This window comes from Mesocricetus auratus, unplaced genomic scaffold (assembly GCF_017639785.1).
Source record: "Mesocricetus auratus isolate SY011 unplaced genomic scaffold, BCM_Maur_2.0 Super-Scaffold_100714, whole genome shotgun sequence".
NCBI lineage: Eukaryota > Metazoa > Chordata > Mammalia > Rodentia > Cricetidae > Mesocricetus > Mesocricetus auratus.
In genome coordinates, this window is record NW_024429270.1 from 199,644 (window position 1) to 264,909 (window position 65,266).

General features: G+C 50.8%; 2 protein-coding genes and 1 pseudogene across 4 annotated transcripts in view; 2 read left to right on the plus strand and 1 right to left on the minus strand.

The window, feature by feature from the left end:
• Positions 1-377: 377 nt before the first annotated feature.
• On the plus strand, positions 378-37,603 carry Slc12a3 (solute carrier family 12 member 3). 2 transcript variants are annotated; one of them, XM_021232137.2, is made up of 26 exons: positions 378-739; positions 1,996-2,139; positions 3,365-3,440; positions 5,197-5,292; positions 5,525-5,664; positions 5,961-6,071; positions 6,901-7,012; positions 7,215-7,345; positions 11,240-11,324; positions 12,236-12,390; positions 12,619-12,726; positions 13,018-13,141; positions 15,245-15,346; positions 16,186-16,341; positions 16,905-17,004; positions 17,922-18,033; positions 18,578-18,718; positions 20,304-20,410; positions 21,488-21,570; positions 22,630-22,713; positions 23,337-23,435; positions 24,927-25,038; positions 28,133-28,219; positions 28,786-28,921; positions 29,938-30,005; positions 36,795-37,603. In XM_021232137.2, exons 1-26 carry the CDS (start codon positions 464-466, stop codon positions 36,934-36,936), a joined length of 3,087 nt encoding a protein of 1,028 aa, XP_021087796.1. In that variant the 5' UTR covers positions 378-463; the 3' UTR covers positions 36,937-37,603. The 2 variants fall into 2 exon arrangements, with proteins under 2 accessions (XP_021087796.1, XP_021087794.1); XM_021232135.2 differs by lacking the exon at positions 22,630-22,713 and having other exon boundaries at positions 379-739.
• Positions 37,604-49,323: 11,720 nt separating this feature from the next.
• On the minus strand, positions 49,324-49,835 carry LOC110342542 (annotated as a pseudogene).
• A 5,797-nt stretch (positions 49,836-55,632) lies between these two features.
• Positions 55,633-65,266, plus strand: part of Herpud1 (homocysteine inducible ER protein with ubiquitin like domain 1) — a 10,113-nt gene continuing 479 nt past the window's right edge. Inside the window, exons 1-8 of one of the 2 annotated variants that reach the window (XM_005078608.4) lie at positions 55,633-56,172; positions 58,770-58,847; positions 58,941-59,012; positions 60,179-60,324; positions 61,641-61,763; positions 62,291-62,641; positions 64,157-64,262; positions 64,990-65,266. The exon at positions 64,990-65,266 is cut by the window's right edge and continues 479 nt beyond it. In XM_005078608.4, the coding sequence (XP_005078665.2) occupies positions 55,729-56,172; positions 58,770-58,847; positions 58,941-59,012; positions 60,179-60,324; positions 61,641-61,763; positions 62,291-62,641; positions 64,157-64,262; positions 64,990-65,154 (1,485 nt within the window). In that variant the 5' untranslated portion in view covers positions 55,633-55,728 and the 3' untranslated portion in view covers positions 65,155-65,266. Of the gene's footprint in view, positions 56,173-58,769; positions 58,848-58,937; positions 59,013-60,178; positions 60,325-61,640; positions 61,764-62,290; positions 62,642-64,156; positions 64,263-64,989 lie in introns of both variants that reach the window. The other variant, XM_005078607.4, reaches the window with a different exon arrangement.

Genomic DNA, 65,266 nt, shown 5'->3' on the forward strand with positions numbered 1-65,266 from the left:
AAGACACGGAGACACTTTTTTATATGCATGTCCTAAAATGACATCCACTCAAACTAGTAAATAAAGGAAAGAAATACACTGTGGCCCAATGAATGTGCTGTTCACCTGCAATGTAGGCACTTGGAGCAGGCCTTCTCTGGGTCCTCTCTCATGAATGATGCTTCCTGGGGTCTAGCTGCAGAACCTCTGCTACCCTAGATTCTCGGAAGAGCAGGACTCGGCAGTGTGGTTCTGGCTAGCCCAGCCCTCCTCCTCCAAAGTGGCCCCTGTGCCAATGATCAAATACACGAAGGCAGGACAGCAATTGCTGGCTCCGCCTCCCACCCCTGGCAGAGACCCTGCTCGCTAGCCATGGGCGGTCTGGGACAAAGCTCCCGCCTTCTCCCAGCTGCTGCCCAGCCTATAAAGTCTCCCTTGGCGTCCTTGCCCACTCTGTCCCCCTCCCTTAATACCCAGAGTCATAATGGCAGAGCTACCTGTGACGGAGATGCCTGGAGATGCTCTGTGCAGCGGGCGCTTCACCATCAGCACCCTGCTGGGTGGTGATGAGCCCCCACCAGCTGCCTGTGACAGCAGCCACCCCAGCCACTTGACACACGGCAGCACCTTGTACATGCGCACCTTCGGTTACAACACTATCGACGTGGTGCCTGCCTACGAACACTATGCCAACAGTGCTCTGCCGGGCGAGCCCCGGAAGATGCGGCCCACCCTGGCTGACCTGCATTCATTCCTCAAGGTAAGGCTGCCCACTCTCCGGCTCTGTGACTTTGGCCTGATTACCCAACTTGCTCTGTCATCCGTCTTGTGAAGATGGATAGGCATCTTCCTCAAGAGTCAAGACATCCAAGTGGACTGAGGTGCCGCGAAGCTCAGGACACGAATAATACTCACTGCTCAGGCACTGGCAACCCAAAGACAGCACGGCTGCTCGTGCAAATGCAGGTTGCACGCCCCTGAGACAGACTGTGGGGGGAGCATGGAAGGCCCTCCGATGTCAGCTTGCTGGCTTTGCTGTCTGGGAAGCTGCTCAGCCCAGGCCTCACTTCCTCACTGGCAGTTGGGTAGACTCATTCCTGGTTCAGGAGCTGGGACTCACCTAACTCCCAGAATTCTTCTCTGCTTTAAAACGGCCCTCTGGAGGGGCCAAACAAGACCCCATGTTGGAACAGGGATGCTGAGATGAGGTGCTGGGAAGAGAGGGCAGAGGGCCCCAGAGTGGGCTGCAGTCACTAGGGAGACCAACCAGAAGACCTGTCACGCTGGGGTAGAGGCCTGGATTCAAGTCCATTTGTACCAGAGACTGAGTGTGTGGACTGGGCCAACCCGTTTCACCTCTCAAGGGTCAGATAATCCTGTCTCCCTCTCGGACCAAGTGCTTATTGGTTCCCAGCCCTCTGTCCTAGACGGGGAGGGGCACCCCGAATGCCCAGCTTGCTCTCCTTGGTGTCTTTCAAGCAACATTGTGCCCTGAAACTGACCAAGCGCTGCCTGTGTGACAAAGTGGGGCAGGCGGGGCTGAACACACACACCCAGCCCCCAGCCCCCACTTCCCGACTCCTACTGGTCTTCCCCAACAGGAAGGCAGTCACCTGCATGTCCTGAACACACACGCCCAGCTCCCAGCCCCCACTCCCCGACTCCTACTGGTCTTCCCCAGCAGGAAGGCAGTCACCTGCATGTCCTGAACACACACGCCCAGCCCCCAGCCCCCACTCCCCGACTCCTACTGGTCTTCCCCAGCAGGAAGGCAGTCACCTGCATGTCCTGAACACACACACCCAGCCCCCAGCCCCCACTCCCCAACTCCTACTGGTCTTCCCCAGCAGGAAGGCAGTCACCTGCATGTCCTGAACACACACGCCCAGCCCCCAGCCCCCACTCCCCGACTCCTACTGGTCTTCCCCAACAGGAAGGCAGTCACCTGCATGTCCTGAACACACACGCCCAGCCCCCAGCCCCCACTCCCCGACTCCTACTGGTCTTCCCCAGCAGGAAGGCAGTCACCTGCATGTCCTGGCCTTTGATGGGCGGTCAGGCCATGAGCTGACCGATGGACTTGTGGAGGATGAGACCGGCACCAGCAGCGAGAAGAGCCCCGGGGAGCCTGTGCGCTTCGGCTGGGTCAAGGGGGTGATGGTGAGTGGCTATGGACTGGAGCTTAATGTCTAGGGGTGGGGACAGAACCAGCCCTATTCAGCCCCAGATTTGACTCTCAGACCCCAGTGGGCAGGATAGACCTTGGGTTCAGTTTGGGCCTCCGTTTCCCCATCTGCAATGATCTCCAGTTGTATTTGGTGTAGGCTTCCCAAACTTGTGTGCTCTTGGCCAAAATCCAACCCTGGGGAGATCTCTGGTTAGCTGCTCACTAATCTTGTAGCCTTAGGAAAGTTTCTTAGCCACTCCCTGCCTCTGTTTCCTCACCTGTAAAATGGAGCATTAAATTAGTTTATAGCTGTGAAAATTCTTGGATCAGTGCCTGCTAGGGAGTTAGTAGAAGAAATTCCACATAAAGCCACCAGAGGGCAGCACTAACACACACATCTACAATTCCTCCCCCTCCAATCCCATACCAGAGTGCATCCTAATGGAAAAGGAATGAAGCATAAATAAGTCTTCAGACGGTAAAGAATCAAGTGACCTTGACTTTGAGAGACACTATAGGGTTCTACAAAGGTGGCGGGATGGTGTGTAGGAGAAAGTTTTAGTCTAGCTTCTGGTTTTAGGCTAGCTTCTGGTCCTAATTCTGCAAACCCCCTATGATTGTTTCTCCCTCAGAACCAGAGCTTCCATCCACCCCTGGGGTCACAGTCAGGCTTTGAGCATGCCCTGATCTGTGCTGTCCAGAACCAGGCACATCCTAGTTTTCATCTCAGCAGATGAGAGTCCCAGAGATCTCAGGGGTGCGAAGGCCACATGACCCCACCTAGCCCCAGCACTTGGCAGACCCTCCCACTTGGAATTTCAGCCCCAGTGGCTTTGCCTTTAATATGGAAACAACCTGGGCTTTGGTTTGGGCTTTGGTTTCGGCTCCGTGTGGGGCACTGCTGACACTTCCTGAATGCCATGCCCTGGGCCAGCAGCTGCCCAAGGCAATGGCTGGGACCTGGCAGACACAGGGTCTTGGGCTTGGAACATGGTGAATGACGGGAAGGCTGAAGGCCATTCCAGGCCTCCATAGCAGGATGGGAGGAGATGGCGTGAAAACTGTCCTCCCCTCCTGGCCCCAATCCAGGCAGCCTGATCCCATGGGAGGGAGAGCACCCAAAGCATCAGGTGTCCCCCGGGCCTGGGAACAAGCCCTTGAGGGTGTGGCCTTGGGCATCTGACCCTCAGGAACCCTGTCTCCCCACCCTCCTCCCAGATCCGATGCATGCTCAACATCTGGGGTGTAATCCTCTACCTGCGGCTGCCCTGGATTACGGCACAGGCGGGCATCGGTGAGTGCTGCCTCTGGGAGAAGGGAAACCGTGCTTGAGTTCTGGTCCAAGGCCCCTAGGGCTGTAGACACACCTGGCTAGGTCTTCTCCTCCACAGCAGCCCTCAGAGGGCAGCAGCCACAGGTGAGGGCGGAGCTGAGGAGACTGCTGGGTGTAGAGTTTTAGGGGCTTTTCCGTGAGTCGCTCCTCCCACCGAGCCAACTCCTATTGCAGAGTCTCTGTGCTCAGAACCCGGACTCCAGAAGACCAGGGCTCAGATGCTGACCCTGGCACCAAGCTGGGTAGCCTAGTTCCTAACTGTCTCTGAGCCTTGGTTTCCACCTGGGGAAAACAGGTCTGAAAACAGTACCTGCCTCACAGAGCCACTGTGAGGTTTACAAGGCTCAGGAGAACAGCATAGGCTCTGGTACCTGAAGGTGCTGAGGACATGGCAAACATTTTACTTTGATTTTATCGTCAAAGGTACAGATATCTTCCCTTCCATGCCTGGAAACTATTCACACATTGGCACATGAACTTCCTACTTAATCAGCTCACCGCAGGAGGTAGATAGACCCAGTTTTAACTTCATCTGGGGATGTGTGTGTGTGTGTGTGTGTGTGTGTGTGTGTGTGTGTGTGTGTGTGTGTGTGTGTGTGTGTGTGTTATTTAAATGTGCAGAGGTCAGAGGATAACCTCAGATACCTACCTCAGAAACCACCCACCTCCTTTGAGATGGGTGTTATGTTGGTCCAGATCTCACTAATTAGGTAGACTGTTTGATCAGCAAGTCCCAGGATCCTCCTGACTCTGCTTCCCCCATGCTGGGCTCACAGGGGCATGCCTCCGCCTACTCCCTACCCCTCCCCCACCCCGTGCCTAGGACTTTAGTGTGGGTTGTGGAGATCAAACTCAGGTATTTGTGCTTGCAAGCCAAACACTTCAGTGAGCACTCAGCTGTCTCCTGTTGCCCTGGCTTTGTGTTATCATTTTATACAGAGTACTGTATACCCCAGGTCTCACACTCACTAAGGAAGACCTTAGACTTCTAGCTGCCTCCTCCCAAGTGCTAGGATTAAAGGTGTCTGCCATCAGCTTGGGTTCCATGGCCAGGGCTCAAACCCAGGCCTTGTGCTAGGCAGGCAGTCTCCCAACTAAACTACATCTGGTTACTTTTATTTTTATTTTTATTTTGGGACAGGGCTTTTCTGTGTAGCCCTGGCTGTCCTGGAACTCTCTCTGTAGACAAATCCAGCATCAAACTCAGAGATCCACCTGCTTCTGCCTCCTGGTCCCTGGTATTAAAGGTGGGCACCACCACACCCAGCTCTTGTTGTCGATTTTTATTTTGAGGTTTCCATAGGGGGTTGTTGTTGTTTGAGGCAGGGTCTCTCTATGTAAACGTAGCTTGTTCTAGAATTCTCTCTGTAGACCAAGCAGGCCTTGATATCCCCAGAGATCTGCCTGCCTCTGCCCTCCTGAGTCCTGGGATTAAAAGATGTTTGTGTTTTGACACAGGGCCTCTCTCTATAATGCCCAGGTTGGTCTTGAACTCTCCACCTCCCAAATGCTGGGATGACAGGTCTGCACCTTGGCCTCTGGCTAAGACCCATTGGTTTTTCAGTGATAAAACTGAGTCTCAGAGAAGGAAAGGGACTCGGGTCACATGGGGACGGTGGGGGGGTGGGGGTTGAGGCTGACTTAGGTTTCTCCGTGGATTCTCACCTAAGAAACGTGTTGATTGAATTTTGGGGTGTTCACATTCACCCCCACACAGTGCTGACTTGGCTCATCATCCTGCTGTCGGTCATGGTGACATCCATAACCGGCCTTTCCATCTCGGCCATCTCCACCAACGGCAAGGTCAAGTCAGGTGCGTGCCCCCGGGAGTCACCTTCACCTGGGCTCTCTGCTTTTGCTCTGGCTCTCGGAACTGCCACCCCCCACCCCTGGCATACCCCGTAATGCCCATGTGGCTGCAGAAGGGGACTTGCGAGAGCGCTCTACCTCTCGAGATGGGCTCAGTCACCCGCCCTGTGGCCCTGGCTCCTGTCCCTGTTGCAGTACACTGTTCTTTCTCTGGCCCCCTGTTCCGGCCCTGCTAGGTGGCACCTATTTCCTTATCTCCCGGAGTCTGGGCCCAGAGCTGGGGGGCTCCATTGGCCTCATCTTCGCCTTCGCCAACGCTGTGGGTGTGGCCATGCACACGGTGGGCTTTGCAGAGACTGTACGGGACCTGATTCAGGTGAGGAGCCAGGCCGGGGCCAGAGGGAGATGGGCCACCTCCCTGTACCATTCCTTACACATTGACCAAAGCTAGGTCTGGCCACTTTGGGTGACAATAACATTCTCATTAAGTACAGACCATCCCCGCAAGGCCCCTTTTGGGGTACATGTTGCCTCTGGGCCATGTAGTCCAGGTCCAGGCAGTAGCTCTTTGGGAGAGGGGCAGAGCATCATCTGAGGGTGGGGGGGGCGATCTGGAGGAGTACAGCTGAAGACAGAACACACAGCTGGCCTGCGCCCCCCCCCCCCCCCCAGGAGTATGGTACACCCATTGTGGACCCCATCAATGACATCAGGATCATCGGCGTGGTCACTGTCACCGTGCTGCTGGCCATCTCCCTGGCTGGAATGGAGTGGGAGTCCAAGGTGAGGAGGAAGTAGTGGGAGGGGCCTGCGTCTGCGTTTGCCTCTCCTTGGTGTATCAACTGGGATCGAAGTGCTGCCGCTAAGTGCAAAGAGACAGACTGTGTTGTCTCCGGTACCCAAGCATCCAAAGAGTGGTTTCCATGGGGGTGGGGAGAGGCATGCAGACTCCTTCCGTCATGTGACCTTTCCCTCCTAGAGTATGGCCCTTATTCACCTGATCCACAATGGCCACCCTCATCGTGTCTGTGATCCAGGAAGAGGGAAGGGGGGGTGAAAAGAAAGGAGGGAACCCCCTTCCCCATAATGTTAGGCTGAAGCCAGAAGTTGAACATGCCGCTCCTGCCAGAACCTGGTCTTATAGTCCTGCGTAGCTGCAAGGGAGGCAGGAAAAACGTGCTCTTCGATCCTGCTGACTCCTGTATCCATGTAGCCAGCCAAATGTCAGAGGCTTCATACCATGAAACAAGAGAAGAATTCCTGGGCTACAGCCAGCGGGCTGGGACAGAAGGGAGCCTTCAGTGTGGGAGGGGTGTGGCCCTGTTGCCTCTCTTCACCCTGTTGCTTTCTGGCCTCCCAGCTCAGGCGATCTGAGGTTCACGCCCTCTCCTCTTTTAAGTGTCTGCTGCTGGGAAATACTTCTCCAGGCCACCTTGCTGATGTAGCCCCCAAACTGATCCCATCACAGCCCCGTTTCTAACCTCAGGCCACCTGTTCAATTTCACTGTCGTATCCCTGACTCCTCACTGTCTGACTGAGGCGAAGAAAGAGTTGCTTGGTTAGAGTCAGAGACGGTAGCAGGCCATCTGACCTCCAGTGTCCTCTGCTCCAGGCCCAGGTGTTATTCTTTCTTGTCATCATGGTCTCCTTTGCCAACTACCTGGTGGGGACACTGATCCCAGCATCTGAAGACAAGGCCTCCAAAGGCTTCTACAGCTACCATGGTATGTGAAGTCAGGAGCGCTTGTGGTGGCCCTGTGGATGGGGACAGCTGGTCTGAGGATTTGACTCATTAAATGGACACAAGAGGCTGGGGTCTGCTTCCCCCATGGCCAGAGGCTTGGGGGAACTGATGGCTGCTTTGACAGGGCCCAGCTAGGTGGCCAAATCCTCTGGTTGGCTCTGACTTAGGTATTGGTTTTCCAGGGGACATTTTTGTTCAGAACCTAGTGCCTGACTGGAGAGGCATTGACGGCAGCTTCTTTGGGATGTTCTCCATCTTCTTCCCTTCCGCCACGGGCATTCTGGCAGGAGCCAATATCTCCGGGGACCTTAAGGTGAGCAGAGGCTATCCTCACTGTCTGGCACCACTGAGGACACGCGTCTCTGAACCCTGATACCTTTTCCAGGACCCAGCTCTGCCCTGAAGACTAATTTACTCATGACAGGCCTTTGACTAAGAGACCTAATATTCCCTGTTCTTGTTGCTCTGCTAAGTTCTGTGCCTCTTTCAAATCCCTGGTGCAGTGTCTCCCTGGCCTTCCATTTGCCATGGTGTGTTCCCAGTGTAGGGTGTCGGCCCGGTATCTCTGGCTCTATTTCCTGCTTAGAGTCGGGCACAAGCTAGGTGTTCGGTGTGCTTGTTGATTGAATGGTCGTGAAATTGGGCAAGCTGGGCATGGTGGCTCAGGCCTGGAATCCCAGCACTCATAACGCCGAGACAGGAGGAGCAGAAAGATTGAAAATCATTCTTGCCTACACATTGAGTTCAGGGCCGGCCTGGGCAAAACCAAATCAAAACCAAGAGCGAGCCCAGTTGTTCCTGGAGACAACGCAGAAAGCAATCTGATTAGCTGGCTAGGCCTGGATCTCCCAATGAGGCCCGGGGCCCAGAACGCTTGCTTACCCACTGTTCTCAAGAGAGCAGCTGGCAGACGCCTGGGGTGCCTACCCTCAGGGGTGCCTACCCCCAGGTCATCCTTAGGCCTGGTCTGTGTTTACACAGCCTGAATCCTCTTCAAACCCTATTAACTGTCACTGTCACCAAGCTTCCGTCCCCAGGGCCAGCATGTATCTGAGATCCGGGTAATGTGGTACCTTTGCTGTGTCCTCTGCCTTAGGGCTTAAATTGACTTTTGGACTTGGCTCTGCCCTTCCTGTGGGGCAGTGCTCAGTAGCAGAACCCCCACCGTGAGACTGGGTAGTCTCTGTGAGCCTCAGTTTCCCCAACAGTAGAGTAAAACTAATAGAGCAGGTGCAGACTCAGAGAGCTGCTCCATGTAAAGTGCTTAGAGCAGAGAATGTCCAAGCAGGGAACTGGCTGTCATCTCCGCCCTGTTAGCATCATGCAGACTAGTAAGCCAGGCACAGGAGGGTCAGGGGCTGGCCATAGCCCCACAGCAGCGAGAGGCCACACAATGGGGCCTGGGGATCAAACTCAGGTCGTTAGGACTGAGCTGTATCACTGACCCCATTTTACGTCCCTTCACATGTTTTGTGTCCATTTTACGGCCCTTCACATGTTTTGTGTGTATATGATGTGTGTGCACACGCTCATATCTGTAAGCTTAAGCATGCACATACAAGGTGAATGTAATGTGTTCAGAGCATGACCTTGGGTGCTAGTCTTTCTTTCCACCTTGCTGGAGACAGGGCTTATTCATGTCTACCCTGCACACACCGGGCTAGCTGCCTCATGAGCTGGATATTCTCCAGCCCCTACCTCCCACCCCGCCTTGGAGCCCTGGGATTACGGATGAATGCTGCTGCGCCAAGATCTATGTGGGTTCTGGAGATCTGAGCTTGGGCGCTCATGCCGATACAACATTGTTGTGCTGGCCAGGCAAGTGGTGTGCAGGATACGTTCCCCATCTATACTTTCCATGTATGAGCACTTGCTACACCTCATGGGGAAACTGAGTCTCCAAGAGGTTGAAAGGTCTCTCCCAGAGCACACAGCTAGGAAGGGATGGGTCTGACTTGTGAGCTCGTCTCTAGACATCAGACCAAGATAGGGATGGCAAGTGGAGGTTGAGGGTTACATGTTCTCTTGTGGCTGCAAAGTCCCACAACCCAGGGACCTTAAAACAACAAGCAGCCTCTCCCAGCTAGGAGACTGGGAACCACAGTGAAGGTCTTGACAACCTTGGGTGCTAGTCAACCTCTAAGGGGGTCCTTCTAAGCTTTGTCCTATCTGTGTGGGATCCTGACAATGCCATCCTGAACCAGGGCTTGCAGTTTTAATCTGTGTCACTCTAATGATGGTCAACATCTCTGCGTCCCTTCCTCCTCTCATACATCACCAGTCATCACTTGAGGCTCACTGTAATCCAGCATGTACCGGGAACAGCTCTGCCTGGGGTAGGGAGGGAAGGAAGAAAGGACAGACACAGACACAAGCGCAGGAAAGCTGGGGTCTGGTGGGGGGTCTGCACTCCAATGGAGGGTACCGCCTGCCGCCAGCAGCCCAGAACCTCTTCCTGTTTATTAGGTACAGCACAGGGGAGGGGATATTGGTTTTGGTAGGTGAGCAGTCTCAGGCTATACATATTTGGGAGAAGGAAGAAGCTACAGATGTTAGCTGTTTTTTTTTTTTTTTTGGTTTTTTGAGGCAGGGTTTCTCTGTATTGTTTTGGAGGCTGTCCTGGAACTCGCTTTGTAGACCAGGATGGCCTCCAACTCACAGAGATCTGCCTGCCTCTGCCTCCCGAGTGCTGGGATTAAAGGCGTGCGCCACCAACGCCCGGCCAGATGTTAGCTAGTTTGTGTGCACACTCATTCAGTCTTTGCACACACTGGTCACTCTGTCTTTGCACACACTGGTCACTCAGTCTTTGCACACACTGGTCACTCACCTGCACTTAGACTCCCAAGACAAACTTTGGCATTGCTCTTGGACCTCACCCATGTAGAGCTTTGCAACTCCTGTGGGGCTGAGGTATCGGAGTCCTTGACACATTCACTCAGGACATCACTCACTCAGGACTCCTCCACTCCCCACAAGAATGACCTCACCCTACTCCTTATACCTCCAAGGACCTCTTCCCAAATAAGGGCACATTTTGAGGTTTTGGGTGGATGGGGATTGAAGGGGACAGAGAATGCTGGTCACCATAGTTGTTGGGTTAAGACTGAGGCCTGGGAAATCCTTAAGGGTGAGAAATCCCAGTATGTGCTGTTGGAATCAGGCCAGGGCTTCACTGTGCATAACCCAGGCCACTGGGCATCGCTAGCAAGGCCAGGGTTATAGGATCCTCTAACAGAGACCCCAACCAATACAAGTCCCCCAGACTGCAGCCCCCTCCCTCTCTGTCCCCTACGTTTGTTTCACCAGCCTGCCTGCCACCCCTTTCCACATTGTGATCTGTCCACTGGGCCCCACAGAGCACGGGAGGTGTGCAGTTACTTCATGGCGGATTCGCCCTTCCCCCGGTCTATGCCTCCCGGGTGGAACAGGTCTTGCTTTCCCACGGGCTACCGTGGAAAAGCAGCCAGTGCAGCTAGCTGCTCTGGTCCCAGCTCCTGGAGTCTGAGGCACCAGAGGCTCTGTAACCCTGCCCTCCTCACACCCTGCCACCCTTGGTCCCTCACTGGCTGGGTGGCATTGCACAGATCACCTCAGGAAGTTCTGTTTGGGAAAGTGCCTAGGAGGGTATGACCCGTGTGTGTGTGTGTGTGTGTGTGTGTGTGTGTGTGTGTGTGTGTGTGTTAGGGGTGGGAGGTAAGAAGTGTGATTACTGTTGGGGAAAATCTCTTTTTTGGAGAAGAATGTTTGGGGAATGTCTTCTGTCTCCTTATTGCTGGAGAGCCAGACAAATAATCAGTCCATGGTGATTTACTGCAACACAGCGAGGTGAACAGTGTCTGGGTCCTGGCAATCAATTCACTGATTGATCAACTTCCAGCGGTAGCTGGCGGCTGCCACTGTTCACATAGGAGTCTGAGGTGGAGAGCCAGGCACAGTTTCCCCCTGACCACCAGACCCACAGTGAGCCTTGCCAGGGGTCCCCTGTGGGTGGGATATGGAGCTGATGAGGTTTCTCACCTTCATCAGTTTCAAGCCCGGGACCACAGGGTGATCTTGTAGGCCTCAGTTGGGGGCCCTCTTCTTCCATGACAGGTCAGGCTCTGAGGGTCCAAGCTCAGGGTCTGCTGCCTGCCCCAGCCTCTGCCAAGGCACCCAGGCACAAGGAATCCCACAGGCTGTCTGACAATACCTTGCCTCCCCACAGGACCCTGCTGTAGCTATCCCCAAAGGGACACTCATGGCCATTTTCTGGACCACCATCTCCTACCTTGCCATCTCGGCTACCATTGGTGAGTAGCCAGCACAGCCAAAAGTGGGTCTGTTCTGTAGTAAGGCCATAGGAGGCTGCCACGTGGTACTGGCTTCTAACAGGGAAAGCTAGGCAGAGAGGCCCTTGCGCCCTGGTTCTGGGGCATCTGTCACCTCTACAGTGATACAGCATCTTCATGGTGAGGGAGTCCAGACAAGGTAAACACCTCCCTCGAATCTCTGGTACTCTTGCTTCCAGCATTCACCTTAGAGGCAAGCTGTTCACAGGTGGCCAGGGGATGTGAACTTTTTTATAGGCTCCGGGCTCAAGAGCCAGCCAGATCTCTGCTTTAAGGACACTGGGCAGGTCCCTTCAGCTCTCTCTGCCTTGGTTAAAAGGGGACAACAACAAAAACAAGAGTACTGCCTTGCTCAGATTGTCAGGTACACCAAAAACACCCCTATACTTGCTCCTATCATTAATATTGTCACAGGATAAAGGAGGGCTGTCCTATCCAGTGTCTCACCCTCTGCAGAGGTGGTCAGCCTGTGGAGGTGGAAGAGGAAGGTACAGCAAAGGACAGAAAGGAAGAAAAGATACCCACATATGCACTCATGCACGCACACGCACACGTACACACACGCACACATACACATGCACGCACACATACACGTACACACATACATGTACACACGCACACATACTCACGCACACACATACACCTACACACATGTACACACACATGCACACAAACACACATACCGACACAAATGCACGCACACACACGCATGCACACGTACACACACATGCACACAAACACACATACCTACACAAATGCACGCATGCACACGTACACACAGGTGCACACACATGCACGCGCGCGCACACGCACATACATACATGTACGCACACATGCACACACACCTTCAACACACATCTTCCTCCTCTCAGGTTCCTGTGTGGTGAGAGACGCCTCTGGGGATCTGAATGATACAGTGACTCCTGGCCCAGGCACCTGTGAAGGGCTGGCCTGTGGCTATGGCTGGAACTTCACGGAATGCTCCCAGCAGCACAGCTGCCGCTATGGCCTCATCAACTACTACCAGGTATAAGCGGTGGGCCTGGCTACAGGACACTCGAGGCCGGAGAGGTAGAGGAAACTGTGGGAAGTTATTGCCCACGCCTGGGGTGGGACTTCCTGCCCAGGTAGGGCTCTCGTCCCTACTCTCTCATTCCCACTCCCTGCCTGTGAGTAGGTCTTGGGTGGCCACTGGGTGCCGTGAGGGAGGGGTGAGCAGTAGGGTTTCTAGCTCAGCCCCCTACCATTCCCACAGACCATGAGCATGGTGTCCGCCTTTGCACCCCTGATCACAGCCGGCATCTTCGGGGCCACCCTGTCCTCTGCCTTGGCCTGTCTTGTCTCTGCTGCCAAGGTCTTCCAGGTAAGGTTGCAGAAAGGGACCTCTGGGAGTGCTGGGTTGTGACTGGGGAGAGGAGAGTGCTGTGAAGCCCCAGAGTGTCATGGGATATGGGTCTGGGTGGAGGGACACAGAACAGGCAAACTCTTAAAGGAAACAGTCTGGTCTCCAGGCGAGGAGAGGGCTGGGGTTTACCCTGTCCCCAGATAAAGGAACTGCTGAGGTCATAGGGGGGCCACACGGGTCAAGAGCACAGTGGCCTGGGAAAGGGGCAGGTCCCAGCCAGGGCTTGAGTATGGCGTACCCTGTCCACAGTGCCTTTGCGAAGACCAGCTGTACCCACTGATTGGCTTCTTCGGCAAAGGCTATGGCAAGAACAACGAGCCTGTGCGTGGCTACCTGCTGGCCTATGCCATCGCGGTGGCCTTCATCATCATTGGTAAGAGGCTCCTTCCTCGCCTGTCTTCCGTGAAAGTCCTAGGACCGGCCCCTCTCAGCCCTGCTGTTACTGGGCACTCTGTGAATAGCTGGGCGTGGAAGTAACCAGGCCAGGCCCACACCGAACACTTGCTTTACCTCCAAGGCACACCAGAGCCCCACTGAGTAACTCTTGAGTGAGTGAAGGCATGCCTGGAGGGCTTTTGGAAAGACCTCATGATCCTTTCCCACCTCTAGACAGGGTGGCCAAGAAGCCACTCCAGCCACCCATCTCCAGAATGGATAGGGTGGGGGGGTCTTCTCTGCCTTTCCTGCTTCTGCATGCCACTGTCCTGACAGCTGGGACACCATCCCATCCCCAGGACACCAGTGGAGATAGGCCAAGCTGATACAAATGGCTGGCTCAATCAATACCTTTGCAGATACCTAAACCAGGCAAAGCCATCCTCTCACCCAGCCTCAGGACCTGTCCCAGGAGAAAGTGCCCGGATAACAGTTAGGTTGACTGGCTTCTGCTGGCTTTGCACCATTCCTTCTGGGTGGCACTGGATAAGTAATTTCTCAGAGCCACAGTTTGCTCAATAGTGCACAGCTCGTGAGCCACAGATGGGCAGGAAGAGAGTCCGCATGCTCGGGGACACAACCTCACAGATACACATACCCAATACATCCTGGTTAACTCAGCCAAGGAAACAGAATTCGCCGAAGGAGGAGAAGTGACTACACCATGGCATGCCATCCCCTGCCTGCCCTGCTCCCTATGCAGAAGTGGGGGCGTACAGGCTGTGGAGAGCCTACTCAGAGGCACCCTCCTGTCACTATCGGATTCCTGCTGCTCAGGCCGGCCCCATCAGTCACCATCCATAAAGCTTGCCCTAGCAGTCTGGTTGCTGCCACTCAAGGAAAGGTTCCAGACACTAGGTCTGGCATTGTATGAAGAAGTGTCCCACCTAGGGGGTAGAGAAGTCCAGTCATCTGGCTTTAGGACCCACCCCGTCTCCTGCTGCCCAGGTCCAGACATGTTCCTTACAGCTTCAGGGCTGTAAGGCTCTGACTTGGCCAAACTGAGGACTATGACCCCAGATGCTCCAAGGGACCCAGTGGGATTATGTGCAAAAGTACCTGATCCAAAAGAACTGCTTGTCTTTCTTTGAGTCCCCCAGGAGAACTAAGAACACAGATTGATTGACACACAAGTTCATCTGGGTGTAGTGAGGCGAGGCAGACAGGGAAGAGAAAGCCACTGTAGACAAGACTGCAAAATGGTCTCAGATAGTGGTTCCCAACCTGTGGGCCACGACCCCTTGGGCCGCAAGACCCTTCCACGGGGGTAGCATATCAGATGTCCTTCATATCAGATATTAATGTTGACCGGGCATTGGTGGCGCATGCCTTTAATCCCAGAACTCGGGAGGCAGAGGCAGGCGGATCTCTGTGAGTTCAAGACCAGCCTAGTAAATTCCAGGACAGGCTCCAAAGCTCAGAGAAACTTTGTCGCAAATAAAACAAAAGCAAACAAAAAAGATATTAATGTTGATTCATAGCAGTAGCAAAACTACAGTTACAAAGTAGCAATGAAAGAATTGAATGGTTAGGGTCACCACAACATGAGGAACTGTATTAAAGAGTCCTCAGCTTTAGGAAGGTTGAGAACCACTGCCTCACACGGCCAAATGTATCTTATGCTAATCTGTGATCTGAAAGCGCCATTGCCACTACCTTGGTCACCACTAGCCTTCCCCATCTTCTTTTAAGTATTTTTTTATTGTATCTGCCACCTTGTGGTGCTGGTGGCAGCGGCGGGTGCATGTGAGGGCCAGAGGACAGCTTACAGGAGCTCCTCCCTTCTTCCCCATGGGTTCCAAAGCCTGACTCAGGCCAGCAGGCTTGGTGGCCAGTGTCTTCACCAACCGTGATCCAGCCGCCCCCCTCAGTTTTCTAAGCCACTGAACGTCATGGGGAAGGACTCACTTCCCACATGAGAAGGTCAAGCTGACTGAGTAGCAAGACCTGGCTGTGCCAGGGGCTACCCTACGGGCTTGGGTGCCAGGCAGCTTCTGGGTAGAGCCCAACATGCGGCCCCTCTCTCCCTGGGTTTTTGAAGCTGAGCTCAACACCATTGCCCCCATCATTTCCAACTTCTTCCTCTGCTCCTACGCCCTCATCAACTTCAGCTGCTTCCATGCCTCCATCACCAACTCACCCGGTAAGCAGATTGGCCCCAACCACAGGAAGAGGCGCAGAGGGGCAGAGAGGCTTGGGCAGTGGGGCTTTGGGGGTAGGTGAGGGGGGAGGTGGGCAGTCCAAAGCAACCTGAATTTAAAACCACAAGAAGGGAATGCCTGTTCCCTAACAGAGCCAGCCATCATTTACAGGCCACAGGGCTTACTCTAGTTCCACCCTTCACCAGTTTCTCAGAAAGGGACAAACGTCCCAGTCCCAGAAGGGTCAGCCCTTTGTCCACCACTCACCTCTAGGGGGCGCTGTTCAGACTGCAGCAATTTCTGGGCTGCAGCTGCAGGCCTTCTAGCAGATGGCAGTAAAGAGCACAGAGGAAGAGTTGTGCTAACGAATCCCAGATCTTCCATGGGCCTGTTATCCCATCACTTTCCACACAGACTGCAATGTTCCCTGCACTCTCAGAGATGTGCGGGGTACAATGGTCACTAGAAGTGGCCCTAACCTGCCACAAAGCCAGGTAGACTCAAGTCTCCCTCCATTCTTTTAATTGCCTGGATTCCACAGGACCCGTGGGAGCTGGCACTGCCACTCGTGTTGGGGCTGTGCTTGGCCAGGGCTGGGTGTTCCCTTCCTGGTGTAGCTTGTCACCATGGTGAAATAAATGCCCAACAGGCATGGCTATGGTACGCCTTTGGAGCCTCCCTGACCCACTCCAGGAGTTAAGGCTGGTGGGGCCCTAGGAATTCCTGGCTAGTGGGTAAGGCCAGGACCGCAGCACTGGGGTGGAGGCGCGGGCATTACTGCAGGTCTGGGAAGGAGAAGGCTCCTGAGCATGGGCATGCGCACTGACCTGGCCCCGCCCAGGGTGGAGACCCTCCTTCCAATACTACAGCAAGTGGGCAGCGCTGTTTGGAGCCGTGATCTCGGTGGTCATCATGTTCCTGCTCACCTGGTGGGCGGCTCTCATTGCCATCGGAGTTGTCCTCTTCCTCCTGCTCTACGTGATCTACAAGAAGCCAGGTGTGTGGCCGTGGTCTCCCTGGGGTTCATCTCCCTGCCTGGGCAGCCATGCAGCCGGGGTAGCCCTTCCTCCCAGATGGAGCATTTCCCTTCAGTAGGACTGGGGCTGGCCTCCACCTCAGTCATCCTGAGCCAGGGGCTCAAAGGCACATGGCCACTCGGGGCCAGACGCGTTAGGATCCTAGAGGGGCTAGCTGCTACATACATACAAGTGTGGTGTATGAAGGTATGAAGGCGGGCACAGGGGAAGCCAGTCTACTTGCAGTCTGAGGGAGGTGACCCTAGAACTCTGCATCTGAGCCTGGCCTTCTAGGAGCTCTGCTTTTCGAGTGGGAGTTCGAGGCTTTGCTACATAATCTTGAACTGGGTGGCCATATGCGCGGCACTCGGCTCTCTACACCTGCACGTATTAGACAGGAATAGAGCTGCCTGCTGTCCATCTGTCCATGGCCTTGTCCCAAGGTGCTCTGGGCCTAAGAAAGGTAGACATCCCCCTTCCCCCCCCCCATGTGACTGGTTACTTCCTGCAGTCTTGAGTCTTACTGTCTCCCTTCCGCCCTCAGAGGTGAACTGGGGTTCCTCAGTGCAGGCCCACTCCTACAACCTTGCCCTGAGCTACTCCATGGGCCTCAATGAGGTGGAAGACCACATCAAAAACTACCGGTGAGCATGGCTTCTGGGCCACTTGGGAGCCTGGAGGTGTGGTCTCCTGCCCTGGCAGATCCAGGATGGTAGCACCAAGGTGTAAGAGCAGCTGAGGGTTGGAGGGCTAGGCTTGGCACTGCCCGGTAAGGACTAATCGAGGAAGAGGTCCTTGTGTCTCAGTTTCTATGGTGCAAGTCTTCCGCCGTCTGGGTTTCTTGGTGCAATTCTCAGGATACAATCCTGGGATGCCGGCCGTGACAAGTCTGCCCTTGGTGTCTTCAGTGCTGGTTCCCAATGTTGAGGAACGGTCATCTACCTTCCATCTTCCTCCTACCCGACGGCATTTTAATCAGTAAGATTTAGTCATGTCCTACCTACTGTGACCCAGACACTCATGACCAACTTCTGAGGCCTTCGACGGTACTAACCTCGGACACAGGCAAGGACAAACGACTTTGGAGATGTTAACAGGTTACCCCTGTTTGCCCGGCTGGTAAATGAACCAGTGAGTGGAACTCTGATGGGCAGGGGTATTTAATGACAGTCCTGTGCTGCCTCTCAACACAAAAGTTCAGGCGCCTGGCCAAGGTACAGGGAGTGTAAACAATGGCCTCCTTATGACTGATCTTTGCTCTGTTTTGCCACGCTGGGCTTGGCGGGGCAAAGGAACTATGTAGACTGGTCAATCTGATGACCCGAGCAAGAAGGACAGGGAGACTTTGTCTCATGACCTGAAAACAAACAAACAAACAACAACAACATAAAAAAAAAAAAAAACAAACCTGAAAGACCCCGAGTCACAGCTGGAAGAATGTGTCAGTGCCCACAGTCTCACCAGGGTCATCGGGAATCAGGCGTTCAGGGGCACCTACCTTCAGCATGAAAGCCCTAAGGGCTCTCTCCCGACACCCATGCTCTGGGCCCTCTTTTCCTAGCCCCCAGTGCCTGGTGCTTACGGGTCCCCCCAACTTCCGCCCAGCGCTGGTGGACTTTGTGAGCACGTTTACCCAGAACCTAAGCCTGATGATCTGTGGCCATGTGCTTATTGTGAGTATGGGGGGGCATCTGTACCCTGGCAGGGGGTTGGGGGGGCACGTGGGATGGAGGATGCAGAGGCAGGGGACTGGACTTGGATGCAATGTCTACCAGAGAATAGGAGGAGCAAAGCAAGTGGTGCCAGCAGTCTGGCCAGGTCCCTCTTTCAGGACATAGTCTCTCTTTTTTGGGGGGAGGGGGGGTTACAAGACAGGGTTTCTCTGTGGCTTTGGAGGCTGTCCTAGAACTCACTCTGTAGATCAGGCTGGACTCTAACTCACAGAGACCCACCTGCCTCTGCCTCCCGAGTGCTGGGATTAACAGCCTGTCCAAAACATAGTCTCTTGAAGCCCAGGCTGGCTCAAGTTCCCCGTGTAGCTGAGGCTGACCCTACCTCTACCACCCAACTGCCACAACGCCTAGCTTCCTTCCTCTACTCTAGTGAAGAACACCTTTAGGTGCTTCTGAGTCTCAGGGGAGCCTCTGGGACAGGAGGAAGGCTGAGTCAGGCTGGTTGGTGGGGACAGCCCTGACACCACCTGTCCCTCATCCACAGGGACCCCGAAAGCAGAGAGCACCCGAGCTCCAGCACATCGCCAGTGGGCACACCAAGTGGCTGAACAAGAGGAAGATCAAGGCCTTCTACTCAGACGTCATTGCCGAGGATCTGCGAAGTGGGGTCCAGATCCTCATGCAGGTGCCCCGGCCGTGCAGCTTGCAAGGCAGAACGTCCTGGTCTAGTTTAAGCTTCAGTGACCACATTGGAGGTCCCCAACTCGCTTGTCTCAAGCTCTGCTGGTTCAGGAATACCCAGGACCCCTGGGACCCTGTGGGGACTCCATGGCTTTTCCCAGTTCCTCTTTCTGTTTTATTTTATTTTAGTTAAATTTAGTTGAGTTTTAGCTTTTTTTTTTTGCTGAACTAGCCTCAGTGCATGTTGGGTAGTGGCCCTACCATTGAGCTACATCCACAGATCCTTTTTTACTTAAAAAGTAGTATTTGAGGCTGAGTCTCACTAAATTGTCCAGGCTGGCCTTGAACTCACTCTACAGCCTAGGCGGGTTGGGACTTGCAATCCCCCTGCCTCACCCTCCTAGGGAGCTAGAAGTACTGGCCTACATGACTTGAGCCCTTCCTCCCTTTCATTTTTTCAGATACAATTTACATTTAGTAAAGTGAAAACCATAAAGTGACAAATGTTTGTATATGTGGACACCACGCTTGGTGTGTAACCGTCCCTCAGGTCAGCATCGAGAATGTTCCACTGGCCAATGAATTTACTGCTCCACACTTTCATGTGAAACACCTGAATCCTTCTCAATGGTTTTAACTGTTTCTCAACTTGAAAAAAAATGCGTGAGGTCTCTTGGGGAGGGATTCAAAAACGTTTTAGATCTTAGAAGTAGATAGAGACGATGACGTAGTAAGTGTACACTTGGTTTTCTTTCTTTCTTTTTTGAGACAGGTGACTGCTATGTAGGGTATGCAAGTTTCTGAATTATTTTGTCTGGTTTGCCCCAGATTCCTTGGGTTCACTTGAAGATCCTCCTGCCTTAGCTTTTGGGGGGTCAGGAGTGGAGGCATGGGGTAGTGGTAGATCAGGTACAAGACCTCCTGTGTACTAGGCAAGTGTTCTACCATTGAGCAAACCCCTTGTCTGCTTGGAAGCTGTGACTAGAGGCATGTATACCATGCCCAGCTTGATATATTTACATATATATGTACATATACATATGCATGTACATGAATTTACATTTATTTGTTTTGAGTTGCATCCTTTTAAAGGATTAATTTCTTTTGGAGACAGGGTCTCACTGTGTAGCCCTGTCTAACTGGAACCATCTTTGTAGACCTCCAGGCTAGCCTCAAACTCACAGAGATCTGCCTGTCTCTGCACCTTGAGTGCTGGGCCTAAAATGGTCAATTTGTTACACTGATTTCACTCCAAATGTTTTAAAGAATCTTGATGGGGGAGAGAGAAAGAACCTGTTAGAATACAAACCTCTATAATTCCTGCACATTGGAGGCAAAGACAGGAAGATCAACAAAAGAGAGGGAGGAAAGAAGAGAGTGAGGGAGAGGAAGGTGGAGAGGGAGAGGGAGGGAGAGAGGATATATAGACTAGGTGACCCCAAGGGTCCTCTAACTTGACACGCTTTCTCCGTGGACAGAACCCTGAGCCCCGGAAGAGCCCCCCCCCCACCAGGGTCATTTGTCACAGAACAGAACTCCTGCTGATCCCAGGCCATCTTCTGACTGGATTCTCCACCCTTACCCTGCAGGCCTCAGGGCTGGGAAGAATGAAGCCTAACATTCTGGTGGTCGGATTCAAGAAAAATTGGCAGTCCGCTCACCCGGCCACAGTGGAGGACTACATTGGCATCCTGCAGTGAGTGAGCGCCAGGATGCAGCTGTGAGCTGTTGGTTTGGGTCACTGGGGCCCCCTGGGCCTGGAGAAGCAGGGCAGCGGCAGTGTAGACGCCCACCCGAGTCACGAGGTGAAGGCTGAGGCGGAACTGACTGAGCGGGGGTCTCACCTTGGCCTTCACAGGCAACACAAAGAGTGGCGTGGGCCGTGTATGGGACTCTGGGGAGCAGTGGGGACTGTGGCGAGCTGGAGAAAGCTCTGGACGTTTGTCCCCTCAGAGTGCAGGACCAGGGTTGTTGGAACTTTCAGCCTTCCAGAGTAGCTGAGAATGGTGGCTGTTGAGTGAAAATCCTTGAGGGCTCACAGTTGCCCGGCTCACAAGCTCTTGGTCCGGGAGGGCTTCAGCATTGACTGAGTCTCGGCCCCTCCAGCCATTCCTTGGCAGGTGTAGGGAACACCCGTCTGGATTGCTCTTCTGGTGTTATGCCACACAGAGGGGAGGGCCGTCGAAACACAGGCTGAGCCTTGAGGCCCTGGAGCCTGCGTCCCCGTCTGCTGTTAACCCTCTATGTGACTCAGCTGTTACCCCAGCTGCTTAACACAATCATGACATGGGGTCGAAAATCTGGCCCCCAGGCTCCCCGCTGTTCCAGTGACCAGGGCAGTCCAGAGATGTGTAACTGAATGATCTCATGAGGGAGTTTAGCCTAGTGTGTCAAACCCTCAGGGAGGCCTTGGTATTGTCACGTGAGCGAGGCCATGCCTTTGTGGCACACCTGTCCATCAGCTTATAGTTCTGGCCATATAATGCTAGTGCCAACCACTCAGTTCCCAGGACAGGTTTGCCTGTGTGAAGTAGAGGTTAGAGCCCCCCCCACACACACACTACTGTGGCAGAGAGGTTGACAACTGATAAAGAGGAACAGGTATGACATGAAGCAGGGCCCAACTTCCCTAGGAGTGCCACAGGTGACTCCCCAGTTCTGCCTGTCCACTATACACTCAGGGAAACTGAGGCCCACAGATCAACACTCGACATGTGGTCTCCTGGGAGCCAGGTCGCAGGGCCAGTGGCTTGACCCCACATCTTCTTTCCAGTGATGCCTTTGACTTCAACTACGGCGTGTGTGTCATGAGGATGCATGAGGGGCTCAACGTCTCTGAGGTGATGCAGATGCACGGTGAGTACCCGCTGCACCTCATCAGCGCCTGCCGAAAACCAGAGGCTTTCCCAAGCAGTGCAAGGAGGTGAAGTCACCAACTTGTAGATAGCCAGTCCTTAGCAGTTCCTTGGAGCCCACCGGCTTCCAAATGGAAATGAGGCCCTGAAAGGGGAAGTGACCAGGTCAAGATCGTGCTCCCAGCTAGGGGCAGACAGAGGACTAGAACTCCCCACATCACTGTGGTGCTCAAATAACCATGCAGGTAAAGAACATCTGAGAGAGAAAAGGCAAAGGGGAGGAGCCTGCCCACGCAGAAATGCCACAGGGAAAATACACAAAGGCCGTGGGCACTGGACCATCTGGAGAACTCAAGTCTGCCCTTGGGGCTCACGATAGGAACGTGTTTTCAGCATTTGGAAGTTGCGCCTGCCTGGGGAGAGTCTGAACTAGTGATGGTTAGATGTGAGGAAGACACAGAGAGGTCAGGACTGGCAGACATGCAGGCAGGACTCTGTTCTTTCCAGGCAAGGGCGCTGTCACCAGGGGCAGGGATATGCCTGCCCATAGCATCCACACAGTAAATGTTTAAGCAGCCACTGTGACAGGGTCAGCCACCAAAATATTGTAAGTGCTCTAGGCAGGGAACAAACAAAGCCCCTCCCCACCCACCCAGGGTGCTGCCTCTGGGGACAAAGTGGATGTTTATCACGGTGGACACACAGGTCACCTCAGACATGAAAGAGTCCTGAGGAAACGGATGTAGGATCCTCAGAGGCCTCTCTGAGGACAAGGCCTGCCTGTCTCTGAGGAGAGTGGAGCTGGGGGAAGAGGGGCTCGAGAGGGGCACCCTCCACCCTGAGGGGCCCTGTCTTGTGGGGGAGCAAGAGGAAGTTAAAACAGCTGGCTTGCCAGGGAGGGCAGGGCAGGAGCCAGGGCAAAAGGGAAGCAAGCAGCAGTCAGTTACCCTGGGGAGTAGAGGGACTTTCTTTTAGTGTTAGGGGAGAGCCAGGGGCTGAGGATCCCAGCATGCTCCCCAGGCAGGAGTGCCAGCAGCCCAGCTGTCCCCTCTTTTTGCAGTTAAGAAACTAAAAATGTTTGACCCAGCAGAGGAAGGCAATGGAGCCAGTGGAGGTGGGGCTAAGCCATCTGTGTCTGTCATGGGTCGGTTCCCCCGACTCTTGACCTGTGGGGTTGCTAGTGACAGGAACTTGGCCAAGAGTGAATGCCTTTCTCTTGTGACCGTGATGCCCTAATAACTGAGGTTGGGTTACAGTAGGTTTAGGGTTCCTGTTGAAGACGACCTGCCCAATGATGAATCTGGGGCTGTGGGCTGAAGCTCCACCCCTTTGAGAACCCCCTTTCAGCCATGTTTAATGCCATACACAGAGAGAGGGGAACGGCATGCTGTTCCCTTTTGTCAGGGACACCGTGCAGGAGTGTCCTGCTGTGCTTGTGAGGGGGAGAAGAGGCACATGAAGAAGGACAGGCTCCATCTGAAGAGGGGTGCTGCAGAGATGCAGAGTGTGCTCCCAAACAACAGTCCTCCGGTGTCCTTGGGATCCAGCGAGAGTGGCCCTGGGAGCCGGGAAGGGGCTCACATAGCATCTCAGGAGCACGGGCAAGGCCATGGCTGTGTCTGGCCAGGCCTGCAGGATGCCTCTGGCCACTACACGCCCACCTTGGTGACAATGGCCAGCCCCCCTCTTTGGGAAAGCTAGCTACTCTCAGGCAGGTCCTGGCAGTGACCCTGCTGGCTCTACTCAGGCCTGCCCCTTCTTCATCAGCCCCAGAGGCGTTGGTACAGGAGGAGCAAGCCAGCACCATCTTCCAGTCGGAGCAAGGCAAAAGGACCATTGACATCTACTGGCTGTTTGATGATGGAGGTCAGGTTCCCTCAGACCCATCCCTGTCCCCTGGGACTTTCTGTCTTCTGGGTTTCTGCATCTTCTGATCTGCCCTTCAAGGCTGTGCTTCCTGAGGCCTCTGGTGAGGCCCAGAAGCCAGCAAAGCGGACAAAGGCCTTAGCCTGTCCTGGTTTTTAAGACACAGCTCTCAGCTTTAATGATTCTGTCTTTGATAGAGTCAGAAAGAGACCATAGCCCTACCCCAACTGAACATATCAACCATCTGTGTCTGTGGGTTCCACTTCACTCCGGTCCTACTGTAGACCAAAATACTGAGAGGGAAAAAAAAATCACATCTGTATCAAACATATACAAACTAATTTTCCTGTCACCGTTTCTCTTCGATAAAACCCAGGAGCAATTTTGATGATACACGCTTTATGACAGGTGTGATAGGAAATGGCCTAAGGGATATTCAGGGTCATGTGTAGGTTGCACACAGACCTTACACCGTACTGTAGAAGCTGTGTGGCACCTGCAGGTGTAGGCATCTGAGGGCAGGTCCTGGAGCCAATTGCCCTGCGGATACCCGAGTAACGGTGTAGTTCATTGATGAGCGGCACCTGTGCAGGCTGGGCTATATGAACCTAAGCCTGGCAGCCAGTGCTCCTGTGGGCTAGCCCAGTGCAGTCTTTCTCTTAAAAAAGGGAACTGAGGCACAGAGGAGCCTACAGTGGTTGTGTGGTGGCTGGGCCTTGGCTGTGTATGGAGGGATGGCTCCTACTCATTGGTCAGATGTTCAGGTTTCAGAAAATAAGTGAAGACCACCCTGATGTTACTTGCTAACTTCCCGTCCTCACCTCAAACGCCAAGTACTCAGTGTCAGCTTGATTATTTAAAACCACCTCATCGGCTGGGGTCATGAAGTCACATACCTATAATCCTAGCACTTGGGAGGTAGACGAAGGAGGATCAAGAGTTCAAGGCCAGCCTCAACTACATAATAAAACCTTGTCTCAAAAAGGACAAATAACTGGGAGGCAGAAGCAGGCAGATCTCTGTGTTGGAGGCCAGCTTGGTCTATAGAGTGAGTCCCGGGACAGCCATGGCTACACAGAGAAACCTTGTCTGGAAAAACAAAAACAAAACAAAACAAAAAACCAAAAAAGCTAAATAACAATAATAAAAAAAATAAAGAGCCAAACTCCTGCCATGTGGGCACACACCTTTAATCCCAGCACTTGTGAGGCAGAGGCAGGCAGATCTCTGTGAGTTCAAGGCCAGCCTGGTCTACAAGAGTGAGTTCCAGAACAGGCAGGTCTACCCAGAAAAAAACAAAACAAAAAACCAAACTCCCACATTAGCCCACCAAGACCCATGCCAGTGGGTTTAGTCTGGCTGGAGAGTTCCTCCACGGAGAGGGGCTAAGGTCCAGAGGGGAAGGTTTCGCTGGGGCAGCGCGGGTTGGAAACACACAGAGGGCTCTATCCTGAGTCTATTCTCTTGGTTCCTGGGGATTGTCCCTCCCAGGCCTCACCCTGCTCATTCCCTATCTCCTGCACCGGAAGAAGAGATGGGGCAAATGCAAGATCCGGGTGTTTGTTGGGGGCCAGATCAACAGGATGGACGAGGAGAGAAAGGCGTAAGTGGGGACCGTGGGGCCTGTACTGACCGCCATCTTGCCTTCCTGAGGATGCCTGATTCCCTGTCCCTGTACCCTCCACCCGCGCCCCTGGGTGGCCCTGAGATTGTCCCAAAGCCCAGCCAGCTCTCTCCAGTCCACAGCAATGGGCTCAGGCAGGAGCTCTCTCGATTTCCAAAGTGTTGGCTTCCTGTCCCACCCTGAGACGACCCAGGTGTCCTGGGTGTTTGCTAGATAGGAACAGGTGGGTGGTAAGTGCTGAAATCACGAGGCTCTCCAAAGACAGGCAGGACGGAGGTAAGTGAAGCAAGATGAGAATGATTTCTGACACTGTCCCCCAAGTAGGGATGCAGGCTCACAGAGAGACACGGGGTGGCCTAAGTGGCCAGGAGATGCAGTAGCAAAGAATCGAAAAATCGCACCAAATCTCTTGGTGAGAAGTGACTGTTAATTCCCTCTCAGGATCTGGCTGGTTTGGCAGGAGATCTTGGTGTAAGGCTTGCCTATACTTGAACTCATTTGCCCCGTCTAAGCAAACAGAGCAGGCCTGGCTCCTTGGCTTGGCAGGCAATGCCTTCTGGCCCGAATTTGGTGACTCTTATGCATGTATTGTTTGTTGCATTTATCCATTGTTACCTCTTTCTGGCAACAAGTGTTGCTATCTGTTTTAATTAGAAGATAAGATTTGCTACTGAAATGTATCTTATTTAGCCCTTTTAAAAATGACTATAACCAAACTTCTGAGGCAGTCTGTCTCATAAAGATTTCCTTTTGCTCATGGTTCTGGAGATTCAGTCTAAGGACCACATCTGGTGATGGCCTTCCTGCTTGCAGATACCCGAGGTTATGGTGACATAGGACATCACATGGCAAGATAGAGGCTGTGTGTGTGTAAGTGTGTGTGTGTGTGTGTGTGTATGTGTGTAAGTGTGTGCACATCCGTGTGTTCCCCTTCTCATGAAGCCACCAAAGTTCAGTTAATCATGAGGTGCAACCCCAATGACCTGGTCCAATCCTAAACATGTCCCAAAGTTTCTGCCCATAAATACCAGAACAGGAGGATTAAATTTTAACCTGAGTTCATGGGGGTAAACAGTATGCAAATCACAGCACTAAGGCAGAATGTGACTTGCCTTAAATAGACCAGAAGTACACAGAGAGGTGTGGTCTCGGAGGTGTCAAGTTGGCATGAGTTGGAGGGGAGGAACTGGTCAATGGCGACTTTCCAGCAAGGGGAATTAAGATTAAAGGTCATAGATGAAACCTGCTTGAACAAATCGGGACAGTTTGTCTGAAGAGAAGAGCCTGGTGCCAGCTCTAGCACAGGCCCATGATGTCCTGAGGACAGGATGGGAGGTGACCGCTGGCCTGCACCTCTCCTCTTACACCGGAACTTCTTCTAGTTACCCTCTGAGTTCTCTAGGCCCAGCAGTATTGTCCCTGCTACCTCCCTCCCCCCACTACAGGCAGTGAGAACTTTACCAACAAAAGCGCCTTCTTTGGGCAAGGCCAAGGGCTGTGTTGAGGACAGCAGCACCTGGCTTTCAGGACATTCAAAGGGTAAACAGACCAGAAGGTTCTGCAGCAGTCTTTGCTTCCTGTGCCAGCTCCGGGTGGCAGCTGAGTTTCGTGAGGTTGGCTTAGCTCCAAGTGATTCCATCAGGTAACAGCAGTTATAAAAACCCATCTGTCCCAACTGCCACTTAGTGGGCTAGGCGATCTGCTGTCTCTGTGACCCCCGGCCTGCTGGGCCCCTGACATGTTCCAGCTCTGCTTTAAAAGCCCTACTTCTGGGAATATAGCATAGCTAGCTATGTTCGCTGAGTGTGTGCATAGCCCTGAGTGTAACACTCGGCACCGCATACATAAGGCATGATGCTAAGTGCTGGGAGGCAGAAGATTCAGAAGTTCAAGGTCATCCTCAGCTATTTAGTGAGCTGGAGGCCAGCCTGAGCTACAGGAGGCTTGGTCTCAAAAAACCAAACCAAGCTGATCAGTGGTAGTGCACACCTTTAATCCTAGTACTTGGGAGGCAGAGGAAGGTGGATCTCTGGGTTCAAGCCCAACCTGATCTACAGAGCCAGTTCTAGGACAGCCATGGCTAACAAAGAACCCCTGTTTAAAAAAACAAAACAAAACAACAACAAAAAACCCCAAACCAAACAAAGCACAAAGGCCTAGCGGGCTGAGGGGACTAGAGAGATGGTTCAGCCATTTATAGTACTTGCTGCCTTTATTATATACCACCCAAGTTGGAGTCCCGGCGCCCACATGGGCAACTCACACTGCCTATAACTGATATCCCCTGACCTTGGACACCCTTACACACATGGCATATAAAGAAAGACACACACATACATGTACAGAAAAATAAATCTTAGGAAAAATATTTAAAGTCCCACTCCTAAGCTCAAGAGTCAGCTGGGGTCTTGGTGCGGGGCCTTTCAGCCCCCCCTTCCTAGGATGCTCTGTGCTACCACAGACATTTCACCCTTACCTTTGCTGGTTTCCTCCTCCAGGAAGTCCAGTAGGCCTCAGCCCGGTGGACACAACACATCCTGGGGGCATCTGGGTGATGCCTAGGTGTTGTGACCCAGCACTGCAAGATCCTTGGGTGATTCCAGTGTGGTCATTGCCCTGTCCCAGGCTCTCCGCCATGCACCAGCCAGTCAGAGGAGAAGTCTTTCCTGACTGCATAGACCGCCGTGGGATTCTCTCCCCCAGATGCCAACTTAGTACCATCTGTCTTGCGGTTCCTGGTTGTCTTTTTCGCGCTTGTGTGTTGCTGTCTTTGTGGCTACACCTCTCTTCGGGTTCCCTCTTCATCTTCTCCTTCCCACGTCTCAAAGGGTGGTCCCGCCCCTAGCAGCACCCCAGACTCTTCCTGACCAGCAGACACCTGAGGAATTCTGGTCAGTATTTTTCCACTTTGCTGGCCACTCTCGGATTTACTCCACTCGCCTGTCTCACTGTCTGGCCACCTTGCCTCCTGTGCTGGCCACATCTGTTCTGTTCATTTCTACTCATTCATCGGGGGCATGATAAACATCAAAATGAGTGGATACTTTTTTAAAGTTCTGCATCTCTCTTCCAGGATCATTTCTCTTTTGAGCAAGTTCAGACTGGGATTTCATGAAGTTCACGTCCTTCCGGACATCAATCAGAAGCCTCAGGCTGAGCAGTGAGTTCCATGTTGGGAGTGCCAGACAGAAGGGCCAGCGCTGGCCCTGGAGATCTCTCTGCTTGCTCCTCCCTTCTTCTAACCCCAACGGTTTCTCCACCCAGTGCCTTGTGTACACACAACTGCTCGGAAGGACACGTTTCCTTCAGTTAGCTGAGAGGCTTTCCTTACCTATTATTCCCTGTTGCAGGACTCAGGGCATATCATCCTAAGACACCTGCTTAATCTGTATTTGTTTCCTCACTGCCCTCCAGCTGATCAAGGCTTTAATGATGGGGTCCAGCCTCTCCTGCTGACCGTGGGGTAGCAGTACTTGGTGCTACCTGCTGAGTGGGGTTGGGAGGGGAGAGTCCAGGTTAGTGGACAACATGTGAAAATTGGCTGAATGTCAGGCCTGAGAGTCAAGAGGCTGCGTGTAAGCCATTCAATATAAATGACAAAGTGGGATGGATTCCGTCTGAGGAGTATGTCTGGTGGGTGGTGTCCCTACTTTGAACTTCCCCCAAGTTCCTGGCTCCCCTGGAAACAAGGCCATGCCACAGCCTCACCTGTACTTTCCTTCCCAGCACCAAGCGATTTGAGGACATGATTGCACCCTTCCGCCTGAATGACAGCTTCAAGGATGAGGCCACTGTGGCTGAGATGAGGAGGGACTGTCCGTGGAAGATCTCGGATGAGGAGATTAACAAGAACAGAGTTAAGGTGCGAGAGAGGGATGGGGCTTTAGAGGGGTCCCTATCCTGAGCTTCTGGAATCCCCACCTGGCCCCATTGTGCTTTCCCTTCTCAACGTCTGAGGCGTCCTTGGGTCACATGACAGGGCTGTGAAGCCCCATGCTGTCCTCAATGGGGAGACTGGCCCTCCTGCTGGGTAAATGGTGCTGGCCTCTGGTGGGTTGGAATCCATCCTCCAGAACTGTCTACGGCAAGGGAGAGGCTCTTCTGGCCAAAGTGGCATTTTTAGGTTGAATGATTAAATGGGAGAGCCAGGGGCAGATCTCACTCCTTTCAGTGGTCCACATCAGTGCCCATGACTGGGGGCCGTTTGCCACCCTCCTGCAGGCAGGGACATTCGTCAACCCTCTAGAGATATTTGGATGCAGTGGCTATCATGTATTACACAGAAGCCAGGGCACTGATAAACGTCCTACAAGGCACAGGGCAACCCTCACGACAGAGTTGGGCATCATGATGTCCACAATGAGGTGGTGGGAACTCTGTCCTGAGCTAACTCACTTGCCCCGGGTTCCTTTCCCAACACTGAGTATTCACCCACCTTTAGGTCCCAGGAGTTGACCTCATTTCTGAGGCACTCGAGCTGGCCTTAGGTTAAGGTGTGTCCCCCAGTCAGCCCCACACACCTAGGGACTTTGGAGACTTAGTTGGCTCTTTGAAAGTACTGAATAAGCAAGGTGTCTAAGGAAAGTCCTTAGCCTGCCCCTGTCACTGTGAGCCTGCCCCTGCTCTAAAAAGTCCCCTAGTCCTTTGTACAGTGGGTCTTCTGTGTGTCATGCCCTTCGCCTGGCACTGAGCCAAGAGTTAGTTCATCTGCTCTCTTCCACATTCCCCGGGAAGGACATGATCATACCTATTTTGCAGAGGGACACACTGAAGCTCAGGGAGGCTCTCCTTGGGCTGGGGAGTCAGGAGTTGTTTAGGGGTGTAATTCTGCATCCAGTTGAAGAGGTAGGAAGTGATCTTGGCTTTCCCCGTGCCCAGTCCCTTCGGCAGGTGAGGCTGAATGAGATCCTGGTGGACAACTCTCTGGACGCTGCTCTGATCATCCTGTAAGTCACATCTGTCGGGATGAGGGGGGTGGCTGCTCAAAGGGGCCCAGAATGCTGCAGACTCAGCATGGTGGATTGTCAAAAATAGGGCCAGTCCAACGTCTGCCTCACGGCTCTGGCCTGCGTGTCAGCTGGAAGGTCCCAGGCCTAATGTGTCCCAGGCATTGTTGATCTCCTTGTTATTCCTTGTTTATTCCTTTTCCTGCCAAACAGGCTTGGCAGATGGAGGCAACTCATCCCAGAAGCCAGTGTGTCTCCTAGTTTGGAAATCGCCCAACCTCATTGGCTGTTTGCCATCCCTTAATGATTTGAGTGTCCATTCTGGACAACAGGAATGAAAGCTACTCCAGCCACGCTGTTCCCCCTAGGCCTATGCCCAGTCCAAGCTGCCCTCTGATGTTAGCCAGGGACAGTGGCAAGGAGGGGGTCTCCATGAAGTTCTAATCTGTCAGAGGCCAGTAACAACATGGGCAGCCAAGACCTACAGATCTGTAGCTTAGGGTAATACAGATTTTCTTAAGGCTTTCCCATGCTTGTTGGGGGCCAAGCACTCTGTCTGCTTAGACAGGACATTTCATTTGCAGGGGTTTCTACCACACAAGAACATAAAGCCCCTAGCCTAACATGTGGAGCTTGCTTTGCAACCCCAGATGGGACTCAGACCAGGGATCCTTCTACCTCTGCCTCCCTGGAAGTCAGCAACAATGAACATGTCAAGAGGCGGCCTTCTTTTCAAGGCATGTTCTCAATGGACCACATGGCATCTTATTCTTAAAATCCTGAGGTGTGTCAAGGAGGAAGGCCAGAGTCAGTCTTACTTGATAATGAGATGGTCACTGTCACGGACAGATGATGGCTGTGTGTGCTTGTAACAGCGTCCTCTTTAGTGTGCCGGAGTGTAAACATCCTGGCAGACCTGCCACGTGTTATCTGCTCTGGGGAGCAAGCCCGTGTCTGCTGACATGAGCAGTACAGTAGGGTTTCTATTGCTGTGATAAACACCATGACCAAAGCAACTGGGGAGGACAGGGTTTATTTCAACCTATAGCTTGTAAGTCCATCACTCGGGGAAGTCGAGGCAGGAACCTGGAGGCAGGAGCTGATGCTGAGGCCGTGGAGGATGCTGCTCACTGGCTTGTCCTTCGTGGCTCACTCACTCTGCTTTCTTATAGTATCCCTGACTACCAGCCCAGGATGGCACTGCCCACATGTCCTAGGCCCTCCCACATCAATTATTATTCAAGAAGATGCCCACAGGCTGATCTGCTGAGGACATTTTCTCAGTTGTGCCCATCTCAAAAACTAACTCTTCTTTGTGTCAAGTTGAACAAAAACTAACCAGGACGAGCAGTAAGGGTGCTGCAAAGGATGCTTGTCTCCTGCAGAGAGGCCTCAAACGTAGCACCATATTGGATTTAGAATTCACGAGACTCAAGAATGGTCCATTATTAACCCAGTTGCCCCCTAGGCGCCATAGGCCATATCTGACATTGGATTCACAAGATGAGACTGTCACCAAGGAGCCCCTTGAGGGTGACAGGAGGAAACAGGGTCTCTACTCAGAAGTACTCCTTCTCAGGGGGCACCAGCATTGTTCCCAGCAGGCAGTGTGAGTGTCCCTCTGGGAAGATCAGCACAGCAATCGGGTAAAGACCAAAAATGCCCAAGGCCTGCTAGCAGATAAACAGAAAATTGACAGATGAAGACTGAGGACAAGCACTGCGGGAAGGTGATGAGTGCACCATCAGAACCCCGATTCCAGAGGGTCTGAACCTCAAGTCTTGTCTGCAGGCCTGTGGGATCAAATGTGTGGACAGCAATGGTGCTTATTTCCACCACAGAGTCTGGTCAGCAGCGAAAGGTTAGAGTGATGACACCTGCTGGAGTATGTCCCAGGCCAGACTGTGGGGACAGGGATGTGTCTTCGTGGACAGTACTCAAACCGCAGTTCCAGGCACTCACTCAACCAGGGTTCAGGAATCACATCTTTCCTTCACTCAGAACTGTAACAAAGTACTACACACTGGGTCTCTTATAAACAGCAAGAGCTAAGTTCTCAATAGTTCTAGAGGATAGGTCTAATCTCAAAGTATTAGCAAATTTGGTATCTGGTAAGGCCAGCCTTCTGGTCACAGACTCATGTGTCATCATGAGGCCCCTTGTCATTGTCCTCCCATGGTGGGAACTCTCTAGAGCCATTTCGTAAAGTGGAAATGGCTAACCTCTTGGGCTAATCGTCTCCTTAATCCCCCAGCTCCTACACCTCTTGCCGGTCATCCTTTAAGTGCAGAGGGAATCATTTCCATGAGTTGAATTTTAGCCGGCCACACCTATTAAGATCACAGCAAATGGCTTACTGACTTTGCTCCTGTGAGTCACTTCATATGTGTCCAAGGATAGAAAGACATGGGTAGCGATTCCTGCTGTCCTGTGTGGAGTGGTGGTCAGGATCTTGATTGGAATAGCACCAAAGCACAGAGATCTGAACTCCAGCAGTTTCTAATCCTTCCCTGGGGCAGCCCAGAGGATGCCAGAGCCTGTATGTAGTTTTCCTAAGGACTGGCTCCCTGTATTCAACTCTCAGTCAGCCGACTAGTGGGGTCCCACGCAGGAAGCTACCACCAGGTTGAATTCTGCCTTGAATCTCCTATGTGATTTACAGCATTGAAAAGAGGTCAAGACTGAAACACCAAGGCATTCAGCCAGGTGTGGGCCCTCTGAGTGTAGGTAGGGCCCTGTGTGACAACACTTCCATGGTCTGGTGACACCCATTGTGTTTGAGCACCTCCCAAGGACTGCAGGAGATTGTGTTTTCCTACTGAGGAATCCCTGAGGAAAGCTGTTTGCCTTCTCACAACACCTCTAGGAGAATGTTCCTAAGGCAATGTTGGGCCAGGGTGTGGCCTGAGTCAGAGCAGGGGGGAGGTGTAGGCATTTCAGGCGGATCAGGTGGGACAGGTATTCTGGCACTTGGGAGTCACAGAATACTGAGTGTTACACAGCTCAGATGGAAAGGTATCCTGGAGCTTGGGAGCCAAGGACTACCACAGGCCATAGTAAGTGTAGCAGCATACAGCCCTGCCTCAGGGAAATGCTTCCCCAGTGTATTGGCTCCGCTCCAGCAGGAGAGGGTCTTCCAGCTGGGGATGTTTGCCCAGAGTAGCAGTTTTACTCAGGCAGGAGAAGGTGTCCCTGGGGAAGTTGCTACAGTTCAGCACTGCTCCTGAAGAGTGGAGAGCAGAGTATAACACCTCCGCAGGGAAGGTTTCCCCAGGAAAAGTGTTACAGCCCTGCTCGCTCTGCTCTGCCTAGGGTCGTCTCTGCTCCAGTGCAAAAGAAGGTCTTCACCAGAAGCTCATCGAAGGGGTTTATTGGGAGGGAAGAGTCCAGGAGAGTGGCTGCCCTCTGCCACAGTGACAGAGGACAGCCGGGTAGGGCAAACAGACACAAGCTGAACAGACACCGGGTTTATATAGGGCTTCCAGGGTGGGGACTGGTCAGATTTTAGTGCTGAGCTCACATTGGCTGGAGTTCCTGATCGAGGATTGGTTAGTTTTCTGCACAGGTCAGATTTGGCTGTGGCTTCAGGGCCAAACTGTGTTTCTTTCTCTGGTCCTTTTTTTAGCCTTTTGGCTACAATTTTAGGGCCATGGTGCATTTCTTCTACTAACTCTGATTCCAGGGCCAAAGTGTGTTTATTTGGCACTGGTTTCAGGGTCAAGGTACATTTCTTTGGTTCTGGTTGCAGGGCCAAAGTGTGTTTCTTTGGCTCTGCTCCAGGTGTGTTTCTTTGGCTGGACCTTTTTCCCTACGGGGGGGTGGGGTGGGGGTGGGGTGGGGAGTGTCAGTGGAGGTGACTTTATCCCCCTGCTCCAAGACATCTAAGCAGGTGGGGAACCTGGGGTGTGCCCTCTCCAGGGTGCAAGGGTGGGACATGCTGCAGCTTCCCTACTACAGTCTCTCTTCAAAGAAGCAGGCTTGCAATTATGACCTGCGGTTAACTCACTGTGTCACCTTGGTAAGGAGGCCCATGCCTCTTTAGCCTTGGTTTCCCTAATGACAGGGTTCAAGTTTCTCTTTTACTGTGCTGTGATCCCACGTTTCTGTGCTACTAAAATGAATCTATCTCCCAGGGGCCCCATGATGAGAAGTTCTACCCGAGTGGCATCTCTCCCTCCCTTTCCTTTCTACCCCAGAACTCCAGAAGTCAAATGCCCACCAGCTAGTCTTGGCAGGATTAGCGGAGAGCAACAATGTCCAGTCACCCTGGAGATGACACCTGGACAAACCCCACCCTAGGCAGCAACTGCAGCTGTCACCCAATGGGGCCCCAGCTCTTGGGCCAACCCATGGGGAAGACAGAGCAGCTGGGTGTGTGTCACAACCCTACCAGCTGGAGACAGCCCAGGTTTCTCAAGATGTAGCTGAGGTCAGTCTCACTAGACCTGGGAACCCTAGAAATGCAAAGTGTACAGTCTCTCCCAGAAGAGGGCTGGGAAATGGCTCAGGATCCCTGTCACCAGGTATTTCAAGGACAACAAAAAAGCAACAACTCTCCGTGGGGCCAGGTGCAAGGGACATTTAGTCTAGTGCCGGTTGGAGGTGGAACCTGGCTGTCTATCTACTAAACAATGGCTTATCTGATGAGGCACCCCATACCTCCACCCACGTGTGAGCACAGGTGTTGAGCTGGCACCGTAAGCAGTCCCACAGCCTCTGACTGGAATGAGAGCCTGTTCCTATGGAGACCAGATACCCCCCCTTTCCTGTAAGGATTCCCTCCTCAGTGACAAAGAGTAATTACTGAGGGGTGCTCACTGCCAGTGCGTGTCCTGAGGAGATTGTACGCAGGGACTTTGCTGCTTTAGAGAATCGTAACTAACTGACCTTGAGATGCGGACACTCACCATTGGTTCCGTTCAGGGACCTAAAACTTCTGACCCCAGCATTGACCCAACATTGCCTTGCAATTTTGAACAGAAGTTGTATTGTTCCCAGCTCTTGTTCTAAAGATAAGTGGTTTAAGGAGAGCATATCCTGTTGGCAAGAGTCAGCGAGTCATGCTGGTGCTGGAGTGAGTTAGGGCTGCTGTCCCTGGGACAGGGCCACAGGCTCCCCTGAGGGAGGGAGCTTCATGCCGAAGCATACGGTAGGAACTGTTTCCTGGCTCCGAACTGGCAGGCGCCTGTGCCCTGTGGCCTTTAGAATTGGTGAATTAGGTTCCCAAAAATAATGTAGCATTTCCCATATGGCAGTGCCCTCAGCCTCAGGAGTGCCTGTGAAGTGTACATTTGGCTCTTCTCCTCTCCTATGCCTTTCCATGGACTATCACCACAGGCTTCCAAATGAAGATGGCAGCTGCTTCGGGACATAGACGCCCGTGTTCTCATGCGCTTCCCTGCTCCTTGGGACCTCACTTTTTAAAAACAGGACAGTGGTTGTCCCACTGGTGTTCTGACCCTGCCTTTTAGTCAGTGGCCACAGGCTCTTGGCGGGCATGCGAGGTTGCAGCAAGCAGATGTAGAGAGATCTGGGGACCTGGCTGGAGGTCCGTCTCTACCCTGCACCCTATGTGCCCACAGACAGCCCACAAGGGCAGTGCCTCTGTCACTTTAGAGGCTCTGAGGCTCAGGGCCAGATGGGCACTTTGCCAGAGCTACATGGCTGAGGACAAAGGCAATGCCAACACTCTGTGGGGTCAGCTTCTGAACTCTGAACTGAAGTTTCAAATCTCCCTGGCGGACTGCTCCGGCTGCCCTGGAGTACTGCTGGGGCACCGTCCACTGTAGGCTCTGCTAAAGCTCAGATGAAATAGTGCCTGTGGAGGGACTGTCAGATTGCCAAGTCCCACGTAAGCACTGGTACCCCAGCTTCATGCACCACAGTTGTTTCTGTGGGATGCTGTATTTCCCAGAGGCTGAACCCTAGGCGCTGGTGCATGGTCCCAGTGCATCTTTAAAATCATTAAGATGGTAGGAAAGTCACTCTCTGATATAAACAGCCAAACATGACCGAACAGCATTCTAGGACATCTTGTTATTTGCAGTGTTGCGCAATTGGGACAACGGGGCTCGGAGAGGTCATGCTGGAGTCTGCCCTGACACCGTCCATGGGCCGGGGGCAGGACCAGGACATGTAGCCACATCACACGGGCACATCACGCTGTAGCTCTGGGAAAGTGTGTAGCTGGAAAGGCAAGCCTGGCATGGTGCCAGTCACCTGGTGGGGTGGCCTCTTCCACTCAGCAAACATCTTCTGAACCCGGCTGTCTCGGGGTGTATTCTAGGCACAGAGGGAAGAGGCCAGGATAGACTCAGCCTGCAGGTAGATGAACACATATTCCAATGGGGGAGACAGACAACTAGAGATGCCTTTAAGATTTCGAAGGACTATGGAAACAGTCAAATGGGGACTGGATGGGAAGGTGTGGTCAATCAGAGGAGCTGCCCTCGAGCAGGAGCCTGGGCCCAGAACGGGGCATGCTAGTTTACCAAGTGTCAAGAGCATCAAGGGCAAAGGTCCTGAGGCAGGAGCAGGCTTGGCATTCGTCACTGTAGCTGCTCAGCGGTGACATGGGCTAAGTGAGGTTGGAAGGGCTGGAGGGGACTGGGTCAGAGGGAACGTGCGGGCCATGGGTCTGCTTAGAAAGACTTTGTGGCTCAAGATTTGCTGAGAACTGTGTGGAGGACAGCAGGAGGTCTTAGAGTGAGTGGGAAGGATGAGCAAGCCGTAAGCTGGCATTCCATTCAGAAAACAAGCTCTGAGTAACACCTCTGCTTCCTCCTACAGCACCTTGCCCATCGGAAGGAAGGGGAAGTGCCCCAGCTCGCTGTACATGGCCTGGCTGGAGACTCTGTCCCAGGACCTCAGACCTCCTGTCGTCCTTATACGGGGCAACCAGGAGAACGTGCTCACCTTTTACTGCCAGTGATGTCCAGTGAGGTGGTTCTCGCCCCAAGGCGGAACCCACCCTCACCAGCTAGAAACGCAGCTCCATGTTCTGCTTCATATTGAGTCATGATCACATCTGCTGGTCCCCTGCAGGAGACGGTGCGTTTCCAAACCGACTGACCTGCCAGACACACCTTCTGGACCTCCAAGCTGCATGGAAGTCTCTGGAAGATTCTATATCTCTTTTTTAAAATCTTTTTCTTGATGGCCAAGTAGTAAAACTGCAGTCTGATTTGTATGCAAATTGAGTCCTAGCACCGGGTGTGTATCTTGGCAGCCTCTCCAGACCACCCTGGTAACCATCCCCAGATCAGTCTCATGCCCTCAGACAGGAGAGCTGGAGCCCTCCCTGAGGACCTGTGTGGATCTCCAGGACCTCAGGGTCGCCTGAGCCTGCACAGAATGCACATTTCTTCAGCCCTCGCTCCTCTTGCTTTTCAGTGTTGGCACCCAGGTGTTCTCACTGGTCACTTAGCCCAGGGCCATTAAGGTTCTTTGACTACAAATTCTATGGTTTTCATGGAGACTGTAAGAACACACTCAGAACACATGCAGAACAACCCAGAACACACAGAGAACACATGCAGAACACACCCAGAACACAGCCAGAACACACACAGAACACAACCAGAACACATGCAGAACACACACAGAACACAGCCAGAATACACACAGAACACATGCAGAACACACCCAGAACATACACAGAACACATGCAGAACACACCCAGAACATACACAGAACACACCCAGAACACATGCAGAACACACCCAGAACATACACAGAACACATGCAGAACATACCCAGAACACATGCAGAACACACCCAGAACATACACAGAACACACACAGAAAACATATAGAACACACCCAGAACACATGCAGAACACACCCAGAACATACACAGAACACAGCCAGAACAACTGTCCCTGCCAGGAAGCATCAAAAAGCAGTATTTGCACTTTAGGGGGCACCGCACCCTCCAGTATTTTCTGTCTCTCTCTCTCTCTCTCTCTCTCTCTCTCTCTCTCTCTCTCTCTCTCTCTGTCTGTCTCTCCCTTTCTCTGTCTTTCTCTTCTTCTCCCTCTCTCCTTCCTTCTTTTTTTTTTTTTTTTTGTAACTTCTCATGCAGTCCAGGCTGGCTTTGAACTTGCTTTGTAACCAAGAACAGTTTTAAATTTCTGATTCTCCTGCCTGTACTCCAGAGTGCTGGGATCCCAGGCACATGCCTGGAGATTTATGTGGTGCTAGGGATTCAACCTATGGCTTTATGGATATTAGGCAAGTACTCTACCAACTATGCTGCCCCACCCAGTCTCTGTTCCGCCTCTTTTTAAGATTGGTTGCAATCCACTAGATGATTTGCAGACCCACTAATGAGCAGTGATCGATGATTGAAAAATGATTTTAATTTTTTCAGGTGTGCACAGGGCCTGTGCTAGATAGTTTCTTTGCTGTTAGGGGGTTTGTTTTGTTTGTCAACTTGACACAGAAATTGCAATTGACAAAATGCCTCCCTCTGATTGGCTTGTAGTGACTGATGTGGGAGGGCCTAGCCCTCCATGTGGCATTGCTACTCCCGAGCAGGTGGGCCTGGGTTGTATAAGGAAGCAAACTAAGCAAGCCCTTGGGAGCAAGCCAGTGAGACGTGTTCCTCCATGACTTCTGCTTTAGTTCCTGCCTTGAGTTCCTGTCCTGACTCACTTCACCGTGAACTCTAAGCTATAAAATGAAATAAACCCTTTCCTCCCCAAGCTGCTTTAGATCATGGTGTTCATCACAGCAACAGAGACCCTGACTAAGCCTGGATGGTGTTCATGTCCCTGCCCTAGGTGTCGGGAGTGTTGACAAAGACAGACAAGAAGGCCAAGATTCAAGGAACCCAGTGAAAGAGTGTTATGCTGCAGGAGTGTCACAGGCTGGGGAGCACAGGTTTTAAAAGGGGAAGCAGAGGGGACATGGAGATGGCAAGACGGGTCAAGAAAGAAAGGAACATTGAGAGGAGAGCACAGGACAAATATAAGATGCAGTGCACTTGGCTCTCGACAGGCAGAGGCAGAAAGTCCAGCTGTTTGGTGATGTGGCTGGGTCTGCTCTTCTAATGCTGAGGACCAGGGTAGGGCATCCTCGGTTTTGCCATTTTCCTCCAAGGTCACTCAAGGTCATTTGATCACAAAAGCTATCCCCTTCTTGATTTCTTCTCTTTCAAAAGCAAGGGCTTTGGTCTGAGGCTCTCACACCCCACCCCACGCCCACCTCACACCCCATGCCCACCCCACACTCCCCACACCCCCCCCCCGTTGTCAGGGTTTGCTGAGCAAGATGCAGGGCTGGCAGAGCTTAGCAGGTGTCACTGCTCTGCAGTCCAGGGAAAGCACTGCCTCTACTAGAAAATGTTGGCTTTTCTGGACCTACATGGTAACAATTTCCTGGAAAATGGTATACCCCTTCAGACACCAAGAAGTCCTTGGCACGAGATTGCAGAATGTTTTGGCTTTAGATATTAAAAAATAAAACAAACAAAACCCTTAAAATGCTAAATATGTTTATGCTGGCTAGTTTCTTGTCATCTGAAAGGAGAGAACTTCAATTGAGAAAATGTCTTTGAAAAATCCAGTTGTAGGGCATTTTCTTAATTAGTGATTGCTGGGGAGGGCCCAGCCCGCTGTGGGTGGGGCCATCCTTGGACTGGTGGTTCTGGGTTCTATAAGAAAGCAGGCTGAGCAAGCCAGTAAGCAGCGCCCCACCATGGCCTCTGTCTCAGCTCCTGTCTCCAGGTCCCTGTTCTGACTTCCTTCAGGGATGGATTACCATACAGAAGTGTAAGCCAAATGAACACTTTCCTCCCCAACTTAGTTTTGGTCACAGTATTCATCTCAGCAATAGAAACCCTGAAGGCGAAAATGCTTAACAATAATAAAAGTTATATTTTTAAGATGAATGAGAACATTCTTTCTTTCTTTCTTTCTTTCTTGGCAAAGTTTTACTACCATATAGGTCAGACTGGGTTTAGGACTTCCCTTCTGTCTCAGCTTCCTGAATGCTGGGATTTCAAGTGTGTGCTACCCTCCCCCACCCCAAAAAAGCTTTGCAGTAACATCAAGGCCCAAAACCATGACAAAAACTTATTTGTTTGGGAACTCAACTATGAGAAGTGATTTGAAAAGAATTAACCATCGTTTTCTTTTGTTTTGTTTTCTTCTCACCCTGGATGCCTGTATCTTGGTCCTTGAAATAAGATGGTCAGTTTGCATGGGAACATTTACAGCTGTTTCTTTTCCCATTGCTCCTCCAGCATCCATTTGCAGTGTCAGTCCACGGGGAGCACAGAGGCCTCAGCCTCCTGACACCATCCAGCCTTTGGGATCCTGCCTTAACTGACTTTGAGTGCAAAGACCCATGATGTAGCCACCTGAGAACTCACTCAGATCTGGGTTTCTGATGCTCTCCATTGTGGGACTTCAGATGTTTGCCCCGAATCTCTCCAGGCCTCTGTTTACAAAGTGGAAGAACTGGACCACACAGTAGGTGTCCCCAGACAGTTTACCCGAGTGACTGTGATTTGGCCCGGCATAGCTGAATGAATACTTTCTGTAGCAGAGATGGGCAGGTGGTGACGGGGTAGACATTCTTTAGTCCCACCTCCCCTCCACGCCCACCTCCTGCTGTTTCCTTGCTGTGGAGCTTTGAGTCAGGTCTCCAGAGTGTCCAGTCCCCTGTTAGGCAGCAGCAGCAGCAGCAGCAGCACCAGGACAGAGTCCAGCGCCCACTATATTATTCTTTCTGCCTTTAGGTAACAAAATGCTTCACATCGTTACATTAAAAAAAAGGTTTTAATGTTAACCACGGGTATGTATGTACACCTCTGGGTAGGTATGTACATAGGAGTGCAGGTGTGGTCAGAGGCTAGAGGTGAGGAATCTGCTGGAACTGTAGTTCCAGAACAGTTGTAAACCAGCTGCCTGATATGACTGTTGGAAGCCAAACTGGAAGAACAATAGATGCTGTAACTATGGAGCCAACAATAGATGCTGTAACTATGGAGCCAACAATAGATGCTGTAACTATGGAGCCAACAATAGATGCTGTAACTATGGAGCCATCCCTCCAGCCCCAGCTACTGCGTATTAGATCCAGAGGGTATTGCCCCTGATTAGTGCTTTTGTTGATGCTTTCTTTTGGGGCTCCCACAGGGGGTGATGCACAGGGTAACTCCAGCTCTAGCCACTGACACAAGAGGCAGGAGCTTTCACCAACCTCTTCCCCCTCCCACAGGTCACTGCTCCACTAAGTAGCTCTCAATTTCGCCCTCGGCATTTTAGCCTCCAAAGTTAGTGGTACCTTCCTTCAGCTCCCAGACAGAGTTCCTGTGGCTTTGAAATGAGCAGAGTAGAGTCCACTTTCTACCCCTGTAACCTCGCCACTTCCCTGGTACAAGGCTTTGGGGTCTCATCAGCCCATGGGGAGTCCCAGTCAGAACTGAGTTCCCTTTCAGGCGCCTTCCTGACTGCTCCAATGTGGTCAGGCTGAGGTGGGTTTCACAGAAATGAGACCTGGTGGAATGTTCCAGAAGAACCACCTGGCTGGGAAACTCCTAAAGCGGATGCAAAGCAACCAGATTGACCTCAAACAGCTCAGGCAGTCAGCAAACAATGCTTCAGGAATGTTCACAGAACAAGGAAGCCCAGACACTGGCCAGATTGCTGATAACCCAGCTTGTGGGAAGTTTAATCTTGTGGCTGAAGGCACACGTACCACGGGAGAATCTGCTTCCTGAAACACGCCATAGCCATTCACTTCTGAAACATTTGAGGAGAGCCACTACCTGCAAATGGAAGTCGTCTGAGTAAATAAAACACAGTGTCCAGGGGTTAAATAAAAAGCAAGTGCTTCTGAGAGTTGCAAAGAAAAATGTTTCAGTAGCAAAAGATACTGGAGCATTTTGGTAAGATAGCCAAGCAAGTCCCTGTGGTGAGCATGACACTGAAAAGAGACTCGGGCGGGCTGAGTGTGTTGGCCCATGTAATCCCAGCTTTTGGGACGCTGAGGCAGGAGAATTGCCGAGAGTTCAAGGCCAACCGTGGACTATAGAATGAGACCGTGTCTCAACACCCTCACCCTGGAAGAGTCTTGAAAGATGGGTAGGATTCAACTGAAGGAGAACCGAGAGTTAGGGTTAGGAGGAGCATGCTAGCAGGGAATACCAGCATGTACAGGCCCCAGGTATAACACCCACAAAGGGCATGGCAGTGCCTACCTGTAATACCAGCAGAGGCTGAAGAGGGATTGTGAGTTCAAGACCAGCCTGTGGCATGGAGAAGACCCTGTCTTAAATTTCACAAGGCAGGGGGAGGGTGAACTTCCAGATAACACAGAGGAGCTTACTACTGAAGGGCGGAGTCAAGCTTCAGATGGTGAGGGTGGGAAGAAAATCCAGGAGGACCCTGGGAAAGCTGAGCGGAACCCTGAGGTGAGTTAACTTCTAAGCAAGGCAGATGGGACAGAGAAGAGGAAGGACACAGACAAGGGCAGGACGAAACAGAAGTGGGGATTGTCTGGGTGAGGCATGAATAGGTCCCAGGCTCTACCTGGGGAGGTGCTAAAATGAAGGCCATTAGCTGGGCATTGGTGGCGCACGCCTTTAATCCCAGCACTCAGGAGGCAGAGGCAGGCGGATCTCTGTGAGTTCGAGGCCAGCCTGGTCTACAGAGTGAGTCCCAGGACAGTCTCCAAAGCAACACAGAGAAACCCTGTCTCGAAAAACAAAACAAACAAACAAAAAGAAAGAAGGGCATTGGGAACACAGGGGCAGGGAGCAGACTTTACACTGGAAAGAGATGGACCAGATTTGGCTGTGCTGTGGTATTGGTTGCTTCTCTCAGCGATATGGCAAGATATCTGAAAGAGCAACCAAGGAAGGAAGCGTTTATTTTGGTTCTCCGTCTGAGCGCATAGTCAGTCTGTCGTGGCCAGGAAGGTGTGTGTGTGTTAGCAGGAGCCTGAGGCAACTGGTCAGGAAGCAGAGAGAAATAAATTCCAGGGCTTGCTTTACTCTTCTTTGTCTGTCTGGGAGCCCAGCCCACCCACATTCCAAGTGGGTCTTTCTGCTTTAGCTAAACATCTCTGGAAAATCCTCAGAACTGCCTAGGGCTTTGTCTCTTAGGTAATTCTTAACCACATCAAACTGATGGTTAAGATAAGCCGTCCCAGGTATCTTATGTGTGAGCACAGACAGATTCTCCTGAACTATGTCCCAGGAGACCTGGGCAAGCTTAGGGCATTTCACCACTGGCCGGAAGCTCTAGGAAGCAGTGAGCAGAGACAGACTCAAGGATTCGGAAAGCATGGCCAGGCACGCAAGCCACTTCTTAGATGAGCGTGGGGACCAGAGAGCAGAGGCCAGACCTTGGGAAGGGCTCTGTTCAGCAGGCAGGAGGAAGGACCCTAGCTGGGTTTCCAGCACTCACACAACTGCCTGTAACTCCGGTTTTAGGAGATTTGACACACAGGCGTGCACACCATGCACATACATATATGCAGGCACTCACAATTTTGGAAATGGTTAAGAAATTTTAAAAATCAAACAGCCGAAGAGCACAGGCGGGGAAAGGAAGCCAGGTGCTTCAGGAGGCCCACCCCAGAGCTGCTGGCTGAAGCCACAGACAGTGCTGCTTGTCTGTTTCCTTGGTGTCCTACCGACAACGGTTTGCAGAGGTGGCAGCTGGGGGGGATGGGTAGCGATGACCCACGACTGAGGAATGGAAATGCCTGTCTTCCATTCTTCCATCCAGTTCTATGGCTGGCGAGCGTGTCACTGTGGTCTTCGCATTTATCTTCTTATGTAGCATTCAGCATCCCTACCAAGGTAGGTTCCTCAAGACTGATCTGGCTGATTTGTGACTTTGAACTACACAGGTCACCTCCGTCTTTCCCAAAGCCACCTTTTTCTCTTTTTTTGGCTCACCTTTCCCCTTCTTTTCCTGGATTCAGCCACTTACCTCCTATCACGCCCTTGTATCTTGACTCACCCTTCTGACTTCAACGCCACCAGCTCCACACTGGAAAAAGTCCTGTGGTTTAATGACTGTTTCTGCATCCCAGCCTCGCTGCAGTTGGGCAGGGCCTCGTGGTGGACTCAGTTAATGGACTTTGAGACAAGGCACACCACTGCTAGCCTGCAGTAACAAAAGTACGGGTCTCTAGCTCTCACCTTTTCCAGGGAGCAGGAAGCTGCTGGTTAAGTTCACTTTCAAGACGAGAGCAGCTTTGATCATGGAGCCTGAAGGGGCCTGAAAAGTTGCCTTACCAACATAAAAAATACTCGGAAAAGAAAACTAAATGTTGTGCAGACCACAAACACTTGGTGGCCCATTTGTTACTGCAACAGAGCCTATCATCATCCTAACTAATACATTCCCCTAAGCAAACCCAGGGAATATTTCTCTGGGCAGGAAGAAACTCGATCTTTCCATTGCTGGCTTACTTGGATATTAAGTTCTACCATATCTTCTGTTTTTATTTTCTTTTCCACAATTTCAATTTCCCCACACAGGTAGACTTTCACTAAACATTCGTGCGGTGATTCAAGGAATGAATAGATAAACAATGAGTGGATTTCACTTGTAGGGGTGGGGACAGATGTCAGCCGAATGAAGGTCAACAGAGCAGTGCATTGTGGGAGCAAATGAGTAAGTGAGGGCCTAGAAAAGAGCCCTGAAGGTTAATAGAGCATGCCTGTAGAAGGGTAAACCTTCAAAGAAAGATACGCAGCGCCAGCTGAGAGGCGCCAACAGGAAGTGTGTGGAGGTGTGGAGTCTCCTGTAGTGGGGCATGCTCAGAGGTGTTCTCTTGAAGGAAAGCATGATTTTGGTTAAGGTGGAGAGGTTTGGGGTGATAGCTCAAACGCACTAGTCAGCTTTTCATCACTGGGACAAAACACCTGAGACAGAGAACTTATAAACGAGAAAGGTGTGTCTTGACTCATGGTTTTAGAGGTCCCAGTCCATGGTCACTTGGTTTCATTGCTTCTGGACCTACGGTGAAGCAGAAACATGGTTGAGAGAATGGGGTACAGCAGAGCCGGGACACCAAGAAGACAGATTGGGGGGTCACACCTCCTAAAGGATGCAGCACCCATAATAGCACAATAGGTCATGAACTCTGAGGGGCATTTACGACCCTAACCATAACAGCAATGTACGGAGCGGGGAAACTGAGCCTGTTCACAAAGGACCAGACCCAGGCTTAATTCCTAAGGACCAAGTAGCTAGCATAGGCCTGAGAGGAGATAAACAAAGCAAAGCAAAACAAAACAAAACAACTGCCCTGGCCAGACCAACAGTGAAAAACAGAGAAGCGGGCAGAGGTGTTTGCTTGGTCTGGGATGACAGGAGGGAGAGCCCAGCTTGAGAGGGAGAGTCGAGCAAGCAGAGGTAGACCCACGGAGCATTCTGAGAGATCCTACCATTTTAACACAAATGGTGTTTGAGATATTTCTGTACTCTCTGTTCTTCGCTGAAGGGCAGGGTCTAGTGTGAACCCAACTTCAGAAGGCGTCCTTGTGTGTATACACTAAGCCGGTGTCCCAGTGGGCTCCAGCCCCAGCTGGAAATGGGATTTCGCTGGGATAGGGGTGGGACAGGGGTTAGAGGTGAGCCAGGGGGAAGGAAACCAACATGCGAATTTCTATTCGGGGTACGGAGGAGACTGTGCTGGAAAAGACGCGTGGCGTATCAAACAGCTTTTGTTTCTGTCTCTTTGGAGTAAAATGCTGAATGGCCACCGAGTCTTTAGACAAGGGGTGGATGGGAGTTTGCGACAAGGTGAGAGGTAAACTTCTGTGGTTATCTGGGCTTGGGTTCAGCTGTGACCCTTCCCTGAATTCTGGCTGGAAGGCAGTGTCCACATGACTCTTAGTGTCCTGGAGCCAAACTTAGGCAGCCAGGGAGAACCAGAAGCCTGGACCTGGACATTGCTGCAGCCTGAGCTGGGCCAGCAGTGACTCTGAGGGACAGACAGTCTGATGGGGCAGACAGACTGCCTGCTACCCCCCAACCTCCACAGCCGAGTCCCTTGCAGGGTAATTCATAAGCATTTGCTGTGTGGCAGCTGCTATTTTGTCTTCTTTCCTCCACTGGAAAGGTTGTGGGCTCACATCCAACAGAACAGTCTGAGGAGTTTTGTCTTATTTTTCCACTGTGGTAAGAAAGACAAAGAAAAATTCGTTCCCCATTTCATTACATCCCAGTGGACTCAAGGGTTTCATCACCCTGAAAACGAAGTTCTGGATGGGCGAGGCACTCTCTCCCAAGCCGCTCCATGGCAACCACGAATCTGCTGTCTGTCTCTATGGATTTGCCTAGTCTGAATATGTCATATAAATAGGTGCAGCATGAGCCTTTTGGTGTCTTGCCCCTTTTTCTCAGCCCACTATTCCCCAGGGTCACCCACCCACTTCACATCATGTATTCACTTCACTCCTGTTGATGCCTGGGTAGCTTTGCCTTCTGTGGACTGATCACACTTTAACCTTTCATCAGCTGAGATAGACGAGTTGTTTCCACTTGAGAAGCTGTTGGAAATCACGCCAGTTTTTTTTTTCCTTAAACTTTTCAGTTCTTTGGATGTAAACCTAAGAGTGAAATTGTTAGGTCAGATGGTAATATTATATTTGATTTAAAGGGAATACTTGGTACCTTTTTAAACAATGTAAGGGTGACGGGTTCTTCTGGGGGGAGGCTTAGTGTGTGTATATTCATTTATGTGTAGGTGTGTGTGTGTGTGTGTGTAGGCCAGAAGTCAACTTCAGAATCATTTTTCAGGAGCTGAACATTTGTTTTTTGAGGCAGGGTTTTTCACTGGGGTCTGGGGCTCTCCGATCAGGCTGTGCTGGCTGACCAATTTCCAGTACTGGGGTTCCAACCCCAGGGCTTTGCATATGATACAGCAATTACCACTGTTGAGCTACTCCCTCAGCTCCTAGGGTGGAATTTAAAGGTGCACCTTTCTATTAACAGTCTGTCCTGTGCTGGGCTAGCATAGCTTGCCCCCATGTGTCAGTCCTAACTGGCTACACCCCTTAGCTGGGGGGTTCTCCCATGTACTTAATGGTTTCCAAAGACCAATTCAGTAAACATTTTTCTTTATTTTACAGAAAGTAGGAAACAAGCACTTTTAAGAGATGAGCAGAACCACCATGAAATGACAGGGAGGTGAATGTCACAAGTCCTCCGAGGTTGAGATGCTCTGCCTTTAAGAAATGACATCATTATCATCATCGTTATTATTATTATTATTGGTGTGTGTGTGTGTGTGTGTGTGTGTGTGTAGGTACCCATGGAGTTCACAAGGGTCAGATCTCTTGGAGCTAGAGTAACAGGCATTTGTGAGTGGTCTCGTGTGGGTCCTGGAATCTGAACTCTGGTCCTCACGCTGGAGCAGCCAGTGCCCTAACCACTGAGCCATACTTCCTCTCTCAAGCGGAGCAGTTGCTTTGCACTGGCCACAGTCACGGGAGGGACTTGACGCCAGGGCAGGGCAGACTCTGGTAAGGCAAGAGTAGAGAACATGACACCGTCTTCCTGGGCTACGAAGATGGCTTTTGCATATAGTTCTGCTGGCCTCAGAAATGACCATAAAAGGCAAAGTTCTTGGTGTTTGGATTATTTAGGGGATTTCTTGAAGCTAAATAAAAACAAGAGTTTCAAAAATGAAATGCAGAAGTTCAACCAAACCTGTGACACCAGATGGTTTGAAATAAAACACAAGCGCGTGCTCAGTGGTTTTCTTCCAGCTCTGGTTTTGTGACGATCTCTTCTCCGTCTCAGGCCGGACTGTGTGTGAGTGAGACCGCTCTAGGTTCCTTAGTGCTTTCCATGTATGCTCAGAATATAAACCAGAATTAGAGCTCGGTGCATCACAGCAGAGCCCCATGGTCTCAGAACAGAGAGCATCACAGCAGAGCGCAGTGGTCAGATTCTAACAGGTCACAACCCTTTCATTCACACAGATACCATGTTTTTAAAAATGGGTTTCTCTTCACTTTCTTCCTTGGTCCACTTGAACTGCCGTTTCTGAGGGGACAAGAGAATACAAACTGTGTGATTTCACTAGCACATGATCAACTGGAGCAGCCAGAAACCATCCAGCAGTGGCTGAGAGGAGTGGCAGGAGCTGGGAGGTTGCCTGGGGCGCTGGGGCGTTCGGATGAGACTGGAATGCTCTGGGCTATGGCAGCAGTAAGGGTTACATACTTGCCACAATGTGTGTCAATCCCGCTAGACCTGGTAAACACTGCGTTTGAAAGAGCATTCTCCTGCTTCTGCCTGCCCAGCTGAAGGGTGGAAATGGTGACACTGCGCCCTCTAAGCAGTGGCGGGAGACTGAATGGTGAGCTTACTCGTGGCCCCTGAGGCTGTGCTGTGCTGCAGCCCTTGTGCGTGGAGCTGTTCTCTTTACAATTTCTAAGCAGAAGGCAGGTTTCAGCCGCCAGCCTTTGTTGCCCCTGCCTCAGTTTTGCAGCCTCTCCCCTCCCCACGTGGTGTTCATCCACTTTATTGTAGATCTGTGTCTCTTCTTCCATTGACAAGTAGGGTGATCCAACCTCAAGTCTGTCCCCCTCTGTAATGGCTGTGATCCTTAGTGCCCCAAATTTCGCACTGCTCAGACTTCCTAGAAAGACCAGTCTTTGCTGAGCTAGTCCCAAAACATCTTTCCATTCTTGGTCTCACTGATATTAACATGGCTGTTACTATAAGTATACAAAAATAAACCCTGTGCTTGCCATACTCGACAGATAGGGGTTTGGAGAGGGCTTCGAACGTCTATACAGTTGAGCCTATCAGGCCCTACCTGGTAGGTCCGAGACGCTTCATAAGCACTTGCCCTTGAGGGGACAGTGCCCAGGGTCTTATATGTAGCCCGGGCCGACCTAGACTGTGTAGCCCCCTGAGCTCAGTGTGCTGCTATACCTACCTCTTCCGACCTTTGTAGAGTTTGTACACTTGAAGTTGATATAAGTGCAGCAAGATACACACATCTTTTTTTTTCTTTAAGAAAATGTGTTTGTTCCTCTACACCAGAAATAAGGAAGTGGAGTAAGTCTGTGCAAAGCTGATGTCTGGAAAATGGATCTCAAAACACGTCCTTTGTTTTTTTTTCCGAGACAGGGTTTCTCTGTGGCTTTGGAGGCTGTCCTGGAACTCCCTTGGTAGTCCAGGCTAGTCTCGAACTCACAGAGATCCGCCTGCTTCTGCCTCCCGAGTGCTGGGATTAAAGGCGTGTGCCACCCCCGGCTAAAACACGTCCTTTCTAATGCAGGCTTGTTACAACCTTACTCCCAGGTTTCCCAAGCCCAGCACAAATAAATTCTATTCTGTTTTGGCCCTCATAGCTGCCTCTTCTCTCAAGCAGGATTTTCTTTCTAGGCTCAAGCTTGTTAAAGACTCTTGTGTTTTCCCAGCCTTCTTGCCCTTAGTAATCATTTAGATGCATCCTGTCACTGTCGAGATAATCATTAAATAAATAGCTGGCCTTCATCCAGATCTTGTTTTTTTGTTTTGTTTTGTTTTGGTTTTTTTTGTGGCATCAAGCATCTCAGATGAGATTATCTCCAGGATGTCTTCCTCTTTTTTGAAGTGCCTTGACCAGGACAGTATTTTCCTGAAGTCTGTGGAATTGTGCAAAGGCACTCTGGGTCTGACAGTGGGTAGGCATTTTGGAACTTTCTTATGGCTTGGTGATCCACCGATTCTCTTCAGGTCAGTGTTTCTGGAAGCCCTAGAGGTGTGAGAGCATTTCTTTCAAATGACCTACAACTACGTCCAGCCGCCACAGGCAGACCATGGAGGCGTCCATGGTCTCCTGCTCTGAGGCACAGCATCCCTCAGAGGCATGGCACTGGCTTTCAATTAAAACACACCAACCTTAAGCACACAATTTGATGGCTGTTTTTGTCTGTCTGCAGTGCTAGGGATGGTATTAGGTAAATACCACTGAGCTACACCCACAGCTCCAAATGATTAGTTTTGACAAACTTAGATGCCAGTGTGAGCTGCATTCTGATCAAGAGCATATGTCCTCTCTGAGACACGTCCCTGGTGCCTTGTAGTGTGCTGACAGGATCATAGCGTAAGTTCCTTGAAGAAACACCATGATGATCTCCAGGGTTTGTTGGCCTCCCTTGTACTTATGCTCTGCCATGGTCAATCTCCAGGTACCAGTGTGGAGTCACTGAGTCAGAATTGGGCAGAGATAGCCAGAGTGAGTCCTTGTGAACCAGGACACTTGGGACCATATTGGGCCCCACCCAAGTCCATCTCTGCTGTGCCATTCCCTCCCAGGGAGCTAGCGTTTCTTCCGAATGGCATGAGGTAACATACACGGACCCTATGTTATTCATTGGTACACATGGGGAATCTGTTCCAGGGTCCTCTGTGTTGATATTTGGGGACATTCAAGTCCTTTACACAAACTGACAAACACCTGCACAGAACCTGCACACACCCTCCTGATGTCAGCCATCTCTAGATTAGCTAACAATGTGAGGACACAGATGTTGTTTAGAAAATGACAACAAAAAAAATCTGTGCAATTCAGTACAGACACAAAGTATTTTGGTTTTGCTTTTATTTTGGAAACAAGGTACTTGTTTCCAAATTGGCTTTGGATGTGTGATCTTCTTCCTTCAGCTTCTCAAATGCTGGGATTACAGACACAACTGTAAAAATGATGTCTCTGCTGGTCACTCCTGGTCCTGCTGTCCAGTGGCCTGCTGTCCCACACTAAGACACACCAGTCCGGTCTGGCTGCTGCGTGGGCCATCTCTGGTCACTTCAGCGTCGCAGTATCTCTGCTATGAAAAGTGTGGTTTGGTAGCTCAGGCTGGAGTCTCCCTAGGTAGCTGCTGACTTGAAACAGCCCCATCCTCAGAATGATCAGCCCCAGCCGGCACTCTGCTGACTGGGGTGTCTTCAAGCCCAAGTTGCCCAGATGCCAGGAAGGCTGCTCATTTTTGTAGCCACATCTTTCAGAGGTTTCTCAAGTCACTTTTCATGAACCAGTGAATATTTAAGAGAACTAAATTTGAAGCCGGCACAAAAGCTTTCCCTATAACATATGTGGCGTGAAACATAATCTCCTATCTGTCAGTCCTCAGCCTCTCAGAATTTTCATGGGTTTCTGGTTCACAAGATTTAACTATTTTATATTCACTAGCTGTAGCATACAAAGCAATGTAGCACATAAAAAGGCATAAAAATGTTTTAGCTGAAGTTGTTTGGATCCATGAGTGTAAAATCCATAAAATCTAAGGACTGACCAGATTCATGTGTCTGATTCTTTCTTTCAACATGGTTTTAAGGTTTGTTCATGCTGCGGATTATGTCTGCCATCCATTCATTTTTGTTACTGAGTAATATTACATTTATAAAAATATCATAATGTGTCTGGCTTTCTGGGAACAGTCTCAGTGCTATAAAACAGACTGTCAAAACATTCTTGGGCAAGTCTCTGTACAGACATGAAGTTTTCTTTCCCCTGGATCAGTTCCTGCTACTGAAGTGGCTGTGTTCTGAGGTAGGTAGGGGTGTGTGTGTGTGTGTGTGTGTGTGTGTGTGTGTGTGTGTCTGTCTGTCTGTCTGTCTGTCTGTGTGAATGTGTGTGCATGTGTGTCTGTCTGTGTGTGTGTGAGAGACACACACACACACACAGAGAGAGAGAGAGAGAGAGAGAGAGAGAGAGAGAGAGAGAGAGAGTTTATAAGAAAACTGCTAGGCCAGATTCCACAGGGCTGTACTATTTTGCACTTTGACTAGCACAGATGAGTATTCTGTTTGCTCCATATCCTTTGCCATTGCAGGATCCTCATTTTATTCTGCCACTATAACAAGTGCATCACAGTCAGATCAATTTATAATGAACAGAAGTTTCCTGGCTCACAGTTCTAGGAGCTAGCAAGTCCAATATCAAGGCAACAGACAGTATCTGGCAAGAGTCTTCTCTCAGGATCTTAACCTGGAAGAAAGCCTCCCACGGTGGAAGGGAGAGAACAATGGTGAGAGCTTGAGAATGGGAAGGTGTGAGCCTGCAATGAGATAAGGAACCTGATCACCTTGGCCCGTTCTTCACACCACAGCACAGCCGCCTCTCAATATTCTCTGGTGGCAACTAAGTTTCAAGATGAATTTGAACGAGGCAAATCCCGCCACTTTGCTTTGAAGAATGGTCCATTGGGTGCCAGGTTTTGGAGCCCATGAGCTGGAGTCATTTCTGGTCTCCAAATGTTGAGCTATTGTTTGGGCACTCTCTACATGTCTGGTTCTGTCTTGAGAACTTTAATGATGTCGTCCTGCTTGAGCCTCACAATAATGCTATGAAATATTAATAGATTGTATTTTAACACTTAAAATTAATACAGCTAAGAAACACTAGGTAGAAGTTAAGTCACTTTCTAAGTTCATACACCTAAGAGGTGTCAAAAGCTGGGGTTGAAGACAGGCAGTTTTGTAAAGAGAAGCCTTCCCGCCAGCCTGGTTCCAGAGCCGCATCAGTCCCAAATAAACACACAGGAGGCTATATTCATTATGAAGCTGTTGGCCTTGCTTGTTTCTTACTGGATAGCTCTGACTTAAGTAATTACCCCATAATTGTTAATCTAATTATTTCTCTTACCGGAGAATAGTTCCGGGCTTCCTACCCCATGGCGTTACATCTTGACTCCCTGTGTTTCTCCTTCCCAGAGTCCTCCTGGACTCCTAGTCCCACATATCTTGGTTCCCTATTGGCCAACAGTGCTTTATTGACATATACACAGGACTTCCCCCATCACAGTTTGGTTCATTAGTTTAACCACAGAACTATATACAGCCCCGCCCCGCCCCCAAATTCTGTATGCAAAGTCAACTGGCCCTGTTGTTATTAATCACTAATTGTTATCATCATTATTTTCATTCAGATACACTCTTCCTTCTCTCTCCTGCCCTCATCTCAGTGGAATCATGTACCCTCCAAAAGTGACCTGGCGGCTGGCGATGGCTCAGTGGGGAAAGCTTTGAACACTCAGAACACACAAAGAGCCAGATGCTGTGTCTAGTGTCTGAGATCCCAGTGCTCCTGTGGAGGGGGAAGCAGAGACAGAAGAATCACTAGAAGCTCACCCATCAGCTAGACTGGCATATGCATCAGAAACAAAAACAAAACACCAAAACGAAAATGAAACCAAGAGGCTCTGTGTCAAAGGAGATGGTTGTACTCTGACCCCCACATAAATGCCATGGCATGCACATGTCCGCACACATGAATGAGCGAGGGGGGTGGGGCTAAGATTCAAGGATCACAAGCCCCTGCATTCAAAACAAAAACTATGAGGGGTGTGCACTCCCTTTTGTGTTTGTTATCACTCCCCCTTAGATTTGTCACACTGTTTTTTGTCTTTCTGTCCTTGGCAATTAATTGAGCTAAACTCAGTGTTTTTCTAAACATACTATAAGGAGAATCATCAAAGTCATTCAATGGGAGCTATTTCATAGAGAGATAATTCAAGACAGAAACAAATTGGATGTGTTTTCTCCTTGGGGTGAAGGATACAAAGTGCTTCACACATGTTAGGCAAGTATGTTACCAACAAGTGGCATCCCAAGCCCAGGCTTTCCTTGTGTAGTATTGAGTGGCAATTGACAAGCTGTCTTAGAGACCCCAAGGTTTGCCCCTGAAGGCAAGGGGAAAGCACTCTGCAGGCATGCTTCATTTGCCAATGAGGCCTTATCTCTTGCCTGGCTGTCCCCCCAAGGTGTCTGCTTGTCTTATCTGCTCTTACCTCACTGATAGTTTCTAGTTAGCAAGCCTATCCCCTCATAATCAGTTATGTTTTCCCATCCAGAAGAGTTAGGACAAGCTCCATAATCTGTGGGGCTCAGTGCAGAATAAAAATGTGTCTTATAAAGAACTCTAAGAGGGCGGGGCTGGAGCGATGGCTCAGAGATTAAGATCACTTCTTCAAAATCATGGGGACTACAGTTCAGACCCCAGCACCCAAACAACAGGCTGAGTAGCCCTCACAAAGGCCTATGGCTCCAGCTCTGAGTGGTGGAAAGACACGAGGGTTGCCGGTGCTTGCTGGATTCCAGCCTCACTGAGAAAACACAAGGCCCAGATTCAGGCGGAGGTCCTGTCTCAGAGGAAAAGGTGGGGATGACAGAGGAGAACCTGTGACACTCTTCTGGTCTCTGCATCATCATACTCACACACAGGCACAGATAAAAATAGTTCTAAGAGAGAAACTAGAGGGTATTAGGTCTTTTAAGTGTGAGGGGCACAGTGGCAGAGATCACATGCCCTTGGTTAAAAAGGACCAAACCCTCCCAGCTGTCCTCCAATTGCTGAAGATCTGTCTGCTCCTGCCTTCCAAGGACGGGGATTAATGTTGCACCACCACTGGTCTCAATGATCCTTCCTTCCTCCCTTTCTTTTTTTCCCTTCTTTTTTTTTTTTTTTTTTTTGACACAGGATTTCACTGTGTTGTGTAGCCCTGTAGACTTCACTCTGTAGACCAGGCTGGCCTCCAACTAGCAGAGATCTATCTACCTCTGCCTCCCGACAGCTGGGATTAACGATGAACTACCACACCTGGCCTTAATGATCCTCCTTAACACAAAAAATGGAGAAGGAAAGCATCTAGTGTTCCGTGGCATGTTCCTGGTGGATCCCAGGCAGGTGCCCGGCTGTGTTGAGATAGAGGGCATCCTCCAGAGAGATGCTGTAGACTCAACCCCAGGGATGTGATGGCATGTAGAAATACAGTCTTCAAGGATGATAATGAAGGTGAGGTCATTAGCACTACAATATGACTAATAGCCTTACAAAAAGGGGAAAATTGGGCAGAGATAACGCACAAAGACGATACAGATGCATTCACACACGTGTATGTGCATGCACACACACGCACAGAGAATGCCATGTGAACAGAAAGGTTGAAATTGGAGCACCCGGAAGCCAAAAAGTGCCAAGGACAAGCTGGCAAACCTGCAGAAGTTCTGAGACAAACAGATTCTCCCCCCAAAGGAAGCAATTTCTACTTTACAGTCTGGTCTCAGACTTCCAGCCTCTACAGCTGCGAAATAAATTCAGGCTGCTTGAGTTCCCAGTTTATGGTACTTCCTTCAGGTTGTGTGGTAAACTCACCATCCCTAACAGGTCCCTCCTGTTACTCCTCTGATGCCCTGACATGGCTGAAAAGCCAGCTGTCCCAACAGGATTGGGACAGGGATGAGGTCAGGGGAATGCTAATTTTGTTTTTCAAGCTTAGAGGGAACACTGGAGCGCTGACAACACTAGAGGCTTCTGGTCAAGTTTCAGGACTCTACTGCTTTCCTGTCTCAACCCCAATTTAAAAGCAGCAGTGTCTACAAATGATGCCCCTTTCCAGTGTCTCCTAAAGTGCAGAAGCCCCACCCTTGGTGCCATTCATAATAAGGGGCAAGACCCACACCTGGTGCAATGTTAAAGTCCGGGAGGAAAGGTATCCCTGGACGCCAGGCTGCAGAGCCACCGGGGAAATGCAAGAGGACGTGTGCCCGGCGCCTGGGGTCAGAAAGGGAGGAGGGCCGCTTTGTGAGGGAACAATTTGCAGAGCCGGCTAAGGTGGGAGTCAGGCGGGCCGCCCGGGCTCAGGCACCGCACGCATACCGCGCTAGGGCCCCCCACCAGGACCAGCGCCCAGGAGCGCTCCCCGACATGGCCGCCGAAGCCGGGCTCCCGCGCCGCAGCCGGGACTCGGGATGACGCAACCGCGGCGGGTTGCATCAGCCCGCACCCTCGCGCTCAGCCCGCCCCATCGCCGCCCTGCCCCGGGCGCTGATTGGGCCACGTTGGGCACTGACCTCTGCCTCAGCCAATGGGTGGCAGCCACAGAGAGCGCTGTCTGTGGAGCCCTGGCGCGGGGCGCCCATAAAAGGTACCCGAGACGGGGGCGCGCGTCCCAAAGACGCCTAGTGTCGTTGTGGAGTCTCCGACGACGGCTGCGTCGCCGCCCGCTCGGCATCCTTGAACGCAGCCGAGCCGCCGACGCCGCAGACATGGAGCCCGAGCCGCAGCCCGAGCAGGTCACGCTGCTGGTGAAGAGCCCCAACCAGCGTCACCGCGACTTGGAGCTCAGTGGCGACCGCAGTTGGAGTGTGAGCCGCCTTAAGGCCCACTTGAGCCGAGTCTACCCCGAGCGCCCGGTGAGTGGGGGCCCCGGGGTGCCACGCCCGGCGGGACTGCCTGAACTCACCTGTCTGTCGCGCATCGCAGGGCGCCGGTCCCCTTCCGGCCCGACCGTCCCCCGTCCGTGCCCCTCTGCTCGCCCCAGCGTTAGTCATCTCTTCTGGACCTCCACCCCTCCGTGCCAGCGCCCCGCCAGCTCCTTGTCACTTCGCCTGTCTCCCTTTACTTCCAAGGCTGTCACACATCAGCCCCCACGTCCCTCTACCCCCTCTTTGTCCTCCCAGGAGGCGTGCAGCCTTCGCCAAGCCAGGGAAACAGTAATTTGACCTTGGATGAGTCATTTCCCCATCCAAGCCTTAGTGACCCCCAACCAAACAACTAAGTGATTAGGTGTTTCCAATTCGGCCTGCATCCAGTAGGTAGAAATAAGAAATGCTAACGCTGCCAGACGAGACTTCTGGGTGCAGTGGGGACAGGAGAGTGCGTGTGCCAGCTTGGGCCAGTGGCTGGAGGGCGGGGGGTGCGTCCCCCAGTCACCAACTTGGGAAGGTCCTACGCCCAGAAGCTAGACGTGGCTCTCCTTCCGTTGGCTGCCCCTCCCTGTCGCTCAGCGCTCCGGAGGCATTGCTTAGTCCAGGGAGGAGCCCCCTTAACTTTCTAGCAAAGATTGGGAAAGGAAGCCGCAGCTGGAGTCGCCCTAAAAGTCTGGTTTGACGACTTCCGTGGGTCAGTTAGGAGTCCTTTTTAGTTGACACATCTGTCAACAGCTCCCTTAGCCCCGCCCACCTCGTGACGGAGGCTGTGCTGGACCTTCCTGTATTTACTTTGTACTCTGATGTTATGTAAGTGTCCACGAGTGCAGTTCTGGATCAAACAGGAGAGGGCAATCGGGTGGCTCCATATGGGGACTTCCGAGCAGTTGCCTTCGCGCTCCGACCTGCAGTGGCGCGTGGGTTTCAGTTTGTTTTAGTTCCGCATTGTCGGAACTAAATGTGGGCCAGACTTTTCCCTGTGAGTCCTTAGGAGCTTTCTTCGTTTGGGAGTCAGCTTCCAATCCAGTGCCCCAGGAGTTCGTCTGGGCGGTCTGTAATATCTCCATGGCCGTTTCCATGAAACCAGGTGTCCTTGTTGGGAGATGGCAGTGAGGCTCACAGTGATGCTCGTGTGATCTCTGGTTGCATCATCTGTAGAAGGCTGTGTTTTGAGGCCTGTTTTCCTCAGGCAAGGAACATTGGGCCTCTAGGATCTGAAGACCTGAGATGGTAAATACAGGTCTCCTGGGCATACACATCTGCGCCTTAAAAATGACCGGGGAATGGGCGCAGTGGTGCACTTCTGTAATCCACGCAGGAGGTTCATGTCCTCCTGGGCTATCTGTAGTGAGAGCCTCTCTCAGAAATGAAGAAAGAAAGAAACATCCTTATGTTTTTCTGTAGTAGTTCCCGCCATTGGTGAGAACCTGCCTTTGTAATAGTTATGTGCTCAACGTTTAATTTTCAAATTGGCCTTGAGGACGGAGAGTCCCTTGAGCACGGGCAACAACGCTTCTTTTCAGCATTTGCTGGTGGTTGGCGTCACATTTAGAACAGTATTTTGCAAATTGATTTGTATAGCATTCACCAGCAAAGCCAGCCAGAACACAGCATCGGTATTTTTTTTTCTTTAGGTATAGTGTCAAAAAGCCCTTATGAATGTTGATAAGCAGATGCAGTTTTGTTGTCATTGTTTTGGTTTTGAGGCAAGGCTTCTTAACAACAGGCTAGCTTGAGCTTGTTATATATCCAAGGCTGGCCTTAATCTTGACCTTTCTGCCTCTACCTCCCAAGTACTGGGCTTATAGGCAAGTGCCACCATGCCTGGGTGGGTGCGGTTTTCTTGGTCTTTGGGGGGGGCAGTATTTTGAGATAGGATCTCTCTAGCAGAGGCTTGTCTACAGCTCATTCATATCCCAGTCTGGCCTTGAACTTCTGCCTGAGCTACCTTCCTGCTGAGCCTCTAGATGTGGGCTAAGTTTGGTTTCTTTTATGCCAGGTTGTTTGGGAGGAACAGCTTCATGACAAGTTTTCTTTATGGGTTATTTGGGTGCAGCAGGGTGGTACCCTGGAGTTTATTGCTTTTAAGTATATACTTTTAAGGGTATGGTTTAGGTGAATTTTTAAAATAGATTTTAGAAATGAGAATTATACAAAAGTGTGTGGACTCTTGGTGTCTTTAAAGCCACTGGTATGGAGGAGAACATGGGTTGGAATCCTGATTCTATCAGCAGGTGACCTCAGGTGCTAAGGGAGGAAGACTGACCAAAAAATACACTGAGTGTTCTCTGGGCCCAAGTAGGTTTTAAAGTTCACTGCCGCTGGGGCCCTAAATACAACTCGTGTGTTTACTAGCAGGAAGCAGTTTCCCTTTGAGTAAGAAGTAAGGTGTATGACCACAGTTCTTACGGAGTAGGGGATCATTGGTCTCCCAAATTAATTTGCATATGTATTTAAGATTAAAGCCAATCACTTTCTAAATAAAAGTTTTGCGTATGAAAACGTAAAAGAAGTCTTGGGTGGTGCTGGGCAAACCCTTAGGATCTGTGCTGACCTGTACTTTCCCTTCTGCTTGTGATCAGCGCCCGGAGGACCAGAGGCTCATTTATTCTGGGAAGCTGCTGTTGGATCACCAGTGTCTCCGAGACTTGCTTCCAAAGGTATTTTGTGGCACTTAGCATCAGCGTTGGGGTGCTGCCAAGCACTGGCAGGTTGAATCGAGGTCCTAAGGTATCTCTTCTTACACTCAGCAGGAAAAGCGACACGTTTTGCACCTTGTGTGCAATGTGAAGAATCCCTCAAAAATGCCAGAAGCCAAAACAAAGGTATGTTGCCCTTTTGTGACGATAGCCACGTGTGTCTCAGATACTCGAGGGAGGGAGAAAGGACGTGGAGCGAAACTTACGAGAGATTTTATAGTATTCCCTGCCCATCATACCAGGACTCTGCGGCCGTGTTCTCAGTACAGCGAAGCTTTGGTGTCGTGGTCGTAGACTGCAGAGTGCCTGCTCTGTGCAAAGCCACACCTCTGACCTGAGGTCACTGTGTGTCCAGGGTGCAGCACCAAAATAGCTCTTGAAAGTGGTGTTTATAAAAATGAACACATTTCTCTAAGGAGCTTTTTGTTCTGTTTTTCGAGACAGCTCTGCCTGTCCTGGAACTCACAGAGATCCATCTGCCCCTGTCCCCTACCTCCCCGAATGCTTGGTTAAAAGACATGTGCCCCCACTGCCAGGCTAGAAATACTACTTTTTATAAAGAGTAAAGACATACTTGCTGTAGAAATTTCTGCCGTGATTACTTGGGTAGGAAGAAGCCACAGTCTTCATTACATGATCTCTAAAGACTTTCGCGTGACAATTACCCTCATTTGTTTTTCCAGTCCACAATGTTTGCTTAAGTATACACTAAATCTTCCAGTGTGGTAATGGAATTAAATTTGTATTTCTGTAGTATTTCCTGCAACATCTGAATATCACATAGGAAATTCTCTTTCCTTTACATTGCTAATTGTGTATATCACCTTGTCGGTCACATTTAATTTCTAGACTTTATGCTTTAGCATCATACATTTTAACACCATCAGAAAAGCTTTCTCACTAATGACAGTTACATTTGGAAGATTTTCCTGAGACTACACTGGTTATTTTTAGGGAAACAAAAATGTCAATAATCTTTTTTACTTTTAGTATGTGTGTGTAGATATTAGATATTGGTATCTATATAGAGAATTTTTTACTGAGGCTTGAACCTCATGTAGGCAAGGCAAGAACTCTACCACTGACCTGTATTCCTAGGCCTAGTATCTGTATGTTCAAAATTGTTGCAATGAACAAATTTAGATTTTTTTTGCATAAAATTGTACTGAATTTTATCAAGTTGAGGGGTGAAGATAAGGATGTAAGCCGCTTGTAGCAAAACAATTCTTTTCACTTGATTGCAAACCGTTGCATCAGGCCCTTTGTTCTGACGCGTGTGTTACTTAACTTAGGGTGCTGAATCCACAGAGCAGCTGGCTAACACTGACCAGGCACCGCATCCTCAGGTGCAGCATCCGGGGGATTCCTCGAGCGATGGTTTAAGGCAAAGGGAAGTTCTTCGGAACCTTTCTCCCTCGGGATGGGAGAACCTCTCAAGGCAAGTGTCCATGAACATGATTGTACTTCACCTGTGTCAGTTTAGGGATAAGGCGTGTTTATGTACAGATGCAATCAGAGCTTCAAGATGTACAAGATGGCTTCCTTTAAAGGCCTCATGGGTTTGCTGTTCTTACTATTAGTGTCTTGGTATGTGTTTTTAAAAGTGGGCACATGAAATGAAAACACAGGCCTTTTTAACCCCTAAATGGGTGTGCTTCCTGACGGCTGCCACCTGCCCACAGCCCTGTCCCGGTGGCCTCTTAAGTTACACTGCTCAAAGGACATAATTTGTGACAAGATTTAAAGATAAATATGAAGAGAAGTCTAAAAATTAAATGAAAACACACAAGTTGTATTATTTTTTTCTTGGAGAATTTACTTTCATAAATGAAATAAAATTTTTGAGGTACATTGTTAGATTTAGGGATATGAGGGAGTACTGATGAGCTAGACTCCAGATCAGGAACATTCTGGCCCTAAGCAAGATGGTTTCTTGTTCTGGATATTCTTTTTAGGAACAGAAGCATTTATTGCTACCCAATTTTTATCTTATCGGTTGTATTGAGGTTCCTGACTCAACACACAAGGGGTGTAACAGGTTCTGGAGTGTGGAGTTTCCCCCCCCTCTCATGTATAAGACATGCACAGCCCTAAGCCTCTGTCATTTGCTTTGGGCAAGGGAGGCTGCTGCATGTCTAAGGAAGCAAGTCTGGCACGGCTCAATCCATGTCTGAGCATCCAGGCCTGATCTTTTAGCTCCTGAGCTTGTGCAAGTCACCTGACTGTCCGAGCTGCACTTGGGCTTTTTGTAATTCCGGTGGAATCTCTCTATAAGGTTGTTGGATAGCCATCGTGCTGAGTGGGACACCAGGTGACCAGTCAAAACGCAGGGAGGGTGTAACCTGAACTCACTGTCACAGTGTGGATTGTGACCTGGGGTCAGGGATGAGGAGAGATTTCCTTCAGGAAGGGCTTGGACACTCCCCTCTAATGCATGATCAGTGGATTTCATCCTGGGTGAGGCTTGTGAGGAAAAGCATCAGCCTGTCTGCATGGCTGTGCAGAAAACATGCCCATCTCCCTGCCGACACGATGAGCAGCAGGGCCGGACAGGGCTCTTGTTTCCCATGGGATCTGATGAACCACAGTGGGAGGCTGTCATCAGGGCTGCTGTGCTCAGTACAGGATGCGCCATACAGTTGACTACGGTGAAGTCCGTCCTGTGTTTTTGGCTTTAATTGCTGATGGTAACTTAGCATTAAGTTTTTCATCCCAAACCAACTCAAAATGTGCCTTTGTTTGATCTGTACACAGGCCTGATGCTGTCCAGCAGGCATTCCAAGGCCTCGGGCCTGGCTTCTCTAGCTACACAACCTATGGGTGGCTGCAGCTCTCCTGGTTCCAGCAGATCTATGCAAGACAGTACTACATGCAATAGTGAGTCCCGCTGTGCTCCTGGGAATGGAGAGAAATCCCATCTGTGCTGTAAGGTGCAGAAGGGAGAGAGGGCTGGGTTTTTCTGTCTCCCAGAGTCCTGTTCTTTGTGGGTTTTGGTGTAGTTGATTGGAAACGACAGCTTCCTGATTTACATTCTAAAGACATTTGCTTTGTAGACATGGTGCTTGGTATTTTTAGTGCCTCTTAGTTCTTCACTTTAATCCCAGCATCCAGGAGACAGAGGCAGGTAGATTTCTGTGAGTTTGAGGCCACCCTGGTCTACATAACAAGTTCCAGGCCAACCAGAGATCACAGATACTTAATGAATTTTAAAATACACACAGACACACGCACATGCACACAGACACACACTTTTTAAAAGGATTCTTCTCTAAAATGAAGACAAACTAGGTGTACACATTCCTAGTCATAATTGGTATCAGTGAAAGTTCCCACGTGACTGAAAGTGCACTGTCTTTATGATGCCTTGCCTTCAGCAGTGTCTGCTTTTGTTGTTTTTATTTTAGCTTGGCTGCCACTGCTGCATCAGGAGCTTTTGTCCCAACACCAAGTGCACAAGAAATACCTGTGGTTTCTACACCGGCTCCAGCCCCTATTCACAACCAGTTTCCAGCAGAAAACCAGCCAGCCAATCAGAATGCAGCTGCCCAAGTAGTTGTTAATCCTGGAGCCAATCAGAACTTGCGGATGAATGCACAAGGTGGCCCTCTTGTGGAAGAAGATGATGAGATAAACAGAGACTGGCTGGATTGGACCTACTCGGCAGCAACCTTTTCCGTTTTCCTCAGCATCCTCTACTTCTACTCCTCGCTGAGCAGGTTCCTCATGGTCATGGGCGCCACCGTTGTTATGTACCTGTAAGCAGATGGCTTCTCTTCTCCTTTACCGAAATGACACTGTACTGTGACGTCAGTACAGATACCTTGTGTTAGTCTGTGGCCCTTGAAGGAGGTGTACTTAAACTCTGTGTAAGGAGTCCACAGCTTGGCTGTGACAGTTAGAATGCAGAAATGCTGTTTTCGTCTTCCAGATAAGTGAATAAACGGCCTTCAGGCCGCTGGGTTTATGGAGCACAGGAGAGAGCCACACTACAGGAGAGAGGTTGTATTTGTCTCCAGCGGGGCAGAGGGGTTTTTATCAGCTGTAAGGCAGAGGTCAGACAGTGACCCTTTGCACACCTGCTGTTTACTCCAGCTGTCACGCGCTAGAGCCGTGGCCGCCAACTGGAGATAATGCTGTATCTTCTCCCAGGGTGTCTGGAGCATGCCACTGCCAGAGGGCTGGTCTGTGCTTGAGTGACAGTGCACGATGCTTCTAAGTTTCCAGCTGTGTATGAGAGAGTGCACACTGCGAGGACCCAGCCCAAGAAAGCTTGACCTACAGGGTTAGGTCTCTGGCTGGAATAGGAGGAGGAAAGTTTTGCTTTATAGTAAAAACGGGGTTTTACTTTAGGTTTTTAAAATGTAAGAAACACAATCATTTTTTTTTTTGATTTTACGAGACAGGGTTTCTCTGTATTGTTTTGGAGGCTGTCGGTCCAGCCCGGCCTCTAACTCACAGAGATCCATCTGCCTCTGCCTCCCGAGTGCTGGGATTAAAGGCGTGCGCCACCACCGCCCGGCTAAGCACAATCATTCTTAATACTTTGTCTTGAAAGTTGAATTTTGTTAGATTTTCCAATTAGAGCCTTTTATCCAATATTTCTATAGTCCCTAGAATCAAATATTTATGTGACCAAACTTAGGCTATTGTTACATTATATATGTATATATTACATTAAATATAAATGTGTGTGTATATATATATATATATATATATATAGTTTTATATCTGAATATATTTTCTACTTCTATCAAATTTGGTTTGTTTTTATCTCTGTGGTGCTGGGTATGGGACCCTGGGCCTCCTCCATCCAGGCAAGCAAGCACACTTTCTCTAACTTATAATCTAACTTGTTCACTCATCCATTTATTTATTTACTTATTTTAATTTTAAGGCAGGGTCTTGCTGAGTTGACCAGACTGGCAGTGAATTTACTCTGTAGCCAAGGCAGGCTTTGAACTTTAAACCCTCTTCCTGTAGCCTCCCAGGCAGCTGGGATTACAGGATTACTAGGTTCAGGCCACTGCACGCTGGCTCTGTTGAGGTTTTCAAGTGCCAGGTTTAGTTCCTATCAACAAGCATTTATTAACACTTACTGCGTGCCAGTGACTAAAACACAAGTCCTGCCTTTAAGGACCAGAGGCCTGAGAAAACCTAGGAGACTGACAAGCTAGCTGTGCAGGCGCCATTGCGTGAGCTTCACAGCCTTAGACTCGTGTGTGGGTTCACGTGACTCAGCTGAAGTGCATCTGTTTGTGCTCTCTCCAAAGGCATCATGTCGGGTGGTTTCCATTCAGACAGAGGCCAGTTCAGAACTTTCCAGACGATGGTCCTCCTCAGGAAGCTGCAAACCAGGACCCCAACAATAACCTCCAGGTATAGGCCTCCCCACCCTGCCACGAGCTTCAGTCACTCCTCAGCCCTCAGCCTTTCAGACTCATGGGCTGCTGGTTTTTAAAAGTATTTCAAGTTTGCAAAAGAAATTTATTCTTATAGCAGCTATTTTTAAGACTTTGACTATTCTATATAGGCATATGGTAACTGGAACTTTTACATATGTAACGATGGGGGGTTTGGCCCACATTTTGAGAATGAGAGATACGTAACAGTGCGTTTAACTATGGAAAGTACTGATGGATAGCCATTCTAATTGACTAGGCACATAACCACTTCTCAGAATAGATTTCCTGAAAATAACATGTAGAAACAGAATCTTCATGAGGAATATTAATGCATAGCCCTAAAGGATATACTGTATAACAAAATTTGCCTCTGTAGTCTGGCAGCACTGTGTTACCTTGGTTGGTTTCTTAGCCCGGGGCACTTCTCAAATTGGAAGACTGGTTAGTGTGTGGCCAAGTCAATTACTATTTGATAGAAGCTGAAGGTCAGGGTACTTAGTTCCTCTGACATTGGCCAAGAGGAATGTTCAGAACTGTGGAAGGCCAACTGCAGATGTGCTGTAGACACTGAGAGGTGCCTCCTGCAGCCAAGGACTCATCCCCCAGGGATCAGTTGACCTGCCAGGCATTGCCTTGACCTGTCCTCGGGATAGGTGACCTTTAGACCCTAATCGTTTCTCTCGTTTTGGTTTTGCCTATAGGAAGGCACGGATCCTGAAACGGAAGACCCCAACCGTCTCCCCCCAGATCATGAAGTGCTGAACCCTGAGCAGACCAGCCCTTCGTTCATGAGCACAGCATGGCTAGTCTTCAAGACTTTCTTTGCCTCTCTTCTTCCAGAAGGCCCACCAGCTATAGCAAACTGATGACACTTGTGCTCTGTCGCTGGAGGCTTTGACAACTCGGACTGGATCATTCGGCTCCAGCCATTTTCCTCACCTGGCATGACTCAGTAGAGTCACTGAAAACCCACAGGAT

Excerpts from the sequence above, each read along its gene's own strand:
- Slc12a3 (XM_021232137.2), top strand. The coding sequence starts at position 464 with ATGGCAGAGCTACCTGTGACGGAGATGCCTGGAGATGCTCTGTGCAGC. Across the intron at positions 20,411-21,487 it reads GACTACATTGGCATCCTGCA|TGATGCCTTTGACTTCAACT; the intron begins GTGAGTGAGCGC and ends TCTTCTTTCCAG. Across the intron at positions 22,714-23,336 it reads GCCATCTGTGTCTGTCATGG|CCCCAGAGGCGTTGGTACAG; the intron begins GTCGGTTCCCCC and ends CTTCTTCATCAG.